Raw genomic sequence first — 72,089 nt, forward strand, 5'->3', positions numbered from 1 at the left:
CATCAGTTGGTATCCTGTGCAGAGTTCTGACACCCTCTTGCTATTTTTTTTAGTCCATATTCTCAAAGATAATTATGAACTCTTTCAGAACCTGTCACATATATTCTTTTCAGGTAGAAAGAATCAGAAAATCACTCTTGCCTGCAGGTGTACAGAGCATGCTGGAAAGATCACATTTGCAGTCTCTGCAAAATCTAGAATCTAAGTCAAAATTTTGGATATGAATTACAAAGTGAGGATTCATGTGCTGTTTATCTGAGGCTTTCTGTTTCTACGGTCTTAATCTTTGACTCTGATAAACTTAACCAGCTTACCTGGATGGTTTTTATTTCTTTAGAGAAATGTGTTTATAAGATATGCCTTGAAAAGAAGGAAATAAACCCACAGACACCTGAGCTAATATTTTCTTCTATGCTACTCAGAGATTTCTTTATGCATATGTGAGACATGGCTGTGCATCCTAAATACAACTCAGGTACTTACCAAGCACAGCCTCTTTTGCCTTGGGGCTTTTGCTCTAAGGCAGAGGATCTGCTTTATTGTGGTTTTTTTTTTTTAATTTTTTTTTTGCTTGTTTTTCTTGTGTTGTTGCTGTTGGTTTTTTTTCTCTCTCTTGCCTTTCTCTATCACTGTCACCAGGAGACCTGAGGCAGCACAGGTGGAGGCCTTAGATCTACTTAGATCACTTACATCTACTCCTATTGGTTTCTCCTTATTGGTGGAAAGGGTTAAACTATAAGAGGAGATAACTCTTTTCAGTGTCCACCTCTTGTTTTGTCTTAAACCAAGACACGGGGTTTTAATGCCATTTTGAAGTCAAGGAATGGAAATTCAGATTAAGCAATCTGATCATTATAAAGCTTTGTATCCAAAGTGGAAATTGAATACAAATAGGCTGTATTAAGAAGTCATATTTGGAGAACTTCAAACCGATCCCAAGACTGAGCAGAAGGTCCTTATCTGCTGTCCCATGCTGACAACAAACAATATTTTAGTGATACTTGTACCCAAATCTCCCTCAGATAATGGACATAGCAATGGCAAGAAGTGAATGGAATAGCTACTCTAATTATGGTGTTATATTAACTGGGCTACAGAGGAATTTCTGTGTAGGTCTGAGAAAGCAACAGAGTGAACTAAAATATTTCCAAGGGGGAGATACAGGTGATAGCAAGACAAAAAAGTTCTTTATTATTTCTTATTTTGTATACATTTAAGTTGAACTTCCTAATGAGGTAGTTAGGCATTTTTAAGTTTTGTTGTTGCTGTTTTATTCTATAATCCTATGCTTTGCAGTAAAACATTACTGTAACAGACAGTTTTGCTTAGAAAGTAATTGGAAAAGGGCATTCAGTTTGCTGCTGCTTTTAGTAATAAATGTGTTTAAGTTATGGATCAGTCCTGATTTTTCTGATTGGCATTGGTTTGGGAAAGACAAGGAGTTCTTCAGCTTTGAGTGTTATAAAGTAGGGACTATAGAATTAGAATATATGTGACAGCAAAATGACATGAGATAAAAACTCAAACTAAGTATTTCAGCTGCAATTCAATTGGGTTATAAGTTGTGTGTGAAGTTAATAGAATTTATAAGATTTGCAGAAACTAATTCAGCTCATGCTGAACTAAATGAGGATTTGTCTGCATGGTGTTTGTTTATGGAGAACGTGTGATTCTAGTGCAAAAAATCCCAAAAATTTTTACAGTGAAATGCCTCCTTTTAACCAGATTTTAAGATGTGACTCTTGAGTGAAAACCTAAATCATCAAGTACTTTATTCATTCTTTTGACTGAAACTCCTGAAGGAGAGAATGTAATTGGTGAAGCAGTAGCTTTTAGAAGAGTGACAATATATTCCATACTATTGATGGGAATTGCCCCAGCAGTATGTGCACTACCATCATTAAACTTTCAGACATAGTGAGACTTCTTGAATAATGCCCTTCATCTATATTACTGCTCTGACTGTGTAGTATTTTAGTGGTGTATTTTACACACATACACATAAATATATCTATATTTATATATTTTAGAGCTTACCTGACTTTCCCTTTAGATTTTTAGACATATATGAGTAGGAATCCACCCTGTGATTTATTTTTAAATGTTGCTGGGAAGCAAGGCAGTGGTTTCCAACAAAAGCTGCCCTGAGGCACTGAAGGTGTCAAAAGATTTGTCATTGGTTCCTTCAGTCACTGTAAGGTGAATGCTCTCACAGTACACTTTGGAGTAACTTTGGGGAATTAATTGCATACAAGGTTACTGTCTGGCTGTTTTAACTTAAAATTCATACTATGAGAAATATTTCTGGCTATTTTTTCCTTCTTTAATCAAGAAAAATATTTTTGGTGTGTGAACCATCTGACATGAAATGTTCAGCTAAAGTATCAAAAGAGCAAAGACTATAAATGGCAAAATATTAAATGCATCACATTCCCCTTTTTAAATGCTATAGAGTTATCTCTTGTCCTTAATAGATTCTCTTTTTTTCCCCCCATATTTTCTTTAGAACATTTTCATCTGGAATATCATGCTAAGCAGCCTTCAACTTTGTCTGAGGATGGACATAATTCCCCTATGAGAGAGGGAAAGAATACTTTACCAGGAGAAGGTTTTTAAGGTTTGAATGTGATTCTTAGCTATGGAGAAAGTTAGTTTGTTGTTGGTTTCAGTCAGAGCATCTAAAGAGAGGTATGGGCAGCACTGTGAAGCTTTCTGGACCTACTTTAAAAATTCAAAATCTCTTTCACATAGGAAAGAATCAGGCAAAAGCCCATGGTCTCTTACTATTTGGATGGTCAAAAATAATGAAAAAATTCACAACCATCTTTTCTGCATTAATAGTGTGCAAAACCAGTACTCAAAAAATCCTCAAGATCTTCTTTTGCAGAGGGATTTTGCTTGGATGAGTGGGTTTTTTTCACGTCTAGCACAAAATATGTATTTCATCTTTTAGAAGAGCAATATTTTACCATTTCTAGCAATATCAAAAAAATAGAAATTATGAATCTGAGATAAAATTCAAATATTTCAAAAGTGTTCAGCCCTGAATAAAATTTTGGGCAGAAGCCCTGGCAGCACAGCAAACATTTAGAGACTGTAAATTGACTGTGAGAAGAGAGTACTCTCTGTATGTTGAGGGGGCTGTAAACTCTGTTTACTATCTAGAATCCCTCACAGGCAAGAGTAAGTTTATGTAACTATCATCTTTTCTATTCCATGATGGTAGAAAACCAAGGATCTTTTGTGTGTGTTATTGAAGTTACTGAAATTGAAGGTTCAGTTTTCTGACAAGTGAAGTCTTGTCTGTGTGTATGTGTATGTTTATTTAAGAATATGTATTTTTGTGAATTAAGGGCGTATTTATTCAAGATGTAAAAAGAAGAAAACCCTTTTTCACTGGAAAAGCATAAAATTTAGTGATGTTGAATATTTTCCCTTCCAATTTTAGGGTTTGACTGCTCAACCCACAAACACATCCTGCAGTCTCACTTTTGCCTTCCTAAGTGATAACACACAGGTGTGTTTCTCAGAACATTTCATATTGTTGTTAAACTCTCTGGGTCTCTCACAGCTCTTTTTAAAGCCTTTTTGAGACAGAAACTCAGAAATGCACAAACCTCCATGTACATGATGGAAATTTGGTATGTAAAAGTATAGAGCATCAGAAACACTTAATGAAAGCACTGGGATAGCTGAGAGAATTGCTGCAATCTTTGAACGTGCAAAAATAGTAACTGAAAAGTACACTTCTTATAAAGCTATATGGCATATGGAGTGATCAAAATACACCTAACCTTTACAAATGCACAATCAAATCAGGTGGGACTCAATTTCAGTCTGTTGCACAAAAACCATTTGGCCTTGAGTGAGTATTCACACTCCTGCCAAATGTAATGTAATTCTTCCAGAGGTAACCCACAATCAAAATAGCTTTCTTTTTTTAAGTGCACTTGAAAAGGTTGCAGAAGGAAGTGGGATATCAGAGAACATATGTTATTGTGTAATAAACCATGCAGCAGATATCAGAAATTAATGAGGCAAAGAAAGCAAATGCAGCAAGCAGCAGCAACTAAATTTGGGAAAAGCTTGAGTGTTGGGGGAGACAGGAAGTTGAAGTGTTCTCTCCTTTTTCTCTGTGAAAAACCTGAAAATGGAGACTTGAGTAAAAGTTTTAATGTGATTCTATGCATGGAGGTAGCCATCAAACTTCAAAACAAAGCCCTACGTTGCTGGTGGTGTATGCCAAGATAAAATGAGCAATTGAAGAAATAAAAGACAAATGGATCTGTAAATGGTACAATTTCAGAAAACAAATTTTCCAGATTGAAAGAATCACCTAATGTTTCCCAGAGCATCATCAGAATGCCCATCACAGACGGGATGTTGGTTCGTTGTGAAATTTTAAGCAGTTTTAGACTGTCTATCTGTCTTCAGAGTTTTCCTACAGAAACATTTATCTTCCATCAAATGGAAGCAAACCTTAATTTTTATTCTTTGCCCATGGGATAGAATGAATTTGTTGATGTTTTGTCATCAGCAACAGAAAGATACCTGCAGACCTTTTTCATGGGAGGAGGAAGAGGCAGCTTCTCAGTTTGTTGAGTGACATTCTGGGTGCCAGGACAGAAAAGTCCAACAGTAATCAGTGTTGGAATTCTAATATACACTCTCCTTGTCCTTAACAGCTTGTTAGGGCTCAGCACTACATGTCGGTCGACAAAATTCTAAATTTCATTACTGTGTAATAAAACAGCTCATCTTCAAAATCGGTCAGTTTATTGATTTTAAGTGGCAGGGGATTTGAAGGCATTCACTTTGTGGGCTTTGTTACTGTTTGACTTTCAGAAACCAATCTGGTGTTCTGAGCAGTGGATTAAGCATGCAGATATTATGATGATCAGAGCAAATGAAATGTTCATATTAGGGATGTATCTCTGAAAAATTGTGTGGAATATCTTTTCTGAAACCTTTGTGTCTAACAATAGAATTTCAGCTGGGATAATACCACAGCTTCGTGTTTCTTTTCCATGTTTAACTTTTGGAAAAATTAAGAGGAAAATGTAGATGTTACAATTTTTTGTTAATTTTTCATCTATGTGGCATTCATAAAGAGAGAGCCAAGTTTTTATGCAGTTATTCCATTGCCATTAACCTTCTAATTATTTCTTTCTTTAAAATCCTAGTATATATTCCATTTATATGAATCAAAAAGAGAGGGAAACAATTTCCCACAGCAGAAGTGTCAATTTTGTGCTGCCACTAGATCAGGCTTTGGTACTGAGTATAGCTCTCAGGCTGAGAACTAAAAGGGATAAGAAAAGTTTTTCTTTGTCTGAGAGTGGAATCATTGTGTTTGTTCATAGCTGGTTGACTGTCACCTTCCTCACTGAGGAGGCTTAATTTACTTAAATTTATTGAAGATAAGTGACTGGGAAAACAGGGATCAAATTTATTGTGAGTCACAGCTCAGCTCTGCTGGTCTTTGGCCCCCCCATGCCACTCTCTCCCACTCAGGAAATACACAAAAAAATCTCACATAGTCCTGTATGTAATGAAGTTGAACTATATTTAAATAAGTGCTGGTTTATTCGGATTATCTAAAACTTTTGGTACGCTAAAATTTTTTATGGGTGCTGCCTTTGGAGATAATTTTCCATAAAATTAAATTACAGCAGTTGAAGAAATAAAATCTTTTTAGACTATCTAGCCTAAACAAAAGATACTTTGAAATTATTGTGTAACATTAAGGGATGTATTCATTAAAGGCTGCCTCTGATTTTGTTTTGCATTTAGATGTTCTTTATATTTGCATACTGTTTCAAGCCTTCAGAACTTTTTTGTGTTGTTAATGTGACTAGTTTGCATCGATGCTATCTACTCAGAAACCTTATCACAGTGCTGTGAATATTGATTTTTGAAGATATGAGTTTTGAAGTCAGGTGTAGATAATTTGAATTGGCTTGGATCCAACTGGATGCAGTTTTGAGGTTTGGTGTCTACCTGTGCTGCAAAAGTGCAAAGGAATAGCGTAAAATTATAAGATAAAATGCAGACCTCTCAATCAAAACACTTGAAATTAGGTTTATTTAATTTCTCTTAAAAGGGGAGAGTCAGAAAAAGTAAAGACAAGCTGCAAAATGTGAAAGGAACCCAAATATTTGATTACAGAAAGTTTTTGTTTAGTTATTCACAATAAAAAGTGGGCTACAGGTGTGTAATTGACATAAATGCTTTTACAAACATTTAAGAATGACAGGTGACTGTCTCAAACACTGTTTAGGACAAAACAGAAGGACTCTGCCAGGAGATGACTGGAGTTTGAGATGAAATAAATGTTGGGATTATTGTTGTCCCAGACCTAGGGGGAGGTTAACAAAGCTGGGCCAGAAGAATGTATCACGGAAAAGGGGACAATTTCTGGGCCACAACAAAAGCCAACTCAGCAGCTCTGCTGAAATCAGCTAGGAATAGGTAAAAAGTAATTCTGGCAGTGGGAGAGTATGAGCACTGCCCACAGCTCAAGAAAACCGTTCACCCAAAAGAAGAGACTGAGCTTGCCGACTAATTAGCACTAGAAGCAAGGGAATAATTTAACCAACAAAGACAATTTTGTGTAGCCAATGAGGATTGTTGTAAGACAACTGGTGTAGCCAATGAGGATTAATTTCTCAGCAACAAAAATGTATACATGGTGAAAAGTTTTGAACCACTTCAGGAACCCCAACCACCAAGAAGCCTGGGTAAACTGAGTTGGCTTTCCTTGTGGCCCAGAAATTGTTCATTATCAGTAATACATTCTGGTGACTACCTTCTGCTTAACCGCTCTCTCTCTGATTCTCCTCTCTTTTGTATTTCTTTCCATCTCTCATCCTCACATTTTATTGTTAAAATAAAATCCATACTATTGACTTCATTGTGTGTCCTCTCATGCACCTTAATTGGAGCAGCGCTATCTCTCAATAAGTGGATCTTAACATTCTGGTATCCATCTAATGTGGGCATTAGTAAGGATTTAAGATACATCCAATGTGGGTATTCAAGAAGAACTCATGTTAAATAGATATATATATTTTTCATGGGCTGTTGGGTGGATGACAAGCAGCAGCTGCAATACATTTTGATTTCACAGAGGTTTTTTTCCACTGACCTCTATACATTTCAGAAGTTAATCAGAATTAAATGCCCACTATGCTTAAATGAAAGTTTATTTATCGTCCATTGGAAGCGTTTTCATTATGGACTGAATCCTAGTTTGGTTTTTTTACTCCCTTCTGTGATAGAAAAGCTGAAACTTAAGGGGCAGTTCTAGGGCAAGGGCTGTCAAGTACTTGGAATCCATGCTGGAAATTCAAAGTCACTGTGGTAAAATAAAAATTTTGTGATGAAGAAGATCAATGAAGATAAATGCAAGTGATAACATAGGGAATAATTAGGTATGCAACAGTGCTGCTGAAAAAATAACAGCACACTGCAGTCCAAGTCTGCAATATGTTGCTGTTCCAGGAAAGCCAGAAGTCATTCTGAAATGTATTAATTAAAGTAATGTGTAAGAGTTATGATACTGTATTTGAGGCTGGTCAGGCCTCAGCTGCAAGAAAGTGAAGGGCTCAGAAATACCTGTAATAGTGCTGATTTTGGAGAGGGAAAAATAATGAAAAATATTTGTATTAAATAGTAAAATTTTAAGGTGGTGTGGCAATATCAGCCTTGCAATAAAAATTGTTAGAAGCTTTTTTGGTTCTTTGAGGTTTTGGTTTTGTTTGATTGGTTGGGGTTTTTGTTATTTTTTGAGGGACTTGCTAATAGAAATAGAAAAGAGTAATTTCATTTTTTTAGTATCCAAACTGACTTTAAAAAAACATTCCATCTGGAAAGTGAAGCCCTGAAGCAGCTCCTGCAGGAGACACCGCTGGAGTTTTGAAACAAAACCAAACAAAACCCAACCCCCAAATACCACAGGGTTGGAGATCTCACCTGAAATATGGGGCAAACAAATTAAGCTAGCGTGTCATACAGAGATTTGATATAGCATAAATAGACTGTGAATTATTTTAGAGTAGAATTAAGGTATTCTGCATTTAATCATAAAGTTTTTCTTTCTGTTGCTACAAATTTAATTTAATAGTATATTTAACAAAAAAATTCTAGGTTTCAACTAAAAATGAAATTTTTCTGGTTTTTAGTAAATTTGTACTAATTTTTAATAGCTTTAATAAATTATAGGTTTCAACAAATATTTATTTTTTATTGAAAAAAAAATGCCCCCATATTCCTGGCTAAAACAAGGAATGAATCATTTGCATACACAAAGCCAAATATAAATTATTAAATTCCTGTTTGCCAGTGAACCCTTTTTGTACATCTTTGAGCAAATCCTAAATTCCAGCTGTGCACCACTAAGTCATACAAATGGCCCTGAAGATTTGGGTCTTTCAATCAGTTAAACTCTAATTTGCCTTTTTCAGTGCTGAGAGGAGGTTTCTCAGCCCTGCTATGAGTTCAGAGTACATCTGGTACTGGATAGCTGATGGTACATCGGGAGAAATTCTGCAGCTTAATGTACCAGTGGATTAATATTGATATGTATTTTTATAAATTTATAGATGTAAATAAAATATATTATAACCTAAAATTACATCTAACTTTAGGTCTTAAAAAATTTAAACTTAGAGTTTTAGAGATAATACTTTTAAAATATATATATAGTTATTTCAGAAAAATTCTCTATGGGCAGATCTTATGAATTGATTACTTGATTATACCATAGGCCACCTGTGCTGCCTCAGTGTGGCCAAACTCAGGAGGGCAGCACAAAAAAATACACTAGTACATAAAAAAACAATATTTAGAAAAAAAAATTTTTATAGCTTTATATTTAAAACATAACCAAGTTGTCTCTTAGACTGAGTGTAGAGATAAACATTTGCTTGAGTATATTCTGCTATGTTCTATATATATATATATAAAATTTTACTATGTATATGTATATACTTGGAACATGAATGTTTAAAGTGTGTTGCCTGATGACCCTCCCTGTCACCTGTATTTGACAAAACATCAGAATTGCTAATCTACCTGTTTTTTAAAGTTTCCCTGAGCTTTTCTCTATAAGTATTTGGAAATTATTTTGTGTTTTTAATCGTCTTTCAATTTGTCTCCTGAGCATTTTCATAGTAAAAATGGCCATTAAATATTCTCACAAACATTAATGCAGGATTCCAAGGATGGCTAGAGCTGTTAGGTGTAATAAACATTATGAAGGGTCTGTAAATGACACATGAACCTCCTTTACAGGCTAAACTAACCCAGAGATCCTGCATTAGGGTGTTTGTGTATGATGCTGCTGTGGGAATTAACTGCTCACCACTCAGTGACTTTTGAAGGACTACAAACAGGGCAATAAGACATGATTTAAGAAACCTTTTGAAAATTAATAGCCAGCTGTATATAGTGTTTGATTAACTATTTAAAAAAATGTTTGATTGATGCACACTGTCAGCAAAGGCTCTACCTAATTGTCCCAGTCACATTGCACACGCAATTGGATTTTATTAGCGATTAAAGATATGAATGTTTGTGCATTCAGTGGTGTTTCAGAGGAAAGCCTTTCTTTGATTTGCTTTCCCCTATGAACCAGTTCCTCTGATACTTTGAGATGCATGCATGAATGATTTTGTGATTGATACAGAATCAAAGGATGGCTGAGGTTACAAGGGACCTCTAGAAGTCATCTGATCCCACTCCCCTGCTCAAGCAGGGTCACCCTGAGATAATTGCCCAGGACCATTTCATTTTGGCCTTTGAATATCTGCATGGATGGAGTCTCTACACCTTTTCTGGGCAACCTGTGCCAGTGCTCATTCATGCTCATAGAAAAGAAAAAGTAAAAAAAGTGCTTCCTGATGTTCAGAAGCAACCTATTCTATTTCACTTCATGCCCATTGCCTTGTCTTGTCAATGGGAACAACCAAAAGTGTCTGACTGTCTCCTTGGCACACTGCCTTCAGATATCTGTACACATTGATGAGATCCCTCCCTATATAATCCTTGTTTCATCTATTTGTCTTGTCTGACTGTGAAGGGAAGATTGTTCATGAGGATATCCACTCCTATCCTTGTTTCCTTTTCTTTTTTGTGAACTGGACTAAATGTGCAGAGAAGATTTAGTGATTGGATTAGTGTACTAATTCTGTTTCCTCTTTCAGAGGGTCTAAAACATGAACATTTTGGCGTTTTTAATTAATTGATAAATATGCAGAAAGTATTTTGGGAGGAAAGACCACACCTTTGACTCTCCCAAATCACAAGGAAGTTTTTCTGCTCACAGGACCAATTCATAAGAGCCTGTTTCCATGTTTTCTGCATTCATGGCTGATCTGTAAGTACTAAAAACTCCAAGAGGATAAAATGTGAAAATGTGTGCCTCAGACATGAAAAAAATTTGCATGAACCATGAAACCATCTTTTATGTGAGGTGAGTTCTCCATAGTAGTTTACAGCATCTGAAATCTCTTACTGTATAAAAAAACCTTCAGGTTTATCTCTGAAAAATATGTGTACACAGAGGAAGAGAGAAGGAAATAAACTGTGTGCTGTATGTATCTATCTGTCTGGATATATCTAAAATCTATATTGACTGAGTTAGAATTTCCCCTGTCTTGCTAATGTGTATTGTAATTCAGTCACCTCTGCTGTGCTGACAGAATGGAAACTAGTAATTCTCATTGCTTCTTGCAGTTCACTGCTTTTCCCATTCGTTCTCTGCAGTTGAATCAATTTTTTTAAGGCATTATTAAGTTTTCCCTTGGAAATGCTAATTTTCTGAAATCAGAAGATTTCTTCATTATGGCTGCACGAGAAATTTTTGATTGACTGCTGAATGCAGTGCACTGTGTGTCCATTCAGCCTTGCAGAGCACTGACAGATTTGCCTGAGGGAGGGTGACAATGCCATGCCATAATTCCTAAGGGGGTTTGCTCAAGCCATGAGTGAGGGAGCTGGCATCTTTTCACCTTGGTTTGATCACACAAACTGTGTTCTGGATTGACTAAATTTTCATTTCACTGCCTCTTTTACAGTGTCCAGTCCCTCTGGTGTTCTGACCTTTACTTGCAACACTTCCTGTAGTGGGGATACAGTACAACAACTTGCCAGATGTTACAGACAGGTAGATGAGCCCTGATAATTCCATGTTTCACAGCTCAGAAGTGTTCACACAACCTTATACTCATGAAAGAGCTCTGTGCATTCCTTAGGTTAATGCTGCTGAGTGCTTTTAGTGCTCCTGTGATTTCTGTCAAGATTAGCTGGAGAAAATGGTTTCTTTGGAGTAAAGAGCAGCAGATTTTCTGAGAGCAGAAGGATTCTGAGTCCGAGGCTTGAGCTCACAGCCAAGTGGCAGTGCCAGAGCCAGAGCTAGTGCCAGTCTTTACACAAATTTCAGACTTGTTTAAGTGAGAACTTTTTATAAGAAAGTGCAAAGGAAAGTTTTTGCTGTTGATGCAAAGGCATGCTGTCTACAGGGAGGCAGAATGGAAAAAATCAGGTGGGGAAATAAACTTATACAGAGTATATAAAATTTTTACCTGATCTCCACTGCAACTTAGTTAAAAATCAGGTACTTTTACAATGCAGCTGTTAGAAGTGTGAATTAAATGTAAACATGCAGGAAATTTTTTGTTGTAAATTCATATTTCTCTAATATTTTTTTTAGCAGCTTAATAAAACTTTTTAAGGTTATCAAGGGCATGATAAGGAGGATAAATCAGATGTCTGAACTGATGTAGTGTCACTGTGATATGCCAATAGCAATAATGTATAGTGTGGCTATGACTGCCTATCATCATTTCTTGTGAGTGGTGATAAGTGCCTGTCATGGTTTTAAACCCAGCTGGAGATGAAACACCACACAGATGCTCACTCAACTCCTCCTTTCTTCCCCCCCACCCCAGTGGAAGTGGGAGGAGAAGTGAAGTAGAACTTACATGTTGAGACAAGACCAGTTTTATAATTGAAAATGAAGTAAAATATGATAATAATGATAATAATAATAATAATGGAAAAAAACCCCCAAACAAATCAGTCACAATGCAGTCACTCACTGCCTGTTAATTGGTGCCAAATCTCACTTCCCCAGCCCAGACTGGCCTGTTGTGGTGGTTTGACAGGAAATGTGTTTTTTGGGATGCTGTGTTTTTGGCCAATGGATATTCAGACTTTAATATTGGCATTTAACCTGACCATTGGGACATGGACACGCCTCTGAGAACACGGGGTTAAAAGCAGAGCTCTCCCCTGGGAGGGTCCTCTTGGGTTTCCGGCGGGAAAGAGTTCGGGTCTCTCCCCCGGCCCAGCTGCTGGCTGGGCAGGGGGAGGGGAAAGCCATGTGGCCAGGAGAGGTAGGCCTGAGCCCCGGGGTGGAAGGGTGGAAGAGAGAGAGAGAGAGAGAGAGAGACACCGGGAGCCATCGGGCAGCACCCCCTGAGAGACACAGAGAGAGAGAGAGAGAAAGAGCTGCTGCCTGAGACTGTAACCTTGAAGCTTGATAAACATGGGCCTGTGCTGGCAGCACGGCTGGGACGGAGAAGAAGGGGGGGTTCAGCCGGCCACTTGTAGGAGCTTTTAACCCCTTTTTGGAAAATGAGAACTTCACAGAACATTGACCTTTCCTAGAAGATAGAGTGGAAGATGAGGAAGAAAATGGGCCAGTGTGAGAGAGGTCTGGGCAAGCGAGAGATAGTAGAAGAATAGAGAAGAATCCTAGTGGGAAGAGATGATGGAGTGGCTTTTGCTGGACTCTTTTTGTATAGCCATGGACAGAACCAAGAGGGTTCAGTGTTGATGCCCCTCGGCCCCAGGGGGTGAAAAATATGGGGGGGACAGGTGTCCCAAAAGAGAGATGCCGGCCTCGGAACCAAGAGGGTTCAGTGTTGATGCCCCTCGGCCCCAGGGGGTGAAAATATGGGGGGGACAGGTGTCCCAAAGGAGAGATTGTGGGGACAGGTGTCCCAAAGGAGAGACTGTGCCTTTTTTTGGATCGGGACAGAGCATCCTTAAAAGACAACCCTAGAAGCAGCTCTGGTCCATGTTCAGTGGTGAGAGCACTGGACATGGAAAGGAAGAGGTCACGACGGCAGATGTACTCCGGGCAGTGCCACGAGTGACACGGAAACACACGAGGCTTCGACTGTGTTTCCAGGGGAAGCCCATGGTACAAGAAGGACTCCTCTCCTCTTGATGAACTGAGGATTGATTGTTTGAAGGGTGGTGCTGGACCGAGAGTTGGTGATTTGAGAAACAAATGTATTGTGTTGGAAATTTGGTGGGGGGAGGAGGAAATGCATTTGTGAAGTTTTCATTTTCCCTATGTGTGTGTTTTATTTTATCTGTAGTTGTAGAGTAGTTAATAAAGTTCTGGTTCTTTTTTCCCTAAGTAGGAGCCTGCTTTGCTTATTCCTGGTCACATCTCACAGCAGAAACCAGGGAGAAGGTATTTTCATGGGGGCACTGGCATTGTGCCAGTGTCAAACCATGACACCTGTCTTCCAGGTAACAGCCCCAGTTGGTATAAATGCCATGGTGCTTTATGGTGTGGAATACCCTGTTGGCCAGCTCAGGTCACCTGTCCCAGCCATGCTCCCTCACACTTTTTTGGTTTTCTTCTTGGTTTTCTTTTTGCACACCTCCTCAGTAGCAGAGCATGGCACAAGGAAAGAAAAATTCCTTGGCTTAGCATAAACACAACTTAGCATAGACCCCAAAACGTTGGTGTGATACGAACACATTGTCATTCTGAATCCAAAACAGAGAACTGTCACAGCTACCAAGAAGAAATTTGCCCCAGCTGAAGGCAGGATAGGAACAAATGAGTTCAGAAATGAAGTGGCACTCTTTCCATTCTGATTTTACAGACAAAATCCTGTCATGTTGTTTTAAACCTTCTGTTTTCTTTCATTTCTCTCATGACTCCTATGCAAATATATTTAATATTTAGGATTTGTGTATGTGTCTTTCCCCCTTCCTCCTCCCCACTTCTGGAAAAAATGCATTTTGAAGGCAGTTGTTTCCTAGGCTATAAGTATTTACCATTCAGCCACTTAACTGCTGTTAGCTTGCTTGCCCTTTGGATCAGCATCTGTCTAGCACACATCTTTCAGTGTAGTTGCTTGCCATGTGGTGGAGAATGAGTTCTCATTCCAAAAATCCCTCTTGAGTTTGGGTTTCTTGGTGTGACTGGAGGAGATCCCAGGGAGAAACAGCAGGAGTGTGAGTCATGCTACTCGAGGCGTTTTTGAAATGGGAGCTTGGTGAAGGCTGTGCTGAGCTGCCTGCTTTCCCAGCACGGTGAAGCAGAAGCTGTTGAGTGTAGGGAGAAACAAGGAACTTGTCACAGCTAACATAAAGGTTTTTGAATGAAGTTTGTAAGGAGTAATTGATTCCACGGTGGTTTATCCAAACAACAGAGAGGGTAAGACCACAGGGCTCAGCCACCTCAGCTGAAATTGTGAAATGTTTTTCAACATTAAAAGGTATCATGAGTTTATTTTTCTTGAAAGGTACTGTTCTATAAGGATCTCAGGTGGTTTATATAAATAATATTAGCTCCTGAAAATAAATCTACCAGACTCTTCCTTCTCATCTATTGTGTTTGCAAGGCACACCCCTGATGAAGGAGGGAATGATGCATCTGACTCTATGTTCTCAGAAGGGTAATTTATTACTTTATTATACTATATTATATTAAAGAATACTATACTATACTAAAGAATACAGAGAAGATGCTTACTGAATGCTAAAAAGATAATAATGAAAACTCATGACTCTCTCCAGAGTCCTGACACAGCTTGGCCCTGATTGGCCAATGAGTGAAAATAACTCCCAGCAGAGTCCAATGAAACAATCTCCAAACACATTCCACATGAGCAAAACACAGGAGAAGCAAATGAGATAATTATTGTTTTCCTTTTCTCTGAGGCCTCTCAGCTTCCCAGGAGAAAAATCATGGGTGAAGGGATTTTTCCAGAGAATGTGAATGCCACACTCATCACCCTGGCCTCTCCCTAAAAGCCATTCTTCACTGTGTTGCTTTTCTGTTTACCTTTCATTTATGAATGCATTAATGCAAAGAGCCTGAATAAAAACTAATGCAACATAAAGTATTGTTATTTTATCAAGTTAGTCCCACAGAAAAAAAGGTATGTTTCTTCTGCTTAATCCTATAGCAGTTACAAAGCAAGGTGGAACTTTAAAAATTAAAATGAAGGAGTTTTACTCATCTAAATTAATTCCCATTCAATTATACTTTTAGTTGTCATAGATTGAAGTTTTAGATTTTATTCAATATCATTACTGCAAAATAAAAATAAACAAATATAAATAGTGAAATGTTTACAGTTTAAACTTGCAGGGTTCTTGGAACACTCATGGCTTTTATTATTAATTTATTTCCTTGGAATAACTGAGATGCTGATAGTAATAAATTAGTAGTACTTTAGATCATTTAAGACATGTTTTTCTTTGTTCTAATTAAAGTAATTTTATTAGTGTCAGTTTTATTAGTTAAAGAATTCTTTAGTAATTTAGTTTTAGCCATTCAAAGTCATCACTAGCTTAGGTTGTGCAGCTGGAAATTACAGCCACAATGTGAGACAACATGGACTAATGACTACAATAGAACTTGCAGATCTGGAAAAATGCATTAATAAAACTTCAGCTTATTCCTACTGGCAATGACATATTTCTTTAATCCTTTATTGATTCAGTTAAAGTATGGTTAAATTTCCATACAGTAGAATTTTTTTATCTTGGGAAATAAAGGTAATTAAATTGGAAAATTAACGTAGGAAACTGAGATTCACATAAATGGGTTGTTCTGAGTGAGTTTTCTGCATTTCAAAAGGTTTCAAGTGAGGTGGCAAACCAAGCAGGGGCTCTCCCTGACTTTTACTCCTGGATCTTGTGTGGGATACTGTATAGCTGTTTATTTTGTTGGTGCCCTGGTGTTGGCCTTTGGCTTATTCTTGTCTGCTGCTATTGATATTGTCAGTATTCTATAAAGATTTTGATGATATGTAAGTTTAGAGACTGAATCAGGTTCTGTGCATGGATGCATTCCAGAGTTAGTGGAACCTACAGAAGAGATACTTGTACCATGTTTGCTATTTCTTCTGCAAGGGCCCTGCAGAGAAATAGTAGACATAGAAAAGAAAAAAGGGGAATTTTAGGTACACAGTTTGTGGTGATTGGGAGTGGGACTGAGCCTCATCCCCAATGGGCTGCAGGTGTGAGCAGCATTGAAGGTAAGGAGTGCCCAGGGGCACTGAGCAAGCACCAGAGGGAGCAGAGGGCACACAGGTGCAGGGCATCAACAGGAGGGGATCAAAGGCTGGGCTGAGGGACAAGAAGGGCAGATCCTTGCAGCCTTCTGAAGTGCTGTGGTGTTACTCTGTGTGGGCAGACACCAGAAGCCTTCTGATGAGGAAAGGTGTTCCTGTGGATTGGAAAATGCTTCAAACCTTCTGCAATTGTGTGGTGGAACTCTGTGTGTTGTGGCTGTCTCAACTGTGCCATGTGCTGTGACAAGCAGCCATGTCCAGGTTCTGAGGCAGTGGAACATTCCAGGATTGGAGTGGGTGACCATGGCAGGATTTGAGAAGGTTGGTGCCCTTTGGGCACTGAGAGGGGCTCTGATGTCTCCCTGGAGCCTTCTCTTCTCCAGGCTGAACAAGCCCAGGTCTCTCAGCCCATCTCCATAGCAGAAGATGCAGCCCTTGGATCATTGCTGTGACCCTTCTCTGGAGTCACTCCAGTGGCTCCATGTTCTTATGCTGGGGACCCCAGATAGGAGTGCAGAATTCCCTTTGGGTTCAAGTGGGTGTTTATTCATCACAGTTCCACCCCCAGGCCAGCTCAGGTGGGAGCAGAGGTGCCTCCATCCTGTTCCCATCCCACCTTCAGCCCATTCCATGGTGCTTTTTTCTGCTGCTTCCCATGAGCTGTTGGCCCTTGCCTTGCCCTGACTGCCCTGGCCTGTGGACACCACCCAGAGATCTGTTGCCAGCTCTCTGGAATTTGAAGGAAAACCCAAACTAATCTCTGAATCAAAGTAAAGGTGTCTTGCAAACAAGCTAATCCTTTGTAAAGCTGTATTAATGCCCAATAAAATTCAAATCTATCTGTTCATTTACCTCTTAGGCTTTATTCCTTGTTTGAGAGAGCTCTAGTGATGAGTCATTTAGGACTTGTGGTACCTTGGTTCCCTTTTTAGAATGGTGCAAATATTGGAGTTTTGCAGCCAATTTTCTTTAAATACTGTGAGTTTTCATTCCCTTTTCATTTCAAATACTTACACAATTTAATATTAAATGCTGGGGAACAAAACCCAGTAGCACTTCCAGTTGGAAAAAATATGTTGTGTGTAACTCAGAGGAGGAATTCTGCTTGCAAAGTGATGTCTTTCCACTGAGGTGCATCAAGCAGGTGCTCAGTTGGATGCTGGTGCTGAAGCACTTTTCTTGTGGCTTGAGTGTCTTGATGGCAACAGCCTGAGATTTTAATAGCAGAAAGAAGGGATTTCCTACTAATTTTCCTCTGAGAACTTGTACAGTCTTTTCCAGCCTCACGCAGTCTGACCTGTATCTTCTCCAAAACCTGTTTAATGTTTTTATACTTTTTAAACTTTTTGTCCCGTTTGCAGAGGACAGGAGGGTGCTGCCTATTTTTTTTCAGATGCTGTGTATTTTTACTGAGGAGGGGCTGGGCTTAGTTTTGCCTTCTCAGCATGAGCTGTACTAGCCCAGTTACTCTCCAGGCTGGTACGTGCAACCTCAGTGGCAGCAATGGTAGATTGAAATGTGCCTGGGCTGTGTTGGGAGAAGAATAATCCTGATGCATCCATGATTTTCCCTCCTGGGCACCTGCAGCAGGTAGAGCTGTGCCCTCCCGCTTGAGGCCGCCTGAGCCAGGAATGCTTGCAAAATCTCCTTGGCCCTTTTGCAGCGTTCTGTTTTTCCCCTGGCAGCAGCAGGGCTGGTATCTCCAGGCCATGGGACATGGTGACACTGGGTGTTGCCGTGGGACGGGTTGGGTGTTTGAGGGCACACACGTGCTGCAGTGTCTCACTGAGCTGAGGCCCCTGTGTGGACATCAGCTGCAGATGACTGGAAAAAGGAATGTGGAATCTCCCAGTTGAAACAAACAGAAAACTTTATTTTTAGGGGTGACGGGGGTGAGCACCAGGGGTTGGTGCTTGTCTGATCCGGCTCTGGTTTTCGGGCCGACTGTAGGGCTTCTTGTCTCGCCACTGCTGCTGCCAGATCTGCCTGGTACGAATCGGCCCCGCCTGGGAGCGGGGCAAGATCCAGGGTGGGATGTAGAGAAGTGCTTGGCTCCAGGGTGGCGGAGTGTCCTGGAGCAGCTGCACTGCCACCTGGCTGCTGGTGCCAGCGCCCTGGGCTGCCACATGGTCCATCCTGCGGCGCTTTGCCAGCGGGCTCTCGGGTGCCTGCGGCTCTCTGGCTCCCTGTGGGCGGCCGCGCTTCAGGGCCCGCTTTTGGCAGGGGAAGCTGCGGCCGCGGCTGCTGCTGCTGACCAGCGCCATGGCCCGGGACAGCCCCATGGCCCGGGACAGCCTTGGCACCTCCTTAGTGGTGGTGCTGGGGCTGGGGCGGCTGATCGCAGCACGCAGCAGGGGCACACGGTTGAGCCGGATGGGTTTTCCCATCTGGCTGCCCGAGTCTTGGGTCCGCTGTGTCCATGAGCGGCGGCGGGTCTGCTCCGGCCTGGGCTGTACGGAGAGGCGGCCGCTTCTCTTTGCGTCTGCCTCTGCCCGGTGACACAGAGTGCATTGGGGAGAGAGACAGAGAGAGAGGGGAGGTGGTGTGAGCACCTCACAGGACTCGGGAAATGTCCCTGCAGCATTGTCCCCAAGGCCCTGCTGGGTTGCCTTAAGGGCCTGGAAGTGCCAGAGGCCACAGCCCAGCCTGGCCCGTCAGAGGAGGGCCTCCAGTCTGGGGTGATTCTGCAGAGCTCCTGCTTCCCCTTTCTGCTGCTCTTGGCTGCTGCCCCTCTGCCAGCCATGGGCAGCTGTGGGGAGGGAGACTTGGCTCTCACCTCGCTCCTTGCCAGGAGGACGCTTCTCAGCAGCTCTCTGCTGCACCATGGTGGCTACGGAGGAATGCCTGGTGGATGTGTGCCGCAGCACTGCAGGCCTTTCTCCTCCTGACAAAATGTACCGATCCTGCCTTGAGTCAAGAGAGACGCCTGTGAACTGCCTCAGAGGCACCAAAACTGGCTCAGTAGCCTTGGGCAAGCTCCTTCTCAGCGATCCACTCCTCAAGTGCAAGGTGTGTTGATGCACAACACCCTATGTACCTCAGGCCCGGGTGGTGATGTCACTCCAGTCCCTCTGGTGTCACAATCAGGAATCTCTGCGGGCTCCATTCCCTCACTTAGGGAAGGTGTCCTTGTGGGCGCTGGCAGGGACTCTGTCCATGTCAGGCAGGGCTGTAGTGGGAAGAGCAGAAATGGGAACAGGTCCATCAGCAGATGGATGGGTTGAGTAGGCCTAGGTCTTAGTACAGGTCATCAGTGATGATTGGTCCCCCCATAAAACCCAGTGGAACTTGTCAAGTCTGAGGCCTTTGCTTATTTGTAGGCCTCTCATGTGAAGGGAATTGGATGTTGGGCCTGTATCGCTGAATTTTCTCAAAAAATTGTCTCAAAACAAGTTGAAAAGTAGCTCTTTTCCTGTGGTATGTTTAGGAAGGGACACAGATGTTTCCTACAAATCAGTCATTCCTAACTGTCATTATCAAAGACTTGTGGTTGTTGATTAGCTGAAATGTACAAAAGAACATGAAACTGAAGTCAAAGCAGGTTTTTACTTCTACTCTAATTCAGAGCCCTTTGGTTAAAAAGAAGCTTTGAGTTCAGTGCTCTTTGCATCTGACATAATTCCAAAAATTGGAAACAATGTTTTGGTCAATCTGTTGTTATTTTTGTAACAATTTAATATGTGTCAAAAACTCCTGAGGATCACTGCATTTGCCTATGGGGTATTTTTAGTTTTCAGTGTTTTCTTATTCCCAGGTCAGTTTGTTGCTGTTGCTGGGGTTTTTTTGGTGGGTTTTTTGGTTGTTTGTTTTTTTTGTTTGTTTGGTTTTGGTTTTGTTTTTTTTTTTTTTTTCAATTATATCTTATCGCGTATATCTATTCACTTGTTCCTTATTGGTAGAAAGGGATTGGTTGGAATCAAGGGGAGGTTACCCATTTCAGAGTTGCCACCTCTTTAAAGTCTTTCAAACCAGGACAACTTGTTTGTAGCTCTGGGCAATGCTGAAGCTCAAAAGCTAATCTATGATTAATAACCACAAGTAATTGGGGTAACACTGGAGTTTAGGCCTTTCCCCATGTGTGTTCATGGTTACAAGACTGGATTCCAGAAAGATAGTAGGTGGCAAATATGATGATGCATCTTGGTTTGGACAGTAGATGGGAGTTAGAAGAAAACTTTGAATCCATAATGCTGTAGAACAGATCCTTTTGTGTGCAAATGTTCCAGGGCCAAATTTTTGCTTTGTTAAAAGTCACAAAACTTTGGAATTCTTTATGACTGAAGGGCTTCCTAAAGGCCAAAAGAAGTGTGGTGAAAGGGTATTGAAAAGAAACATCCTGAGAGCACAAGGAGCAAAGTGCTATGGGAAGATGGCAGGATTTTGGCAGAGCAGTGGTAGGCACAGAGTTTGTGGTGATTGGGGTGGGGCTGTGGCCAAGCCTCACCCCTCATTGGCACCAGCTGTGCAGAACAGGTGAGCAGCATTGAAGGGAAGGAGTGCCCAGGGGCACTGACCAAGCACCAGAGGGAGCAGAGGGCACACAGGTGCAGGGCATCAACAGGAGGGGATCAAAGGCTGGGCTGAAGGACAAGAAGGGCAGATCCTTGCAGCCTTCTGAAGTGGTGTGGTGTTATTCTGTATGGGCTGATGTCTGAAGCCTTCTGATGAGGTAAGGTGTTACTGTGGATGGGAGAATGCTTGAAGCTGTCTGAAATTGTGTGGTGATATTCTGTGTATTGTGGCTGTCTCAACTGTGACATGTGCTGTGACAATTGGGTTAACTGTGTTTTGAAGCTATGTAGACAGATATAAGGCTAAGTTAAATGTTCATGTGGGGAATGGCACTGATGAATGCCTGAAGATGTGTTGTTGAAAAATGTGCTTTTACAGCCAGAACATATCTAAGTATTTCTGCTGAGCATATATTTCTTTGTATACTATACCTAGAGCTGTGGATACAGCTCATCTCTTGTAACATAAGTGTAAGAATTGAAGAAGTCATATATGTTATATTTGTTTTCTGCAGTTTTAATTGCAGTTTCTGCATGATGTGCACAGTTTCTGTGCACACCATGCAGATAACAACATCATACATCTCTAGATAGGGACAAGCCCATTTACACTCCTACTTCTACAGATGTTTGGCTGTCTATTAAGTTCTGAAAATTACTTATAAAACCATAAGATAGACAAATGGAATAAGTTCATGATTTTGGTCAGAAACTTCTTTGCCAGTTTGCTAAGGCAGGATCACAACTCTGTCTCACTGCACAGACTTAAGAGGAGAAGAAAGCCAACAATCTGCTCCAGATCCCATAGCTGGTCGTGTAAAGCTGTGTTATGGCCCCTTTAATCAAAGCAGAAAATAAAGCTGTAAAAGATTACTGAAATATGTCTGGAGAATAGGATCAGGTCCAGAAAATGGAGTTTGTAAACCCTGTGTAGGCTGTGCCTAGGATTCTAATAACACCAATGCTCTCTTATTCTAGCACATGTCAAGAAATGAATTGATGTGCTTCTGTAAACCTCTCTGCTTTCAGTTTTGCTAAGTGATTTCTTGTTCATTTTCCTTAGAATTTTGAATTAATTTTAGTTTGGTTTCAGAGAAAAGGTTATGAAAAGATTAGTTCATCTGGAAAATTAGTGTTGTGGAAGGTTTTCCTGATTTTGCTCTACTTTTTATTTTCAGAAATATTTGAAATATTTCTTTGAGAAAATAGACTTGTAGTTTAAAATGCTTTTGGTGGTGGATAGTGCCTAAAAGAGTACAGCATTTCCATGATAGATAATCATACAATTTTATCTTTTAAATATTCTGGGTTAGAGTGAGCAACAAAAAAACAAGTTTTAATAGTTAACAGAAGGTAACAGACATCATTAGAGGTAAGTGAAACTGTTAAAATCAGGCTTTGAGATTTCCTTTTAAATGTGCTATTTCAATATTTATAGAATGTTTTCTATTAGATGCAGATATTTTTCCTTTTGAGTTGTATATGAATGCTGTTTGTTAAACAACAAAACATTATTTGGATAAAAACTAGAAAAAATATCTAAATCTGATGCCTATGAGCTGGGAAGCTGCTGCTGGGAATTTAGGCATTTTACCTGTGTTTGAGAGATTCAATATTGTCTGTCTCACAGAGGAAGACAAGGACAACATCTTCAGGGTCACTGATGCATGTTTAGTACACTCTGCTGGATTATTGGCTGTTGTGGGAGGAAATGCTTTTATCAATAAAAATTGAGTAGCAAGAAGTTCAAATATATAAAGAGAGAAAAAAAAAAGATTGTTCTATGTCATTTAGAGTGAAGTCCTGAGATGTTCCAGGTTTCACCGGGAAATCTTGCCATGCATGTCTTTAGGACGTTCAGTTCTAATTCAAAAACAGCCTTGAGGAATGTGCCGTTGCAATTAGAAGCAGAAATTATTAAATATAGTATATGTAGCCCATTAGTGTACTATATACAAAATTGAAAGTGTTTTGGTATGGCACCTGCTCTTTTTGTACCTTATTGTTTATTTAATTTATCTGTGATTTTAATATAGGTTTTTAAATCTGTGATAAATATTTTTCATCTTTTCTCATTTATCATTAGTCAACGTATTTATAACAACCTTGGATGTCTCTCATTTTTTCTTTGCCCTTTGCAGCTGAGGAGGGGAAAAAAAAGGGTTTTTTGTTGCCTTAAACACCTTAGAGCAAAAAGTGCAAAATCTAAATGCTTTTTAACTGAAAATTTTGGAAATAGACTTTGAAGCTTGTTTAGAAGTAAAACTTGTTTAAAAAGTACAAAGCAAGAAACCCCTGGTTTCCTGGTATACGTAAAAGTCCAGACTATGAAAGTTGTTTATATGTTTTCCTCACTTTGAAAGTAATGGGAATTAGATAGCTAAGTGCCTTTTGAAGCCTGACCCAAACATCCAGGTGAAAATTTGTCAGAATCTCAAGAAATGCTGCTTATTTTCTCCCTTTCAGCTCTGTGACTTTAGAGTAGCTGAGCTGAGGTCGACAATTAAAGTGCTTCAAGTTGCCTGTGGAGGAGTGTGTTTGTCTTGAGGAAACAGCACTGTAAATGTAAATTTTGTTCTCTTTATTTTCAAAGTACTCATCATCAAAGAGTCTCTCAATGACTCCAAAACTCTAAGGAGCTCATTGTCTCTCTGTAGACAAGTAGACAGAAATATTTGGATTTAAAACTCTTAGACAAGGGGGTATGTTTGTTTAAATGTAAGCACCTGGTCGGTCCTTAAATTGCAGCAAAGTTCATGATATGGACTTCTGTGTGAAAAGTTATTCCTTCTTCTGTGGAACAAAATAACTAAATAAGGACAAAACTTCTGCAAAATGTATTCCACAGTTCCTTATGGGAAAATATTCCAAAGTAATACATTATAATTTAAAGATTTTTTTTCTTCTCTGATTTTATGGGCTGAGACTACTTGAAGTTGGTGTTTTTCTTCAAGCGTATCGTGTCTTTGGCATATTTTTAATGATTTATGTCCATATGTTTATGTGTTAATCAGGCTCTTCTTAGAAGCGACTTCTTCAGTATTTCGATATATTTCTCACCCAATAAAAACCAATACCCTAACAATTTTTTTTATTAATATATATCCTTTATTATTTGTTCCTTGCTATATATATATATATAATATGCGTTCTTTGGACCTCAGAGAGTAATAGATTTTTGGTACTGAATAAAGAAGTTATTCCATAAAGAACTGAGCAAGTAATTCAGTTGAATACTATGTCTAAAAATCCTTTATATATTTTCTTGTCTTGACTGTATGAAGCATTATTATTTTTTGTTGTTATCATGGCTATTGCAATGTTTTCATCTCTTTGTTACACTTTTCATCAGCTTCAGCAGCAATTATGTATGCCCAAAGAACACAGATTATCTGAGCTATATGTCAGCACAATCTCCATTATTTTGTTTTTCCTTGTGCTATACAGGGTTTAAAACACACTAGACTGTTATAGAGGAAGGTTGAGTGGGCTGTTGTCTCATTTGGATAGCAACTTGATTTTATAAAATCTTTACTCCTCTTTCTTTCACATTCTGAGTTGTTTTGTCCAGGTGACCACTTATTGCTGTTGTTTCTGGTTATATACCATCTAAATTGAATGGAAGTTTTGTATAATTTTCTTTCTTCTAGATGCAAATTTCTGAGGCTCTTGGCTCATCCCTTGTTTCACAGACCATAATCACCTAATCTATTTAATTGAAGTTTCCTCTGAAACTACTTCTCCATATCTGACACAATGTCAAGTGACTCTTGTTGCAGAAGTAGAGCATGTCCATTTTGTGTTGTCTTTTCTTGCATGCAATGGCAGTGGTTCAAAACCACTTCTCAAATGGCCCTCGTCCATGTGGACAGCTAATTGTTTGTATTCCATTCCCACTGAGTCAGGAGAATACTTGGCTTAGCTCATGAGAAAATAAGGACCACGAGAAATCTAACCAAACTGATGAAATAAGATGGTTCAGAAAATTGCAATATCCAAAAAAGAGTTCCCTGGCCCACCCTCACCTCTAGTGTCATGTTTTGCTTAGCAAAATCACAGACTGCAATCTTTAGTTGTTCATTAAACTAATGCATCGATAGAACAGAACAGAATATTTCTGGTGGAAAGGACAAAAATGGTCATCCAGTTCAACTGACTGTCCATTTCAGGGCTGCATAGAAGTTGAAACATGTTGTTAAGGGCATGTTGTCCAAATGCTTCTTGAGCATTGGTAGGCTTGAGGATTGATCACCTCTCTAGGGATCCTCTTCCAGTGTCTGATCACCCTCACTAAAGGTGATGCCTCAGGTTTTAGCTTTTATATTTTTCAGATTCTGTACTGCTTTAGTGTGTGGGCCTGAGCTCCATATAGGGGATGGTGAGCTCTCTTCACAGAGCAGGTGGACAAAACAATTCCTTCTCTAGCTGGGGACCAAGGACAAATGATCCAAATCTCAGGTCCAAGACCATAAACAACATGGACTGAAGAGAAAACAAGAAGGATGGGACTTCATGATCTAAAGCTATAATTGGACAATTAACTCCAATATGCGAAAGGACCAGAACTTATAAAAGTGTGAGACTCTGTGACCTGTCCATTTTGGGTTCATCTTGGGTGCAGCCCTGGCTGGGCTCTTGTGCTGCCCAAGGTGGATCCACTGAGGCCTTTTAATAAATCCCTACTTTATTATTTAACTCTCTCTAGCCTCTGTTCTAGGTCAGCCTTCACAAGGCACCAAAGGAATGCTTCCTAATATCCAGTCTAACCTTCCCCTGGTACAGCTTAGAACTCTTGTTTCCTTTCAGTGGGTACCAGAGAGAAGAACTCAGTGTGGAGACCCTGGGGGACATCCCCTAGGTGGGTGGGAAACAAGAATCTTCCTCACAAAGCTGTTAAGACCCCATTGGCTCCTTCCCCTGCTCCTATGTCCCTCAGCCACTTCCTCCCTATTCCTTGAATGGCCCTCATCTTTGTGCTGACCCCTGGCCCCTCAGGAGGGAGAAACCTGGAGACTCCCCATGAAGGTGTCTGGCACCCTGAACATCTCACCGCATGGCTGAATTAAACATCTGTGGATATTATGCAAAGATCCTCTTTGCTTCCTTAGCCTGGGCTTTATTAGCAGCAATTCAGCCTGCAACAACTCAGTATTTCCCTCTCAGTGTTCTCTTCTTCTCAGGAAGCAGCAGGAAGGAATGAGGTCTCCTGTTGGACTTTTTTTTCTCCAGCCTAGAGAAACCTACTCAGTTGCTCTTCATAGGGCATTCCTTCCAGCCCTTTAACCTACTTTGTTGTCCTCTTCTGGACTGCAGGCTTGTTTGTTTGGGGTTTTTGGAGAGTACAGTGTAGTTTCCTTTTGGATATGACAAAACTAAGAAGCTTTAGAATTACAGCAAGTTTGGTTTGGTTTTGTTTTAAGCAGTAAATCTTCTGTCAAGTCCTTTGTAATACCTGTTATTTACTGCTGAGGTCACACTTGCTTGTGCTTGATGGTATTGAGAGGCTTGATGCTATTGAGGGTTTTACCCAAGTTTTGATTGAGTTTAGCTGCTTCGGATTTTTATATTGCATATATATTTATAAGCATATAGGGTCTTCAGCATCCCTGAGTCTCTCAATTCTTTTCTCTCTGGAAGCCCAACATGAAAAATTTGTGTCAAAATGTTACATGCATTACACCATTGTTTATCTGAAATAATCTAGTTAAATCAACTGGAAGCTAAAGAATAGATACTTCATATATAACAGTGGCTTTAGAGGGTGGGAAAAACTTGTAGCCCACAGCACAAGCAGTTCTCAAAAAATATAGGTTTTCAAAATGTACTGTAACTGTTAGGAACTAAAGTAAGAAATTTATCATAACATGACAATGTATTGAAATCCACATCAAAGAAAAAACAACGCCAAAGAACCCACAAACCTCACCTCCAACCCTAAAAGTTGATCCAACCCTCTATAATTTGTTCAGAGTTAAATTCATTGAATTTCTCTAGTAGGCTTCTCTTGAGTTTTTTTTTTTTTTACAGAAGTGAGAGAGCTAAGTACTTAAGCCTGTTAAAATATGGATGGGAGCAATTTCATTCCATTAACATTTAAGCAGTGCATTGGAAGTACAGCTGTACCTTACAGGATGGTGTAAGTCCTGGTATGAGAGAGTGGATGAATTATAAAATAAATTTGGTGGCAAATGGTCCCTGAAAGGTATTCATTTGCTCACATCCTTTTTTACAGGATTCCTACACCACTTAGCAAAGCTGGTGAAGTTATTTTTTAGCCATCAGAGAACAGGAAGGACAGAAATCTGCTAAGCAATCTCTGCTATGCTGCATGCCAGGCTACAAAATAGCTGTTTAATAGGTAAGCAGATCTTTCCCATTTAATTATAAAATAAACAGGGGTGTGGAGGTGGAAAAAGCTGATGAAATTCTTTAGGAAGGGAGGAAAGAAGGAATTCTGCTGTATTTGAGTTCTAACACAGCATCTATTAGAAAACCATTTGTTTCAAGTAAGCTGTGAGATTTTTGGTTAGGAACTGTGTTGTAAATGCTTAAGAAAAAAAAAACCCAACATTTTCTGTAGAAAGAGATTTGTCTTTGAACAGGCTGTCCAGAGCTATAAGTCATTAAGTTTAGCTGTTTATAATCAAGGAAATGCAAGGAGAACCAGAGACTACATAAATTCCCTGAAAGTCTTATCTGAGAGGGACTTAAGGCAATATACTGATGAATACTGTGGAAAATTCCTGAGTTTAAATTTGCATATTTTTTTCTTGGGCACTGCACTTCTGTATTCATAAAGCAGAATGAAGTAAGAACTGCATTCCATGCATAAGGAATTCTTTTCTCTAGTGTAAGTCAGCATTGAAAGAGACACAACATCCAGCCACCAACATTATTTTCCTTTCTCTCTGTAGGTCAACTTATTCATTATTTGTGGAAATTGTGGTCAGTATGTGTTCTTGAAAAATGCTCTTTATCTCTGAACATTAGTAAGAAAATAGGAAAGCATCTCTCAAGAGTTGGCAGGAACCAGGAATGCATGAAATAAAGCATAACTTCAATTTTATTTTTCTCTAGTAACAAACTGATGTTGCTTTCTCTATCAGGAGCAGAGAACGTGCAGGATCTGGCCCTTGTTCAGGAAAGCCACTTATTAAAACTTGATGTACTGAATTATTTCCCTGCCCCTCTCCTTCATGTAATGCTTCTAAAATATTTGAATGTTGTATTTTTGTATTGTCGAAATTACAAACTAGATGCTGAAGCAATCAAAGGTTGAAGTGTGCTGTTGAACATGCATGTATTAGACCTGCAGGGGTAGGTAGAACCTTCATATACAAATACAGTGACTGAATTTAGTTCACAGTGTGTAAATGGACTGTTGAGAAGATTTTTATGTTGCACCCTGATGTCCTGTAATGCATTCATACTGTGATGCTCATTTGTTGTGCCATAGTCCTGTGGTATCCCTGAGAATTTTTTCAGTGGCCTTCATCTACAGATGAAGAAAAGCAGGGTATGTTAAATAAATACAGTGGGAGTTTTTCAAATGACTAAGAAATAAATTAAGTAATCAGCATTTCACCTGCTGTACAAAAATGGATGTCATTAGAAACACTACAGGGTAGGTTTGCAGCATATAAAGACTCTGAGTAGCTGCAATCTTTGATAATGATGAGAGTTGCATGTTTAATTCCCTGTGTGCCTCGCTGAGAATTAGTTAGTAGCTGTATGGGACTTAAGATCAGCTAAAGCTGTCTGTAACTCCAAGTTTTAATTTTCTAAAGTTGTGCATACTTTTTTCTTTTGGCTTACAGATCTGTAGACGCTCTGCTCTGATATTATACATGCAAATTTGAGTCTAACTGTAACTTTCTGTCTCAGTCTGAGCTGATGAGAAAAGCCCCATGATAACCATATGTTACACTAACTCTGTAGAGGGAGCAATGGGATATTCTGTACTTTCTGTAGCTGTCACTGGATATGTAACTTTTTCCTGAACTGTGTATTTAGGCCCCCATGGAGAACTGGATTTAGAGTCCTGTGCTTCCTGAGATACAGTGATTTTGATATGGAAACAAAAGAAAAAAGTTTAAGACAGAAAATAATGTTCTGTACAACTGTGAGGAGACAAACAAGCCTCAATACCTGGAAATGCATCGTGAAGAAAGTTTTTCCAGCTTTCATGAAAAATCAACATGTGTATTTGTCTTCTCTATCATTTTCCTTTTTCTTCTTGAATGAAGAATAATAGATTCTCTGGGGTTTTTTTTAATTTTATTTTTCAGCATTTATGTTAAAGACTAGGGTAGGTATCTTCAAATAGCTTCAATAGTGTTTACTTGCTACTCCTGTTACTGAGAAAGCATTCCCTATGGTTCTCTTTTGGAACCTGTGACAAGTTTTCCCCATTCATTGAAAATTCTGGATGTTTTCCTACTGCACTTTGTTCTCCTGTTCCAGTAGTTAGTTTGAAATGTGCTATGACTATTTTCAGACAAACAGACTTTCTGTTTCAGAATCTTGCTATGTGGTTAGCATTTTTATCTCATTTTTCTAAGCAACAGTTGGTGCTTTGTGAAAATGAGCAAAAAGTTGCCAATCAGGCTTTATCAAGCTGGGATTAAAATTACACAGATTGTACACAAGGGTAGTAGCTATTTGCCTTTTATTTTCTTGTAGATCCTACTCAACATTGTAGCTGATCTAAGACTTCTCAAAGGTTTTAAATACCTACTTGAATATACTGCCTAAGGTTTTCTTAGATATTAAAAAAAATTGTAAGAGCAAAATTGTTTCCTTTTTTTTTCTTTGCTATGTGTTTTAAGATCATACTAAAAACCAGTTATATATTGAAATTAAATTTTAGAAAATATTTCCATAACTCATAAAAATGTTAAGGACAGGAGCAATTATGGAAGAATTCTTATTTGGCATTAGGGTTGGACTTGATGACCTTGGAGGACTTTTCTGACCTTAGTGATTCTATGATATTTTTAATGTATTTAAGCTATGGTATAGTTAAAAAAATACAGTGGGAGTTTTTCAAATGACTAAGAAATAAATTAGGTAATCAGCATTTCGCCTGCTGTACAAAAATGGATGTCATTAGAAACACTACAGGGTAGGTTTGCAGCATATAAAGACTCTGAGTAGTAGTATAAAATAGGGGTGGGGGGGGATGTGGAGAGATCAAGCTGAAAATATAGATTACATCAATTCTGTAGGATTAATAAGATGTGGAATATTTAATGGAGTAAATGTGTAGTCACAAAGAACTCAAGATGACCTTGCCTGCTGAGGAGACACCATTTTAGTTGTAGAACCAGTGTTTGCTTTGCAATTTTTGTGTTTGGCCAGAGAAGCAGAATTTTCATGGTCACATGTTATTTCTGTGTCTAATAATTTTTAGATGCATTTTGGTCATAGGAACTTGTTTTGAGCATATTTGACAGCCTGTTAAAGTGTCAAAGCAAAATCACATTGAAACGAGCAGATGGATTGCATGCCCAGATGAGAGAGATGCTGCATTACTTGGTTATCCAGTAAAAATGTGATAAATATCCTAGACTGGGGAGAGGTTTATGTGGAGCTTACATCTTCAGTACACATCAAGGTCAGTCAAACCCAGGTCACAAATCTATAAGATACCAGCCTTCATTAAAGCTCCTAGTGTCACTGTCATCTTTTCTGGAAAAATCCCTTTGCTAGGATTTCTTCTCCTGGGAAGCTGAGAAGCCTCAGAGAGAAATGAAAACAATAATTATCTGATTGCCTCTCTTGTGTTTGCTGCTTTGGAATGTGGTCTGGAGAATTTTTATCAACTGGTCATTTTTTGGTGGGTTTCATGTGAATTGTTTTAACTTAATGAACAATCGCCATCGGCCTTCGTTGAGGCTCTGACGAGTCACAAGTTTTTCATTATCATTCTTGTTAAGACTTCTGTCTGTATCCTTTCTCTTTTCTTTAGTATAGTTTTAGTATAGCATTCTTTAATATAATATAATATCCTAAAATAATATGGGAACATGGAGTCAGGTTCTCATCTCCCACCTCATCCTGGGGATCCCTCAAAAACTCAACACTCCTAGGTTTGCTTTTGTGTTGCTGTTTGGAAGTAGGGCTTAGTGAGACTTCTCTGTAAAGGTCTTTTCTTCACTGGTTTGCAGACAGATGATGTTTCTGTCAATTGGACATCTGTAGTTTTGCTGCCTGGCTTAACTTTCATCTTAAAGTATTAGCTTGAAATAACAGCAGCATAGATTTTAGACAGTACAGGGGCAAATATTTCAAGGGAATGTGAGAGGGTAATTTGGATAGGGCTGAGAGAATGAAGGCACAAGGAAGAGAGAAGAGGGCAGTGAGGGCATAGTTAGTGGGACATTTTTTATGCTTAAAACAGACGTGTAATAACATCTTGTCTTCAGGTTGTTTGCAGGTGTTTTGTTTGTTGCAGTGTGTTATCTCTTCTTTCAGTTAGTATGGGCTCTTTCTCAGTTGTATTGTGATTAAAAGATATTGCATTTACTACTTGGTATAAAAAAAATTAGTTCTACTACATGGCCCATTTCTCTGGGTTTTGGGCTAGGGGAAACTAAAAGGATGTTAGGTTTTTTTGGTGAGTGTTTTTGAGTGGTCTTTCTTGTAGTTGTCTCATTTTGGTCTCCAGGAACAAATATGTTGTTTGCAACCATCAGGAGAAGCCAACCTATTGGGGAAAGGTTTGGGGCCAGGGTAGGAGGAGGAGATGACCAAAAGGAGTTCATTTGTTGTGAATTATTGTCCTGGTGGTCCCTAAGCTGCTTCAATATTAACTGAGGAGTTCAGTAAAATGCACTTGAGGAATAACGGGATCCAGTGTTAAAGGCACTAATTTGGCCTCCTAATGCTAACAGATGAAGTGTGTGCTGATCAAAACTGGAAGAGAAAGACTACTGATTTAATAAAAAAATGTGGATTAGGCTCCATTTTTAAGAGGAATCCTGTCATTGTGCCACGCTCTGTTAGAAAGAAAAATTGTGCCCAGATAGGGCTATTTTGATAAAAAGACAGAATGGTATAATAGGGAGGATAGTATTGTTAGAATTTGTGTATGTCATCAGGAGTTGATGAGCAATCTCAGAGTGAAATCATCACGTAAACTATATAATTCTCAGAAGCTGAATATGTGAGTATTTTGACATCAGCCATCCACTGAGTAAATAAATGTTTGCTAAAGGTTTCTTACACAAGCTTTTTTTTTCTTCTCTTTTTCCTTTTTTTCTTCCCCCATTAGGAATTAACCAGGGCTGGTTGCAACAGCTTATCAATATTACAGACAAATCTACTAACCACCAAGGTGGTCCTCTTGCTGATGATTCAGGTTGTTAAAGCAGTTTTTCTTTATGTAAATTTATAATCACTAGTTTGTTAATATTCCCACACTGGGTGAACGTTATGTACAAGGAGCTGGTTTATCTGGTATGAAAAGAAAATCATCATTTTAGACAAATATTGGTCAAAGATCTTATGTGCATTTATTTATAATAATACTAATATTCAGACTACCTGAACCCCACCAAGGAAAGGCTTTAATTCATTTTTGTTGTTAAATAATATTAATAGAAATTTCCTTACTGACTGTGATGATGGCTTCTTCACTGTTTTTTTTTAATTTTATTTCTTCTATTACATAGAGGAAAAATTATTAAGGCAATTTGAACCATGAGAAGGTATATATGCAAAAACTGGGGGGGTTTAACACCTACTGTGCCGTGGCTACTTGTATTAAAACCCAAGGGGGATGAAAGTGAATGGGAAGAAGGAGAATGACATTTGGAAAGCATCATTTGCATTTTCAAGATTGCTTATTAAGCATATTGTTTTAATGAGCACATTGGTGTAATTTTGTAGGTGTTTGGCAATTATCAATGGTGGTGTCATTCTCGGAGCAGTCATAAGTATTTACATCCCTGTACTGAGCTTAATCAACTAATTTATGTGTGTGTGTGTATATATATATATATTCTCCCTATTTTGCTGCCCCCAAAGCATATTTTTCAGTTGTCAAACTCGTTCTTCTTCAGGGCTGTAAATCAGTTCAGAAGAGTTAACTCTAATGATTTAATTAAGTATTTTTATTATAGAATATGGCATTAATTTAATTCCTAATTTAGGATGGTTAAATAACCTTATCGACCCAATTAGGTGAATCACATTGAATATCTGTCTTTGAAATAAATAACATGGGCCTTTGTATAAATGGCATCTAATTTCTAATTATCTTTTTGTTAGGATTTCTTCTTAAATATTAAATATTTTATGTTTTGTAATGTTCATGTAAGATCTACTTAAATATTCTCAAGGGGACTGCCTTGTAGGAAACTTGCTGATAGACATTGACTGTGAAGGGTGAATGTACTTGATGCATTGAGTATTACAAATATGAATAACTCGAGTTCAGCACTGCGCTCTAGAAAACACTGAATTAATATTTATGGAACAAAATATTTGAACATGTGCATAATTCTGCACACATATGTGTGTGTATAGACTTCTGTTATGCACATAAATTTGCACATCATAGCACCTTTATCAGTCTAAGACATATATGACCAATTTCTTTAGTATGAAAATTAAAATTATATTAAGATAATGTAAAGACAGACCTTTTACTTACTTTTTTTTTGTTAAATTACCAAATTAATTCAGAGAAAGATTAAACCAGAATTCTTCATCCCCTCTGATGGCAATATGTAGTAATGACAAGTTACAGTGCTTTGGGTACTTTTCATCTTCATTCAGTTTAATTTTGCTATTTTAAAATTTATCATTATATTATTATTATTAAATTCCATTTTAATGAAATCCAAGGTTGAAAAGCCAGCTTCTTTAATGTCTGTTCCTTTCCCATTGTTTGTAAATAGAAATCATGGCTGTTATGTATTTTCAAGCTTATTATTTCACTGTTTCATTAAAAAAAAAAAAAGAAATGGAATTACTGGGATGGTAAAACACCCATTTCCATAGTAATTGTCTTTTAACACACCGAACACCATGTCTAGTGTTTTCCCTTTCTGTAGTGCCAGTTGGGATTTATTCAGATGGTTTGCTTTCAGGGCTTTATTTTGCAGAAGGGAAAATGGATTTTAGAGGTCTGTGAAGTGCTGGTAGCTGGAGGTGTCTGAGCAGATGTGCTCGCTTAACGTGTGTGTAGAGGACATAAAAATGAACAGCAGGAGTGGTAAACATGCATGAGGACTGTGTATCATCACAGCTATGCCAGCTCTTTCTGTCCCTCACTGTCATAATTTACTTGTGGGGAATTTTGGAAGGAATCTGAGGTGGGACCTTTGACTTTTTACATGATGGAGTTTATTTTTTTAACTTTTATATGGCAGGAAGTGTTAGTTTGGCTCACATCTTTACTGCATGGTTCAGAAGGTTAGAAGACCCTTAGTTACGAGACTCTTTAAGGAGTTATTGACTAATAAAACACTGCTAATAAGGATTTTTTATGCTTTTGACCTAATCTTTAAATATTTCATCTTATGGACCCATGCTGCAGTGTAAGCCTTCTTTCCTTGCATTTCGGATTCCAACACCTCCTTAGTCTTTTAGGCTCTCCCAGCAGTTCTTTACTGAGGCAGACTCCATAGACTTTTGCTGTTTGCCATCCCAGACTGCCCTTTGAAGCAAGAACCTTGTTCTTACAAAGGTGTTCTCACCATCAGGGCCCGTTCCCTGCTCTGTCTCTGCACAGTGCTTTGGGGTGGTGTTTGAGGGAAGAGATGAGAATCTTGACTCCATGTTTCAGAAGGCTGATTTATTATTTTATGATATATATTATATTAAAAGAAAATTATATACTGAAACTGTACTAAAGAAAGAGAAAGGAGACATCAGAAGGTTAGACAAGAATGATAATAAAATCTTGTGACTGCTCACAGCCTTGACACAGCTGGACCTGTGATTGGTCATCAAGTAAAACCAATCCACATGAGACCAATCAAAGATGCAGCTGTTGGGAAACCATCTCCAGACCACATTCCACAGCCATCAGATAGCTATTGTTTACATTTCATTTCTGAGGCCTCTCAGATTCTCAGGAGAAAAGATCCTGGCAAAAGGATTTTTCATAAAGTATGTCAGTGACAGTACTTGTGTGAAAATCTTGGGATGGTGAGTGGACAAGGCTGTGGTCTCCCACAATTCACCTTTTCAACATTAAGTTTTCAGTGATCTGTGACAGGAGGAGAGCAAAAGGATAGAAGAACAAGAGAGAGAAATTCCACTTACTCAGATTAGCCTCTATGCACATTGATTAAGCACAACAATAAGAGCTTTTGAGAGAGGCTATATAGCAAAACAATAAATTGTCCATTTTATTACAGAATGGAGAAAAAAAGGACATGTGTAACTTAATGAATTAAATTAGATAGCCAAAATTGAAAATTATATGCAATAATAAGAAAAAACACTGCTTTGTTTATTTTCAAAAGAAGCAGAAGTAAATTTATGGAAATTGCTTCTATTTTCCAGCTCCACTAGCTTTCACAGAAAATTCCATTAACAAAAGATGAAACTAAACATATATTTTGTAATAAATGTGTGACTTTTCAAAAAATGAAGAAATTATTGCAAGAACCTGAAGTTCGACACTGCTTTTTCCTTTTTATTTTCCCATTGAGGCAATTGGGAATTATTTAATTTGAATATCTGCAACAGCAGCAGCTGAAATATTATTTTCACTGACCCACTCCAATATAGAAGTCTCTTGAGATGTGTACTTGGTGCTGTTTTTTGGGGGTTTTTTTGGTTACAGTATTTTGGGGAGAATCTTTTTCATTCCTTTGTTGAACCTCTGTTTCAAAGCACCTTGTCCCACCTATAGTTTCCACTTTAGTTTCACTTAGCCAGCTATTTATTTACAGCTCCAAAAGATGGGTTTGCATGAATATACACAGAAGAGAGTAACAAATCAAGCTGCACAATTAATCTACCTGGATTCCTGTGCTATGCTAAGTCCTCTGGTCCATACATTGCATTTCTGCCTGCCACACCTCACTTCATAGCTGGAAAATACCAATGCCTAAATCTCATTAGAGCTTGACTCTCTTCTCACATTCACATTTTTAATGATACTTCTTGTTGCCATAAACCTAATGCATTAGTGTCCAGGTGGGACACTATAGATGGATTAATTTGCTGCAGGAAATGTTATCTGGTACTTTTGGAAATGCTTCAAATTGTTTTGTTTGGAATATTAAATCTCCAGAAGAACCTTAGCAATATTTAGTCAAAGTTTCTTGACTCATTAGCAGGAAAGCGTGAGTGATACACCCTGGATTGTAATATCAGTGAAATCTGATTAACTTTAGAAAGACCTAATTGCATGAACTTACATTTAGTAATTGCAATATTAATACAAAAGAAAAAGCAATGCTGGCATCATATTTGTGTAAACTGCTTTGCCATTCTGGCATCATGTCTGTGTAATTAATATGTCAGTATCCTTTAGTCCCTTACAAGAATAGAGATGTCTTTAACTAATGACCATCAAAAAGTAATTGAAATGGACTCCAATTTCTTTATATCAGTGTGCTTCTTTATACTTCACTTATTTTATTTCTCCTTTCCCTGTGATTACTTGTAGGTGCTTAAGCAATTTGAGTATAAAGAAATCAGCAGAAATAGGCCAATGCATATTTAATTTTGACCTATAGCCTCCTTCGTGGAATTTAAATCTCTTATGCTTTCAAATTAATGGTAATTTATCTGAATGAAGAATCATGTTAAATATGCCAGCAATGCAGTTCTGACTAATCAAAGGAAAGCAGTAATTTTGCAAAACTAAGGTTCCTGATTGTGCACCTTTATTTTTATAGGAGTGAAGATGTTTGTGCTCAGACACTTATGCAGTCCTCTGCTTACATAATGTGTGTCTGACTGAATATGCATTGAAAGCAGTTGGGTGACCAATGCCCATCCATCCCCCCTGAACTCATCTTTTCTTCTTTTCTTTTGGGCAATAATTTGCTCTGAAACAGATCCAAGCATAAGTTTGATGGATGTGAATCTTTGATGATAAATCAAGCTTCAGAGACACATTCATTAAAACTGAATGGCAAGTCTACCATAATAAAAATCAAGTGTCTCAAGTGTCTAGAATGGAAACATCTACAGATGTTCATTCCTAGAATATCTAGCCACCTTTGGAGCACCCCAGATAATTTTACCTATCCTTTTTCATAAGGTTGCAGCTCAAGATGAACTATAAAGGCCACAATATTTCATTCTTTTATAGTCTCTTAGTTTATAATGCCTTTGCCTGAACTCAGGTTTGAAGTCTCTGAGGCAAAGGCTCTTTTTTTTTTTTTTCCAAGAAATGTCCGTGACTAGAGCTCCTGATGGTTAAATACTCCCAACAAAGCATTGAAATGCTGTTCTTCTAGAATTTAAATTAGTTTTGTGGTTGAACTAATTTATTTTAATATTTCTCTTGCAGACTAATAGCATATTCTTCTCAACCAATCAGCCAGTCAATACTAACCACTCAGAGGTAATTTATTCTTTGATATGGGAAACTCATTGCAAGTTACTTTTTTATTCAGCAGATGAGCAGTCTTCTGATGGCTGCAAAATTCATTCTGGAACATGAGACACATAGAAAGTTTTACAAAGGTAGAGAAGAAAGTGCTATGATGGTTTCATAACAATTGAGGCTTTTATCTCAATCTGAAACTTGAGAAGTATTCTAAGGAAGCAGCATTTTCACTACAAGACTGTAAATGCAAAATAATGATAATGTTTTGTTATTCTGTGTACTTTGCTAAACAGACTTTCACTTGGAATTAATTTTCTAGTGCAACATAATTGATTATGATGATGTCTTGGTTTTTTCCTCTGATTCTTGTAAGCACTTATTGTGGTTTAAAATCATTATTTAATTCAGTAAAAGTTCCACAGAGTAAAGTGTGTAGCAGCAATGCAAATTATTTAATTCACTCTGATCTGGAATGCTATTCTGCCCTGATTAAAATACTGTAACTTCACTAAAAATCTAAATTGTCATTCAGTTGTCTTGATTAAATAATAATAATAATAATTTTATATTGATTCTCCCCTCCAGCTAGTGATGATTGAATTTTCTGTATATCATTGATCAATAACACTGAAATCAATGCTATTGCTTACATATATATGGAAAAGATAAAACCTACTTAATTTTAGTTTCCATATATGTGAACATGAGATTTTGAGCTTGAAAAATCTATTTTTTTGTAAAAACATGACAGGTAGAGGATATGTCTTTTAATAACTTTAAGGAAGAAAGGTGAAATCAAGGGCTTTAATGAGTTTCTCATCAGCCCTTCATAAACTCCTTCTGTAGAAATAAATGCGGATTCAGAGAGACTGGGTCATGCATGTGATTATGTGCAGGGTGACATGATGGGGAGTGGAATGAAAATGAAATTACAAAAAAGAAAAATTAATTATTAGAAGGAAAGAAAAAGATCTTGGATGGCAGCTTTAGGGTGGTATCTGTTTCCCAGGGGGCTAATCCAATGAATTCTTCCATTCTGACCAGTAGAGTCCTAGGCAGTAAGTTGTACAAAATCCGTCTGGTGTTTGCTTGGAGCTATTTTTCGTCATCTTTTTTTCCCTTTTTATCCTTCCTTGACCTTTACAGCATAACATAAAGGTCATCTGATGTCTTGAACTAATGGGTATACTGGGCTATATATTTGTGTGAACATAAGAAACTTTATATTTCCTAGCTGTTTATCAAGCAAATGTTGTATATTTATATTCACAACATTATGCACTGCTGTTGCCCAGAGTTAGAAAATTGATTCATATGGAAATAGCTGTGAGAAATTTGAGATATAAATGCTCTGACAGCATCCATATTCTCTGCAGCATTGTCAGGAATTTGTCTGGCATATTTGTAAATCATCCAAAGGCATGCTGGTTCAGAGACTCCCACCTGGCTTCACCCAGCTTGGGTGTGTAGAGGTCTGTACTTCTGATGTGAGTTACTACTCAGAGCTCTCTCTACAAAACACCTTCTGCTGTTACCCCTGTGCCATGCAGTCACACCTTTCTGTCACTGTCATATTTTCTGAAATATCCCTTCACCAAGATGTCTTCTCCTGGGAAGCTGACAAGTGTCAGAGAAAAATGAAAACAAGAATTATCTGATTGCTTCTCCTGTGTTTTGCTGCTTTGGAATGTGGTTTGGACATTGTTTACCAACTGGTCATTGTTTGATTGGTTTCATGTGAATTGTTTTGACTTAATGACCAATCACCATCAGCTGTGTTGAGGCTTTGGCGAGTCACGAGTTTTTCATTAGTATCTTCTTAAGCCTTCTGTCTGTATCCTTTCTCTATTCTTTAGTATAGTTTTAGTATAGCATTCTTTAATGTAATATTATAAAATAATAAATTAGCCTCCTAAGAGCATGGAGTCAGATTGATCTTTCCTCCCCACGATGGGGGACCCCAGAAGATAGCACACATTTCAGATTTCTACCAGTGGAAGCACCTTGGGGCAGGGGGCATAATTTTTTTTGCAGTCCAAAGCAAAGACAGAAGGTTCAGTTGGGCGAGGCAAACTCTCAGGCTGTGAGCTCTAAGGAGCAGCCCTGGGATGTGCAGACTCTGGCACAAAGGACTTTAGCCTGGCTGGCATCTCAGGATGATCAACAGCAGAAATGTTGTTCTGAAACCTCTGTGAAGTTTTCAAAAGTTGGTTACTGCCACTTTGTGTCCATGAGGCAAAGACTTGTGCACATATTGATTTCCAGCAGGAAAGGTGGAGTGCATTTCCAGCACTCTTGCTGGCCTTCTCTTTTCCCAAGACATTGCCAAGGACTATTCAAATTATCACTTTGTTACACGCATGGTGGATTCTTCCCCCGCAAACCAGGCAGTGTGACACAGCATTCCCTTGACAAACTTGTGAGTCTGTGGTTTGGCTGAACTATGTTGATATGCATCTAATTTTCAATTCACAGCAGTTTACTGTCCTTGGGCTGATGTGCTCAGGACAAGTCAGGCTCCAGAAAAATCCTAAGTGAGGGCAATTTAAGCAGTCACCTAAAAAATCTGAACAGCAATAAAATAGAAATTACTCTGACTTTTATGGAACTTGAAAGGGTTTCTTTATATATGTTTTTAAGACTTTGTTTTGAGATAATTGTTGAATCATACAGACCATAGCATGATGCTAATAAGTGTCTCTAAAATTAAAATGTGAATAATCAGTACAATGTTACAACAGCTTTTTTTTATTAACCTCTGCTCATATTTGACTTGCAATATCACTTACTCCATAGGTTTTGTGTTTCATAAAAATGCTGTGCAGCTGAGTATGGCCCATGAAAGCATGTATGATATGTATGCAGTACTTCAGCAGCAGTAAAGAAAAGCAAAATACATATTTTCTTTGTAATCCTAACGGAGCACTTTTTTCAACTAAGCATCAGGGAGCATGTATTCACAATGTGTATTACAGAAGTTACATTTCTCAATAATTATTTTGTAGCTGAGTTTCTTTCAACATCAGACATAAAAGTGAAGGGCTTTTTGTTTTTGTATTAATTAGTATCTTTGCGATAAACCATATTTTGCTCTGATGGCTGATAAAATAATCAGCATTAGCTTATGTGTATGAATATTCCCTTAGGGTTCACTTCAAAGACTAAAAATGAGGAATATTTTCATGAGCGTGAAGAATTGCTCCAGAAATGCATGACATGTTGTTTGATAAACACTTCTGAGGTAAACCTTGTAATATGCAATATACAAACAAGGTATATGTCCTTTTAAAATTTTTAATTAGAGTAAAAATGTTTTCTTCAATATGTAAGAAGGGAAGGTTATAATAGTCTAGGCGTTTTAGTGGTTCTGCAGATTGGCATATTCTATGTGATGTGATTTTCAATTTTTTTTCTTCTTAACTTACAGATTTAAGGATTGTAGAGCATGTTTATATTCCTGCTTACATACAGAGGAGCTTCACTGTTCCTTGAGATCAGAAAGGAGCCAAATCTGGCATCCTTAGCCAAATTTCCCTACAACATACAATATCAGGACTGTTTGTCTGGTAGCATTGAATATAAATATTCATACTTTCAAATTGTGCCCTCTGTATTTATGATTTTGGCAATCAGCCTGAACTTTGCATACAGATGAACAGGTCTTTAAGACCTGAACAAATGTGACTTAGGGTGTTTAGAGATAGATGAACATTTCTGATGCTCTTCATCACCTAGTACAAAGTAGGTGATAGATGTTACTGGCACAGTAACATGTACATGTTGTAGTTACACTGAAAAAAAAATCACATAAGGGGTGTGTTATTCAGGGAAAGGATTACCTGTAAGCAGATCTTTACCTCTATAGCATTTGCAGAGTTCTTTGTCTGGTCATTAGGGAATTTGTAGGGAAAAAAAATAAATCTGATATTATCTACTGCATCTGAAGCTTTACACTCTACCCCTTAAAAGCCTATTTTATTATCTAGCTAATGGAGAGCTCATGAAGTGGGAAGTAGTGTGGGACTAAGATCTACCTGCTTGCAAGGTATTTTTATCTGTAAAATAGTGGCAACAATTCACTGGGAATTTGAAATTTGAAATTGAGATGGAAATTTTTGCAAGAAGAAAAGAAAGGATCGCATGATGAGGCTATTCCTGAACACACCAATGGAACATAGCACTACATCTTGGTTATGACTTTTAATTCTGTATCTGCAATTTGCGTTTCCTAGTTCCTCCTTGCTTCACTGCAAAGGTGGTTTTGGTCAAATTATGGCCTCTTGGCCACTTGTTTAATTTAATTTTGCTGAATTTCCATCTCTTTGGGGTATGTTGACAGTTCTTGGTTTGAGCATGGCTGAAAGGAAGCAACAGATTCCTGAGTATATGGCCAAAGTTATGTCTTCCTCTTTGAGATGTAATTTTTTTTCCTTTACAATCTCCCTCCAATAATTTATCTCATTTGTATCAGGCTCCAATTTCAAGTGCTCATCAGAATGAAAATCCAGATGGGAATTTGTGTTTCTGTACTACCCAGAGACATGGTACATTAGTTGAAGTATACCTTATTATAGTGCCTGCAGTACCTGTTGCCACACTCCAGTCTTTCTCACTAGGGTTCTTTTATTTCTGTAAATCTTGAAGGACTCTAATTGATACTTTTTTTTTTTGCAATCAAACTTGATGTCTCCTCTTTTGAAGATGTGACCAAGTGTATGCTGATTGACATTTTGCATGGAATTTTGCAGATTGTGCCCTTGTTTCATTAGGCTTTTGTTATTGTTTTCTGCTCTTGCCACATACTTATGGCAATGTCTCTGATGATGACTGATTGCTGTTGCTCTTGTTAGTATTACATTTACTGATTTCTGACAAAGTTTTTGTTCTAAAGAGCACCTAGACTTAAAGAGATGAGTGTTTTTTCAAATAATGCTAAAACAGCTACTTTGGTGTTTTGTTGGTATTTATAACAAATTGCCAGTATGTGACATGCACTGGGGACAGAAAAGCTACAGATGACAGAATTTGGGACTGATAGCTTGTCATGTTCTTTGAACCTAGGGTCAGTGAATATGTGAGGCGATTTTCTGGGTATTTTCTTTTACAGTCTAATTGCTGAGTTAATTCATCCTGATAATCTTTTTAACACTACTGAACCATGCTGTACTGTAGAGTTCTTTATCTGCCTGAGACCTTTTTGTTAATCTTGAGAGCGAGTTCCTCAGTGCGTACAATCATATGGCATTTGCACTTTATATAATATCTCAGAAGACATTTGAATGCATAACTGTTCTAGTCTCTCTCTCCTCCTAATTTTTTTCTACCATGACATATCCTATGATAAACTCTGCTCATATTGTGACTTTTTTATCAGCTTAACAAGCTTTTAATTTCTGAAGTTTTTAAAAAAGTATTTTACTACTTAGAGAAAGATAAATATATATCTGACATTTTAAGCTTTATGCCAGCATTTTTTCATTTAATTTCTCTCCTTCTGTGAAGAGTGTAGGGGGAATCTGTGAGTCTTCTTAAGGCTTTTTTCTCACAACTCTTTTTCAGGAGGTTACATGGCTGAACCTTATCAGTGCTGGCCTTGAGGCAGCTGAATTCTTAGTAAGAGATCTGACAGAGAGTGCAGCTTGCCTCTTCTTCAGTTTATTGATAAATCTATTACATAGAATAGGTGCTAAGATGGATCCATGAGGAACCTGATTTCTGGACCTAGAACAAACCATTAATCACTACTCGTTGACTTCACTGGGAATCTTTTGGGAATGACTTCACATTTAGCAGGGAAAAAATTTCAAAGTCTGAACAAAAGAAATTTCCCCCACATTTAAAAAGATTTTTATGAAGAAATGAAGTCAAATCAAATGTAAAAAATTGATTGCAAGTTCAGCACAAATTTTCTTGATGAATCTATTTCTTAGTCTTAAATGTTGATGAAATGACTCAATTGTTGGGGCAATTTAAGCAAACAGGAAGAGAATAATGTGAATTATGCTGATATGCCTGGATTTTGTCCATTTTTACAGTACACTGTGATCTGCCACCACGTGTCCTGGTTCTGACCAAGATGGGGTTAATATCTTGCAGTAACTGAGAGAAGGCAAGGCTCAGGACACATTCTATACCACCTCACACAAATTTCTGGGGGTGGGGAAAGGGACTCTTCTCCAGGGGGAAGGAGCTCCTTCTGGTCAACAAAATATGGCGAAGGAAGCTGTCCAGTATTCCCAATTATTGGGGCAGAGGAGAAGGGTGGTTTTTTCCATAATAATAATAATTTATTTTCTTAGACCCCCTGTCACTAGTATTGTTGATGTTACAAATAATTTTCTTAGCTCATTGCTGCTTCTCATTGCTGCAAGTTGTTCTTCTCTCAGCTCACAAACTTTGTTTTTTGTGCCTCCAGTTGGAGGAGGAAGGGGAAGTAGCGTGTGGTTTTAGTGGGAGTATGAAATTGAAGCATAACATTTCTAAATGACAAAAGGAATTAAGGTCACTGGATGCTTAAATAAAGAAATGTAAACATTAAAAAATGTTAAGAGTGGTAAAATTCTTGGTGGTGTAGCAGAATAGAAGAACATCTGTCTGCAAGTACTGGTAGGGAAATTATGCCAGGTTTTTTTTCTGTCAGGATTATGTAACACTACTCTTCCCATGGAAGAGTTCTGCCTAAAAAGAATTCTGAAGCACTTCATTATATAATTTATTCTTCAGTTCAGGTGATGCTGTTAATTTTCCTTGCTGGCAGTCATTTTTGTAGCAATTTATATTGCTATAGCAGACTTCTATAGATCACTTTTATCTATTTTTGATGCCAAGGCTTTGAAAGTGAGTGCCAATAATTTTACATGCAAAGTCTGCTATGTGCTTCCTCCTTCTCAGAGCTCTAGGGGTTTTTTGTTGGTGAAAATACTGAAGATTTTTTGTATGTTTTCCTTTATGTCATTGCTTTTCCTCAGTAATTTATATTTCTCTCATGCTCCATGTTCTTTCTGCTTCCATTAATTTTGCTCTCCTTGTCTGTTCTCTTTTATTGTAAATGTCTACTTTTTTGCTCTTGTTTCACACATGAAGAATTAATCACCAACCTTTACAAAAAACACCATTTTCCTTTATTCCAGTCAACTCTCTATCTGTATGCCCAGCATCCACATTTCTTCCTTTTGTATTACACCTGAACTCAATCTGTGCTCTGAAGTGCTTTTCCTCAGACTTTATCCTTGACTCTCTTTATTCACTGGTTCCATTTCCTCAGGTTAAGTTTGGCCTAAGTAATCTTTACCTCCTTCCCAGTCAAGTTGGGTCCTCCATGACCTGTAAGTCATTTTCAGCACAATCAACTCTTCTTTCTTTATTCCCAAGTTGGTTTTCTCCTGATTGTCTGATATATCCAAACTTGAGAGATCGTTTGGAGAACAAGGATATTCGCTTTAACCTCCCTTCCAGCTTTCTGTGGCGCTCCTGTTCCTGCATCTGTGTTTATCCTCCTAGCTTCTAAACCCTTTTTTCCTCTTGAGGTAATTTTATTCATAATTCACATATTAAGAGAAGATCTATTTTCCTCCTCCTCAAATCTAAAACCCGCATATAAACTGGAAAACACAGGTACAATGGTTTTCTCATGATATATCAAACACATCACATAATAATATTTAAAATCAATTTTTCTTTACCATTTGTTATTATTAATAAGATATTTAGAATTGCTACTTTGTACTCTCTGCTATACTAATCTGCTTTACTATTTCAGATAAGAAAAGCCATTATAAAAAATGCAGCAACATATCTGAGTAAATCCACAATTTTCACCTTCAGTTTTCAAACAAGACATACTTTGAAATGTTCTGCATAATTTTAACATCTGGACACTTCACAGAAATGTCATAACACAACATGTGGAATTAAGCAAATGATGCCCAAACATCCTTAGTTTCTTTTTGTTTGTAGCTTTACATGTATTTCCTCAAAGTTGCATTACTAAATATATTTATAAAATTTTTGTTACAAAATAATCTCTTCAGCAAAAGGACTGTTGCTGTGGTTATGTAGCACATACACTTTAGCAAAAGGGGAAGGTTTCTCTTGCTTTGCTTAGCTTTAAGATTTACCAAAAGTAAGATAGAAGATTTGCAAATATATGTGTGATGTGGTGTGGTTCTGATGTCTTATATCTTCTTCTTTTTCGTGACATTTAATCATGGAGGTTTTCTGACTCATCAACTCCTCCATTATCCATTTCTGATGTTTTACTGGGTAGTACTTAATAAAAACAAGGCAGCAAAAGTAAAGACATTACTTCTTAGTTATTCAGTACATTTGGCTATTTTCTAGTCACTGACAAGTGGAATATTTTGTTACCTTTGAGAGAGACAAATCTCTATTGCTTACAGTTGGATGCTTAATCAGAACCTTTCCTAACCCCAAAACATTTATTCTGAACATATATGTGCAAAAGTGCCTTAAAATACTTTTATTAACTGATCTTTGTGAGTTTTGCAAATGTAATGCCAGAGATCTGCTTCCACATATCAAGTCTGGTATCAGAGTTCAGAGAGTAACTCTGAGTTACTCTCAGAGTTTTTTTGGGGGATGGAATGGTGTACAGCTGGAAAGGTATTTGGATTGGACATGTTATTAACCTCTGAATAGTTCCACTTTTTGTTTGAGAGTACCTTTTTCACCAAATATTTCAGTCTCCAAGCCTCAGTTTGGGAAAGAATATTACTTCTTTTCAGAGGGCAGCCTCCAGTCTTATTCAGAACCTTAGATCTTCTGTAAAAAACTGTGGTTGCCTGGTAGGTGCACTCACATACATCTACCTGCATAGGAAGGATTGCTGATTCAGCCTTATTTCATATGTCATAGATCAGCAGCAGCCAAAAATGCTGGCTGTAGAAGGAGCAGGATTAAACTATTTGAGTGTTGAGTGCTTGTCTCTTGCTTTTCAAGGTCATTGTTGCATATGATTGCCTTCAAATAATTCATAGTTTGCTTGCTCATTTGCTCTATATGGAATTTTTTTTTTTTCACCAAAGAAATTTCTTTTGAGAGAACTTTTATCAGCAAAATAGGAAACTATCTGGTGAATATTAATAAGCATGTCTAGTGTCTGATGCTTGAAAGTAAAGTTTAAGTGTTTGATCCTTAGCTGCACTGCAGTCAGCTTGAGCCACTTAAGTAGATATCATGAGTAAAACTGAGAAAAAAGGAAAAAAAAAAAAAAAAAACAAGAAAGAGGCTGTTGGAGTTCATTACTTGAAACAAGTGGCTTCACAGGCTGGAAATGAAGTAGCTTTGTTCTCTGTTTCTGAATGATTGAAGAGCCAATGTGTTTATTCTTTAGAGCACAATAGATCTTCCACAAGACAAGATGCAGCCCTGATATGAGAGCTTTGACTTCTGGCTTGTCACGCCACTCAGCCAAGCTGTCTCTATGACTGAGTTATCCTGATGGGAGGAGGGAGAGGCTCTTTTTCCCCTATTAAGATCCTGTGTTTCTCACCACATAGGAGGAAGGAGAGAAATGCAGCTTTTCTCCGAGTTTATGAATAGAACTGGAGTGAGAAGGGCTTTGAGGCAAGTCTTTATCATGTGCACAACTGGGGTCAATGGCTTCCATTCTCACAATGCCTACTCAGGGCACTGCACTGAGTCCTCAGCATGGTGCAGGGATGGGTGCATTTCACCTTGAAAGCTTTAAGGTTAGTGTCTGGCATCAGTGATTACATTTGCAATTCAAGTTAGTCTATTTTCTGCTTTTTAGCTTTTATTCAACTGAATTTAGTGCTTGTGAAAGGTGTTCAATTGTTATTTCTGGAGGCTGATCCTCCCCTTGTCCAACATTACCCCTTCTGGTGTCCCTAATGCTGAAGAAATATCTCTTAGAAGTGAGAATAATGTTTAATTTTCATGTAGCTGTAACAGTTTTAATGAGTTGCTCTGTATGGAAGAACTTAAGAGAAATCTGAGCCTATCCAAATTATGGAGTAGTAGCAAATAAATGACGGTGACTGTCACCCTGTAGAATGAATACTGGTTTTAAATGTTCTGCATTAAATTTGGGGTATTGCAAATTGGTGGGGGAAATATATGAGGCTGAATTTGGCTTTGTGAGTTTCTGGGAAGCAAAAAACTACATCTCAAAATACTGGGAAAATGAATACATCAGCAGGGATGTTTTGTTGGGTTTTCATAGACACATATTTCTAGCATGTAATGCATTGACACCCAGATTGGAAAAAAATATGTAATTTTAAATAAATTATCAGACTAATTTAAAGATCATTGCTATAGAAAAGTTAAATAATATGTTCCAAAACATGAAGTGTTTTTGTGATATGGGACTCACAGAAGGTGATGGTGTTGCCTAAGAAAGGGAATGTACTCACAGAGCTGAAGCTGAAATTCATAGTTCCCATTAGGAGCTGTGTTAAAACAGGGAAAAAGGAATTGAATGTCAGTTATGCATAACTCCTGTGCAAAAAGTTTCCTAAGAGCTTCCAGGTGCTTTGTAAGTTTTAAATCATTCCAGCTGCTGGAGATTTAGAGGAATGGGGATATGGGGATAATGTTCTCTGCAGGTTTCAGGGAGGCAGCATGGTCTAATGGCAGATTCATTGGTCTGGACAATGTGAACACCAACATGCATCTCTAAATTAGAAAATACAGCTGAAAGCTGTCCTGGGTGTTTCCTCCTAGCTCAAGAAATTAGGAATGAGGAGAGAATTATGTTCACTTTCTGATCCTTAAGAAAATTAAGTATTTATTTATTAAAGTATTTATTTATTAAAGTATATACACAGTTACCGAATGAAGTATTTCCTGGAGGTGTTTATAGAGCAGTCCTTCAGACCTCTTATAATTCATACATGTATTTATTTATGTATATACTTTCAGGTTAACCAGCTATAGACTTAAAGTGCATAGTGTTTCTGAGTGGTTCTAGAGGAAATTTGAATATTTCCTTAAAGAGGGAGGATTAAATCTTAATGTCTCACATATTTGGTGGGTTAACTGAACTATATATAAAAAAAGGGAATGTCATATCTCTCAGCCATGCTTGTAAGGAATCAGGATTCTGCTACATTTCAGGATGCATATAGGGTATGGTTTTTTGACTGTGCTGGGAGGAAAGCATGAAATAAACACCAGGTTACTCAGCTGTGTTGAGGCATAAGCCACTATTGGTCTTCTCCACCAGAATTTTGGGAATCATAAGGAATGTGAGTTTTGAAAGCTGGTAGGCCTCTGAAGTTTTTATCTTTCCAGGCTAATGTAGCCGTACGGAGATTACAATTTTAAATTTGTGATCCATCTGTAAGTCTCACTTTTAGACTTAATGTATGGATTTGGATTTTAAAGCCTGTCTTAGCCAAATGAATGTGAACTTCACTAAAGCCTGGAAGCTAAAAGTGTGAAATTTGAAATAGGCTCAGAATTGGAAGTCTGAGCTTGTTATTTGATATTATTGAGTGTAGTGCTAGACTACCATTTTCAGAATCTCTTTTCAGCCCAGAACTTTAAAAGAATTTTACAAAAGTCAAGTAAGATTTCAGAAAAGATGCAAGGATGAGCACTTTAGGAAAATTAGAGTTTTGTAATAGTAAGAAAATCTAAGTTGCTGAAATGAGGGTAGAGAAACATTTTGAGTTCTCATGATAAGTATGTTTTGGGGATGAGCTATCCAGCAGCAAGTAATTCTTCATGATGTAGGAAAAAGTAATGCCAGATCCTGTTTGCAGTTGAAATTAAGTAAATTAAAATTAGAATTAAATGGGTATTTTTAACTTAAAATACTGCAGCTATTGAAAATGTGTTTGAGGATTAATTTTATTGTATGAAGTGTGTAAATTAAAGACTGGATGTGTTTCTGAAGGTGAATGGTAAATCAAAGAGCTGGACTAATTACATATACACACACATATAGGCTCTCTGGTTTTTCAAGCAGGAAATAATTCTAAATTTTCTAAATTCAGCTAACTGCAAGATGTTGCAGGCAAAACTACTTCACATTTAGGGAGCTATTAGAGGTCATGCTGGAAAATACTAATTCCCTCTCTTCTAAAATCAGCATGCTAGGGCAGTATGTAAGCAGCTCTCCTGTGGTGCATGATGGACAATAATTGTTCTCTCAAGGGAGGTCAATTCCCCCCATTTTTAACTCTCTTGTGTGGCCTTTTACTCAAGGAAGAGACATAAGCCCTCAAACTGGTGAGGTGAGCAGGGAGGCATTGTAACTCAGCTGCACAGAGCAGGAAGGGGAAGAAAAAAGTCACTTAGTGATCCCTGGCTTTTGCATGCCTATAGTACCAAGCCAGAGAGGAGAAAAATTGCTTTTCAACATCTGTCTCTGTGCACTGAAATTATTTCAGCTAAACTACCCAGGCAGCAGAGAATGGAGACAGGTTCAGCTATCTGTAGCACAAATATGGCATAGAAACCTCCACTTAAAACCTGTTGATTGGAATAGTTTTGGCAGAATTGTACTTAGTCATGTCTTTATTTTTAGATAAATATTTTTGCTAAATATTCATGCCATATGATCAGCTTAATGTTTTAAAATTTTTGTTTTGCAGCAAAATAAAGTGAGATTTCTTACATGAGATAAAAGGAATCCAGAAATGCTCGCTAACAGTAACTGCTGATTTCAACCCACAGACAGAAAATATCTGAGCTGTGTTATGAGAGCAGCAGATGCATTAAATTGAAACCAGGATTGCTCTGTGAACAAATACCAGAGAGAATAAATTTGCACTGATTACAATTAGTGTCAGACTGATATCCTAGAAGATTTAATCTTACTTACAATGCCAATTTAGGAGATGCTTAAGCACACGCTTAAGTATAATTAAGCATATGCTTGGTCCTTCACTGATTTGGGGGTTTGCACTGAAATGTGTGCACAGGGCCAGCAGCTTTCCTAGTAAATTCTGCAACCCACATAACTGCCAGGCTTACATCCTAATTTATTTTAGTGTTAGAAGAGAAACTGTAATTCATTATGCAATTACTTCGTCGAGAGTTGTAGTTCCTGCTGGCTGTGACTGTGTATAAAAAAACAACAAAGGCACATTAGGAATTACCTTGGAAAACAGTAAAAAACAGTCTCTGGGTACTTAAGGATATTGACACTAATTGTGTATTTTGAGGAAAAAATTCCTAATTCAAGTCAGGGAAAAGTACTGGGTAGGCTTTCCCGGTGCAGTTGTCATGATTTATGGGATTTCTGTGTGAAGGATCATAGCAGTGGGCAGATGGACTGTTCCTGTAGTGCTGGAATCTTGACTTGATGGGTAGTGGTTTTTAACTCCAGAATATAGTACTCTTTTAGTGCTTCATCAATCTCTATATCCTCATTTCATATTTTAATGCACATGATAGCAACCCTAAATAAATGTATATTTATTTTTAAGGCATTGTTTGTTAAAACTGGGATAGTATGGATAAATACATTACAAAGAATAACCATCCTCTGTTTAGAAAACAATGTAACAAAACCTGAGACCTTAATGGTCACTGTGACAGCTTTTTTCACTTGATTTCTTCAAGAAAAATGTTAATTTAATGTATGCTGGATTTTCAAGGTGATTTCCTTTTATTTTCAGTATATCACTGCAATGTCTCTGAATTAATTAAAGAAGGGGAGCCATCTCAATATAATGTTTTCTATTGAACCCTGTTTTTTTTTTTTGTCATTGTATGTCTTGGGGTTCCTTTAACATTCTCTGATGTCATACTATTCCCAATAACAGTTTTTCATCCTTTATAAATGGCACCTCTTGATGACCCTGGCCTGTTGTCAATATGGGGTTAAGGAATGCATTTACTTTCATTCCTATCTTTGCTGTCAGCACATTATTTTTGCAATCTCTGAACCCCACTGATCTGTCTTTTTCTTAATGTACCTGGGGAAAAGTCTTACCTCAGCCTCTTGCACAGTTTATGCCCATTTTCCTTATTTGGCTCATCTTTCCTCATTTCAGCTTCTACCTGTTTTATATTATATCTAACATATAATGCCTTTTTATTCTTGATTACATTATGCAGGTCTGATTTCATCCAAGCTGGGATCCTCTTTCCTTTCTCACCTATTCAGCCAAATGAAATGCAGAAAGACTGAGCATATTGTGCAGAAATACCCTATGAACAAACAGTTCTTCTTTGCTTTCATAAACGCTTTACTTTCTTCAAACCTGTTATTTAAAAGTTTTTATATGGATTTGTTTGGGTTGTTTGAGGGTTTTTTCAATGTTTTGTCTTTTTGTTTTATGTTTTAGAATCTTAAACTCTACAAAACTTGGCCTCATTTAATGTTTAATTTCTTTTGGATGCATATTGCTATTTGTATCTCCTACATTGCCACAGAATAAGCCAGAATTTTATTTTTCCCCACACCATTTTCTTAATAAGAAAAATACCTTCTCTCTATTCCTAAGTCTAGGAAGAGTAGGATTTCTAATTCCACTTGTTGTGCTTTGATTTATATCATGGCAATGAAAAAAGAATAAGAATATAAGAGTTTATAAGAATATATTTCCTTTCATAAGCCATTGTCCCTGACAGAACAATGTGCAAATGATCAGCTTGCTTGGTTTGATATCAGTGTTTCAGGAGAATTCCTTTAGTTGATATGATCAATGTCTTCCGTCTGTTTAAATTTTGTATCACTGTAACACTACTGATGTCCAAAGTATAGTTGTATGCATATATTGATTTAAGAATGGTGAAAATACCCAGGCAAAACACAGAATTTAACAGATAATTTGAAAAATACATTTGGGACTCAGATTACATTGAGAAACATGGGAGTTTTTTTGCTGGGTGAGGGATCTGAAAGAATCTCACTACTAAGAACAGAGCTTAGCTCATCTGTGAATATGTTTTTACATCTTAAATGATCTGATTGCACCTGAGATGAGCAGTATGACCATTCATTGCTGGTCAGAACCTAGGTAAGGCTGGTTGAGTGCAGCTACACACATAACTTTTTGCCATCAACTGCATCTTTGACTCTGACAGTAGAAATATGGCACTCCAAAATGGCACTCAGAATCACAAAATGGACCGGGTTGGAAGGGACCTTAAAGAGCACCTAGTTCCAGCTTCTAGTTCCTCTCTCTAGAACAGGTTGCTCAATGCCCCATCCAGCCTGGCCTTGAGACTTCCAGAGATGGGGCACTGACAATTTCTCTGGGCAGCCTCTTCCAACCACTCACCACCTTCATGTTAAAGAGTTTCTAAACCTACCACATTTTATGCCCCTCTCTGATAGTGGCTGGATTTTTCTTGGGATCTGAAAGGAGCTGAATTTATCTATGGAGAATAGATAAAATCAGCTGATGCTGCTTTCAGTACAACATGGTCAGACTGCACAGAAGACAAAATTTTAAAAAAAGTGCACACCCCCAAAAGGTGTCTCTGTGTCTAGACAGAAGATTCCTGGTGATGCTAACAGGCTTCAGCATTGCAACCTAATCAAGAAAGCTGCAAGCTTTAAAATCTCATCAGCATCAGCTGAGTCAGCAGAGCTGAAGTTCATCCTCATGAGTTAACCTTCCTTGATTGCAGTGGCTGATATTTGCCAGCTTGGAGTGTGGGAGAAAACAGAAGGGTCAAATATTAATTATGAATCTTAAGTCATTATTATTTCCTCATGAGTATATTATTAAATATACTATATAATTTATTATATAGTATATTTATTATAATAGTTAATAATTTATAATTTATAACTTATTATATATACATAAATATATAGTATATTATTGTAATAATTACATATAATAATTATATAATAATATTTTATTCTATAATTATATAGATTATATATATCATTTTATATAATGCATTTTATAATTTATAAATTGGCACATATATTCTATAATTATTATATAATGATGTAAGTATACTAATATATTATAATTATATAAATATATAGTATGATATCATTTACAAATTGGCATCTTTCTGGCTTTATTTCAAAGTGAAAGCAAATTAGGCCCCCAATAAAAATGTGTAGGAATGTATGACTGAGAAAAGTGTTGCTGATAGCATTGTGCAGAAGCTTTTCCAGAGATATTGGGATGAGGGCAAAACAAGACACCCCTTTTCTTCCCCTACACCCATAATTCTGTTTTACTTAGCCTTTAACTTGAAATGAGTGAGAGATTTTTAAAGCATTACCCTTGAGTTGTGCCAAGTGAGTGCAAATTTGAAATGGTGGGTCCCCTGTGATGCAGCCTTTCCTCACTCATATTGCAACATGAGAGAAAAGTGACAAAATTACATTTGGCTGAGAACTCAAAGCCTCTTGTAGAGTGGAAAATTGACCTTGAGGTACATGCATCAGTTGCTCTATTTTCAATAGAATATTCATTTGATAAATTACAAAGTTAGTAAATAAATGGTATCTTGTTTTCTGCTTACATACTTAATCTACTTTGTGAATGACTTTTCTTTCCAGTTGAAATGGTGGGTGACCATTTCATACAGCTTTTTCCCTGTATGTCTCTATGTTTGTCCAGCTAAACAGATGACTTTTACTTTTGTGACACCTACTAATTAATACCTGAAAATTTAAGATGTATCATTTAAGTTTTGGCTTGAAAGAGTTAAAAAAAATCTGACAAAGTCTAGGCAAAATTGATAAGATATCAGTTTGCCCTCACAGAGTTGTCTGAATATGAATATGATGGTTAATGTTAGCCTTTTGATCTGTCTTTGGTTTTGTTTTAAGCATTTGGGTAAGAACTGATGACTGTTTGATCTAACCTATCTATGTCTCTTATCTCTGCTAGTAAATATACTCTTGTAATATGGATTTTCTGACCATGATGCAGGTTGCAAAAATATGGATTTTCTGATCGTGATAATGTTGCAAAAACAGGCAATGACTGAAAATATTCTCTATTATGCACATAAATGGACTTCTCAAATGTGGGTGTTACTTGTATTAAATATATTAAACTTATATTTAACTTATATTTATAACTATATTTAACTTATATTAACTAGATTAAACTATATTAGAACTTTGAACACGTCTGTTCAGCTGTAAGATTTCCTTCCACAGGCATAGGTCAGGAAGGATCTTCACTTAAGGACAATGATATTTAGGAGTATGTTTAGAACTCTGTTACCTCTGATGACATAATCCTGACTCCAGATAATAACAAACCCACTTTGTTGGTTCCTGCTGCATGATATGGTTGCTAGGGGTTGTTGCAAACCTTTAAAAAATTCTTTAGGCATGCATCAAAAATATAACAAACTCAATCTGTGCTGTAAAATTCTGGCTGAAAACTCTAACCAAGCAGCTTACAAATATTTTAAAGAATTTTTACTTTCTGAGATGGAAAAGTGGCTGTGCTCCTCTATAAATTGCTGTTAGATACAAGTAGATTTTCACTGTTTTCAAAGGAATGTGGGTAAGATTATCTGCTGTGATCAAGACATATGTTAAAAACTGGAAACGACTAGCAAGTAAAGTAAAATTATGCTTTGACACAAAAAACTAAAATGTAAATAATTACTCTTCTGATGAAACAGCCTACAATGTAAAAACTGCTTTCTTCAGTTTCATTTAACATCAGTTAAATAAATCTGCAAGGTTCACACTTTCTTCAGATCATTTTATGCTGATCTATCAGTTTTGTAAGGAGCTGTACTCCAGTGGGTAAAGAAAATGTTCTACTCAGTCAGTGCTAATAATTGTTCATCCTGACATGGCATTAATGAAAAGGTTTCTGTTCCAATTTTTCAAATAGATATTTGAAAAAAACAGTTTGGCACAGAAACTCTTGCAACAAAACAGCTGGTGTGAATTTTGGGTAGCAGTTGAAGTTTCACACCATGGGTTACTTTTGCTTACTACATTGACCAATTTAATTGTCTGCAAATTACATTTCATTTAATTCATTATTGAAGTGATCACTGTCAAATGAGTTAGATCTTTGAGTAACACTTTAAAGTGACAGCAGTAGGTGGTAGCTTTGATCAAGCTATTTCCAACCAATTAGTTTTTGGGGAAAATCAAAAAAGATCAAAAGTTAGGAGCAATGTCAGACAATTTCATTGAAGTTTTCCTGTTGCTTTGTTGCTCTTATCTTTCTTTTTTTCCTCTGGGTTTTACTGCTTGTGAAGTTGACTTTTAGGGACAGAGTATGTGCTGAGATGGTGTATTCTTGTTTCTGAGAGTGACTCTCTTTTAGTGCTGATATGCATAGGTTGGTTAAGTTTGCAGCCCACAGATTTCAGGCTGAGAATGAACCTTGAACAAATAGGAATTACACAGCCTTTTTAAAGCAGCTCTAATTTATTGGGCTGATCTACCCCAATTCCCAATCCAATCCACCTCTTCTGGTTTCCCCAGTCCCTTGCTTACGGAGTTTGTGCCAGTTGAAACTTCACAGAACTGCAGAAGTGACTGCCCAGGGCACCTTTTCTTCCTTCAAGCCACTTGTAGCCCCTTAGAATTTCCACAGAGGAGGCAAAAGAGAATTCCTTAGCAGCTGTCAGCAAGTCAGTCATAGAGTTATTTCATTATTTTGACAATGTGCAGGATATTACTCAAAATTAATGTTCTTCCTAGGTGATTATAGAAGCAAAGGCTTTACTCAATTAGTAAAGCAAGAGAAAATCAGCAGGCAAGATTTTTCTCTAGTTTATTCTCCCCTCCAAAATATGGGAGATGTTGATTTGATACCCACCTACTAAAACAAAAATCAGCTTAACAATATATATAAAATATAGGCCTTAGATAAATTTACTCAGACTGGGACGTTTCAAACTGAATGTTCAGTCTGTCTTTGAAAGAAGGAGAATTTTGTTGGAAGAAACAGTTGAAGACAGTAAAAGAGTACTTAAATGGGTGGAAATCTTTCAGATAGTGGTCAGAGAGTGCAGAATGACTGGTGGAGCTGTGCTCTGCAGGTTTGACAGCTGTATGTTGAGTTGAACACATTGAATTGTTGGGTAAAAAGGAAAGGTAAATGGCCTTTTGGAATTATTAATGCGATGTGTTTAAGGGCAGTTGGTACTTGGTGGTGATTAGGTTATGACCACAATCACTGCATTTTTCAAGTAAGGAAATGTAAATTTTATGATTGATTTAATTTCAGCATTTTTCAGATATGACATGATAATGACTTATAAAAGTTGGAGTGCAATTTCAATTAAAGATGTGTAGGTGGTAGGAAATTTGCATATTAAAATAAAAATTCTTTATATTATTTTGAACTCCGTTAGACAGTATGCTCAGTTTTCTCACCATCATGAGCTATTTGTCTTTTATCAGTCTTTCCTTCTATATGCTGTTGTAGCTTTATTTGCAAGGTGTTTTATTGTACATTATATAAGGGAAATTGGTGGTATAAGCCTATTTCTAAAAGTGTAACAAAAACCTTGTAGAAAGCCTTATTTGTTGTGAATAAGCACACTTGGAATGAATTCATCTGACTTGTTTTCCATTCTACTTGCTAAAAACCTCTGTGGTATTGCTGAGATAAAACAGCATAAGTGCTTTGTTTTGAAGGAATACAATAGCTGGATAGCAAATTATAAGCAAACAAAAATAAAAGTTCTAGTGGTGAAGAAAGAAGTCTCAAAATTTCTTAAGACATCAGCCAGTTCTTCTGTGAGAGGGATGGCATTATCAAAGACTTGTTTTGGGCTTGATTTTCATCATAGCTGAAGGGGCCTGCTCCATAGCAGGAGCTATGGAAACACAGCAGGAAGGCCTCACTAAATATTTGCCTTTGTTGAGCAGAAAGCTGAATTTATTGTGTTTTTATTCCAATTCAAAAACTTTCTTTGAGTTGTTCTACACATATGACTCAACTTTATATATAGCTTTATGTAAGTTGTAGAGCCATTGTAGGATGCTTGCTATGCAGTGGGACTCAACACATTGCATACTCTTGGTTTAAAAATGAAAGACTGAACTCAACTCCTTTAAGCTCACTGAGTCCAGCTTTGCAGGAAAGGGGTGAATTAAATGCTTTAGAAAGAAACATCTGTGCTAATGTTGTAGTGGAAGAAACTATGAAAAGTAACGGTCAGGGACAATAAGGAAATGTCTCAAGATTAACAAAGCAAAAATATTGGTAAGCAGCAGGCAAGCAAAGCATGCACCAGCAGTCCTCAGTCCAGGGCAAGTGTCATGATAAAAAGAAATCTTTATCAGCAGAGCATTCAAGACCCTGCATTGTCTGGGACAGGCTCAAAAGATAAACTGGGCAGTACAGAGATGAAGCAGGCAGTTCTGTAATGTTGTGATGCAAAGTCACATAGCCCTTAGCATCCCTAAGCTAGGGATGGTCTGATGTCACATAGCTGCCTCTTGAACAGGCATTCTGGATTTGCTGAGCAATTCTTAATTTCTGCTCAGGAAATGGAACTCCACTAGCTTTTCAACTCAACTTCCTTGTTCTGTGCCTTTTCTCTGCTTTCAGGAATAAAAAATTTAGAGTACTCTCTTAGTAAAAAGACTCTCGTGTACACGAAAGTTTGAAAATTATTGAGTCATTTTTGCTTCACCTCTCACATATTGTCATAGTAAGATGAACCCACTGGAATTTTTGCAATTTTTTTTTACTATGATATATTGTCATAGTAAGACAAAGCCATTGGAATTTTAGCAACTCTTGTTTTGAGAAGACGTTGTCAGACTCTTAGAGAAACTCAGAGTCTTTAAATTGCTAGATTGTGCATCCAATCACAGATGCCTTTCTCATCCTGAAATAATTTTCATGCTGGTTTCAAAATATTACATTAACTCTGTATATTTTTTACATGAAATAAAATTTAACTGAAATGAGAGCTGTGGTGAAGGCATTAGTTCATATTACATCATCAGCCCCACCAAACTTATCCAGTAAAATTTGGTTGGCACGCATATGGTCACCAAAACCTTGAGTATACAGGGACCAAATCTGGTAGTGAATTTTACATAGCATGTGGAGGTGTCCCTGTAGACTGTGGGTGACATGGGGGAAAAGAAACCTTCATGACAACTGAAAACCAACCCAAAAACAAAGCACAGCTTTCAAATGTGTTGCTATAGTTAGGTGGTAGTAGTACAGGAAATTTAGACACAAATGTAAAGAAAACAACAGATTAAGAAAGTTAAAATTCTTTCAAGAGCTAGTAAGATTTTTCTTTACATTTTAACTCAGGCTTCTTTCAGCTGACTAGGACGTAGAGTGCAAAAAGCTGAACACTCATTTGTGTTGTATGACTTCTGTAATGCTCATGGCAAAAGGAGGATAAGAAGTGGTTAAACAGCATTTGAGATTGACTAAACACAAAGTGAAAGCTGAGGAATTGATGACTGCAAACCCCATTTATTGTGAGTATAATATAATAAAATTATTATATAAATCTATTGGGTTGTTAGATTAAAAAAAAAACAAAAGAAAATAGATTCTGGTCTATATTTAGGCTGCTAAAATCCTTGCTTTCCTTTGCTTCTCATTTCTTGTTTTTACTCTTCTAGATTAAAGAGTTAATTTCTTATTTACAATCCTGTGGATTAAGGAGTTAAAGATGAATGGTTTAAGAAGAGTTAGTAAGCATGCTGAGTGCAATTTACACTTTTCAAACAGAACTCAAGGATTAGATAGATCCTATGCCATATTTTTAAGAAGAAGAATGAAGTAGTAACTGCTTGCTGAAAAATTTACAGTCCCTAAAGAGTCCCTAAAAAGTCTTTAACCTTCCATGAGATTTTTCCTATATCTGAAGCAATGTGACTAAACTTGTTTGGCTCAATTCCTTCTCCCTCTCTAAAGAGAATAAGCTGAAGATGAAGAAAACTCGGAGAAATATTGTAACTTTTTAGCCTCACAGGTATATCTTTAGTATCAAAGATATATCTTCCAGTATAAATTCTTGATTGCTAGCTAGATAAGGGACAGTAGCACTCAGATCCAGAGTCTCAGTTCACATCATCCTCATCAAATAAAAGAAAGCAGATGACTAGAGGTGTCCAAAGGTATTTCTGTGCCAAAAAAAAAAAAAAGGCCAAGGGCAGAGATAAAAATACTTGGCAGATCAGTGATGGAATTGGGTTTATACTGAAAATATATATGATGTATAGGATAGAAATAAAAACAGCCTTTAGTCGTGGAAATCGCTCTGCAAAATATTCATAAGGAATAATCTGCCTTCTGTCTGTTAGCACTGCATAAACAAAGAAAGCATGCTACTCTATCAAAATTATACTCTCCAAATTATATTGTGTAGTACTCTCCAAATTATGTTGTGCTCTGCTAGCATTTCTTTCAGGTTGTGTAAGCTTTTGGTAAATACAGAACACTGTAGGATTTATGGGACAAGTTCTACTTGTCAGGATTATTTTTTTTTTATTTTTTTTGTATCCTGATGACTTTTCTGAAAAGTCTTTCTTAGCAAACAGCAATACCTCATCTGAACACTAAGTTCTGCCACTCAGAAGTGATGGCAAACTAGATCTTTACAAGGAGTGGATCATCTAGCTCAGTTCATATGCGCATAAAGAAAACTTGTTCCTCATGGCATTTTGTTTTTCATTTTTCTTTGAAGTCCATTTTATATGCTGGTGATGCTCAAACAATTCTTACCTTGAATATAAAACTATTGTGGCATTAGAATATTTTTCTTGAAATAAAGCTGAGAAGATTATGGCCTTGTATAAAATGTTATCATATCATATTTTAAACATTTTATCTTTCTGTATATGAGCATTTATTTCAACCATCATTCTAAGATAAAGTTTTTAAAAAATAGGTGAGATTTAGTTTAAAACCTCTTTAAAGTGGTCATGGAGTTCTGGTTTGGTGGCTCAGGCTCCATACATTATGTTGGAGGTGGTTCCTTGTTGGATAGTTATGTGCTATTTCTGGTTCTGTAACAGACTTTATGGACACCATTCTTAGTTTTTATTTGGCTTCAGCAGCAGAATCATAATTCACAAGACTAAAATTTAAACATTCTGTTTCTTTATTATGGAAACCATAATTTTTAGCTGAATGCAATCTGAATACTAAATGTCATCATGAATCATTGCAAGCTACGGTCCAATTTCTTCAGATTGCTATCATAAAGAAAACATGTATAGTGTTTAAATGGACAGGCAAATATTCCTACTGGGGCAGATTAAGATAATAAAACTACAGCCTAGCTTTCTGCTGATATTGATAAACAGGTTATATTTTCCCAATCTCTATTATTCCAATATTTACTCACTAAACAAAATATTTATGTTCCTGGTTCTCTTATTTTTAAAGCAATAGCAGTTGCGGCACAGCTGTTCTCTGGTGAGGCCACTGTGTGTGTGTTCTGTTGACAAGGGAAATCTGTTGCTATAGGACATGAAATAAAATGATGCGGACATGGGACTTTCCAAGTAAAAAAGAGGGCATTTAATTTCTGACTCTAACATTTATAGATTTCCAAAAGCGACGGTGGATTGGAGGATGACAGTGCCACCTCTCCAATGACACTGGACAAACCAACAGTCTATCAAATTTCTCTTCTTCCATTAAATAATGCAAACCAATAAATTATTTACATAAAGTACATGAGAAAATTTGTTACAAGAATGTAAACATCAAAAAACTTAAAAAACCCCAGAACAACAGAAATCTATGCATTAGTTTGCATGTCCCTTCATTGTCAAAAGTGATATATTTGGAACTTTGGATCCTTGCTTGTTTCATCTTTGATATTTTAGCAGGATGAAACCACAGACCCATTACTCCTGTTCCACCAGAACCTGGGAATGGGAGCACTTAAGGGACTCAAGGCATTCCTTCCCTGGATGCACATCCACAGGATGCCTCCACATGTTCTGGCACCATCTTTAGGCTGGCTCACATCACAGTTTCCATTGTATTCAAACAATCATTTTCCTGTCTTAGTCTTATGTGCTCCATGCTTCATCATTCATCCTGGATGCGCTGTTGTTTATTTCCTGTGCTTGGCTGAGAGGTGCAGGTGTCACTGTCATATTTTATGAAAAATCCCTTTGCCAGGATTCTTTTCCTGAGAAGCTGAGTGGCCTCAGAAAAGAAATGTAAACAATAACTATCTGATTGCTTGGAATGTGGTTTGGAGGTTGCTCACCAACAGGTGCATCTTCGATTGGTTCCATGTGATTTGGTTTTATTTAATGACCAATCCCAGTCCAGCTGTGTCAGACTCTCTGGGTCTGTCATGGGCTTTTGTTATCCATTCTTGTTAAGCCTTCTGATGTCTCCTTTCTCTTTCTTTAGCATAGTTTTAGAATATCACAATACAATATAACATAAGCCTTCTGAGAACTTGGAGTCAAATTCTCATCTCTCACCTCATCCTGGGGACTCTCACAACACCACAACAGTGCAGGCCTACATTATCCACCAGAGGAATTCTTAGTCTGATTAAAAATGACTGCAGGCACCAGGAGACCTGTGAGTGAGCACAAAGGAAGCTGTAAACATTTCTCTGTGTAATTGCATGACACTTGGAAAGACTGTCTCTGTAGGCACAAGTGGTGCTGATATTATGAAAATGCAGCAGCTTCTGCCTTCCAGGCTCAGTCAGGAGATCAGAGTGAACCTTAATAGCAATAGTGCATCTCACTTGCTGCCTTCTTTGTGCCTGTAATTATTCAAACATGCACGTGAATGCTTAGGCACTCTAACAAACCCAGTGTTCTACACTTAAAAAAAAACCCCAATAAATTTATTTGGTTCAAAGGAGGATAATACAGTTCTTGTCATATTCTGACCCGGCTTTAGTACAGAAGATTCATCTTATTAAGATCATACTTAATGTCATTTAAATCAATTAGCATGAAAGTTTTCTGTCAAAAGTAAAAAATGGGCCAACGGATTGTCAGTTTGGCTCATTTTATATGGAAGAGGGATAGAATGCCTTTCTCTTACCTGGAATTTCTCTGTACTTGAGGATGGGTAGGAAATATAAAGCTGGGCTATTGACTTGTTGCTCAAGAATTTCTGAGAAATGTTTATTCTGAAATGTTAGAAGTTTCCTGAGATTTTTGTACTGGTGGGTTTGAATTTGGAAATGGAGCAAGTTTGGTGGTTATTATCCCTAATACCATTCTGATTTGAATCTCATATTTGTTTAGAATGTCATATTTGCCCACATTTGTTTAAGAAGACAAAAATAATCTAGAATATTTTTTCTCTCCCAAGATTTTTTTGTCAGCAGTAAGCACCAAAACTTTTCAGGGAAGGGACTTTGGAGAAGTGTACATTCAAAAAAAATCCATTGAGATTTTATTTTATTTGTAACCACCTTCCTAAGTAAATTACTATTTTTTTTTATTAGCTTCACAGACTTCAAATATTATGCAGTTGCAGATAAAGGAAATGTTTCTGTTGTATATAAAGACTGGGGGGAGCTATTTACAGAAAATGACTGTTGTATTTGGTAAAGGATTTCTATTTGACAGGTGGGAAGAATTGGTTTGTAACTGAGCTACTGCCCTAGGGAAAAGAGAATGCAAACAAAAGACATTTATGCACTCCTCAGTGCATGCATCAGCCTTGTTGTGGAATGAAATTCTGAAGTTTAAACAAGATGACTCTGGAGGAAAGAGCATAAAGAGATGTGTTTTGAGCAACAACACCTTGTAGCCAGGAGCTGTCAGGGTTTGTATCCTCTGTAAATTGACATAGTAGGCAGATCCTGTAATGTGCATTTATCAGCACGGTGTATATTGCAGAGAGATTTGTAAGGTAAAGTTGTGTTTGAAGGCATTAGAGGGACAGGTTTTTCTGCAAGGGTTATGTAAGTCATCACATAAAAAGGAGAAGAATGACATGGCTGTGGGGAAAAATGAAATGAAGCCTAGGATGTGGTTTGAGTCCTGCTGTTTAGAAAGAAACCTACACTCATGTAATAGTGCTTTGTTCATCTTTTAATTTAAGGGTGGAGATCAGGTTTTTGATCTGTAAAAATGTAATTCTCTGGTACTGAATGCATCATCAGAGCAAAATGTGTTTGTTTGTCCTAAGGAGCTGTTGTACTCAGTAGTTTTAGCACACAGCGGTTCTCAAACTGTGGCTGTGGCTTCCCTGGGGAGGCTCAACTCTCCACCAAGTGAGATCCAAGCAGATGTCAGCAGCATGACTCCTTTAGTGTTTTTCTTGAGATGCAGGGTGAGTGTAACCTTGTAATGAGTATTTAATCAGGAATAGGGAATAAGAATCCTGAAGAGTTCAAGCTTTTATAACATCACATATCTGAAAATACTTGGCCTTAATATTTTCCTCAATTTTTATGTTCCAAAGAAGCTGCCTAAGTCATCTACCTAAGGTCACTGGGGATTTTTCCCCCATATTTCTGCTTAACATTTACTGTTCTCTAAAGCTTTTGTAGCGTTATAGTAATGTATGTAGTGTTTTGAATGGTTACATGGCCTCACTTCTGTCAGAAGTGCATTCTGTCCTCTGACCTGAAGTGCCTTTGGACACTACATTTCCCTCTGAGGAAAACCTTGAATATTCCTTCTGTAGAAACTTTCGGAAACTTTGCCACAGCCTCCCCTCTGAGACAATTTGTGAGAGCAGCTGTGTAAGTTTTTTTTTTTTTTGAAAATTGCTACCCTGGGTGGCCAGCGTAAAGAAAATAATTTGTTTTCCTTTCTTGAAAATTTTGTAAGTCATCCCTCTCCCCCTAGGGTGGAGTTGGCATAAGAAAATGGGAATAATGACACATTGGTTACTCAGAAATCTGAAAATGAAATATTACTGTCTTTACAAGATTTGGTGAAAGAATTGTAGTGTCAGCAAAATGAGGAAAACAAAAAAAGGGCTGCAGGTTGAGAGGCTGCTTGCTGCTGAGTGCCAGTGTTTTAGAGAGCTTCAAACAGAGTTTTTGACTGTGCATGAAAGAGAATTGTACAGGAGAAACTGGGGGATGTAGAGCTAATAATATTCTCAGGAATAGTTCTTTTGACTCAGACCTTTTTGTGGAGGAGTTGGGAGACAGTGAGCCAATCTGTTGTTCTGATAAAGAGTGAGATATGGCACTTAGATTTGCATCTGATGATGAAGAAGCATCATTACAACCCTCAGTTAAAACTGAAAGCTCAAATGATTGTCAGAGTCAGCAAACTGCTACTGCAACAGTGCTGTGTGCTGCTACCAAAATGTCAAAGTCTGGACGTGAATTGGGTGATAGTAAAACCCAGTCTGAATTGATTTTGTGGTAGAATGTTGAAAGGCAGTGTGTGCTTCCCAGGAAGCAAAGAGTTAAAATCACCAGAGCATGGGTTATTTGGCAAACATGGGTTATTTGGCAAAATATTTATGGCTCATGGCAATATTTTTGGCTCACAAGTGAGAAATAGAAACCTGCTAATCTTAACCCTAAAGGAAACCCAGCGTCTCTGCTATCACAGTGCTGAATATTTGCTGCAAAACAAAAATTCTGAAGTTATAGAATAGAGTTATGATGAGTTATAGAATAGAATTTCTGAATTTGGACCTACTAATAGCTGCAGAATTAAGTATTGCAAACCTAACATTAGAGTTCCTGATACCAGCACACATTGCTTCAACAGTAGAGGAATGGTCTTAAACTTCCCTTCTAATTCTCTTATCTGGCCTGTTTGTTACAAGAAATTAAATAGTAATACTTTTCTCTTAAATGCTGATGAGCTAAGTTTTGTGGAACTGGTAACCAAAATTTAGAGAGCTTTCTGCTCATGGATGGCTACCCTAGTTGTAAAAAAAAATGTCTTTTATGATTCCATGCCAGAAACCTGACAAGGCTGAATTAGCCCTTACCTGCATGGTAGGGAAAGGGCAATACACTTCTAATTAACTACTGCAGGAGTTAGGTGTTGTGCTTGCCTCAAACCAGAGGAAAGCCCCCTGGAAAAAATTAGGGGAAGTAACAGCAGTGGGGAATGCATTTAGTAACATGAAAAAAGTTCAGACACCACCTGAGAAACACCAAGCCCAAGCTGTTAAACAATTTGAATCACTAAAGCATAATCTGTCAGGGAAGCTGGTGGTGTTGGCTTTTTCCAGGAGTGCCAGCACCCCTATCACTGAAGATCAAAGGAATGAGTTCCAAGTGGGGAAGCCACCGACAGATTTACAAGGAAAAACTCATAGAAAACAGCCAGAAAGATCAGATAATCATTTTTCCCTTAAGCAGTTTTAAGCTTGTGGTTACTTTTGTGTTATAAGAAAGAACAAAATCGGCACTCTGAATTTTCCCTATTCTTTCATAGGAACCCAGTAACAGAAATAGAGGGAACTTTTAACTTCCCCCTTAATTGATTGTATTATCACTTATAAATATTTGTGACTTGTTTCTGTGTTCATTGAGAGGAACTTTTTGGGAGACCAAATATTAATAGGATTATATGATACAAATAATTTTATGTATCATTAATTTGTTTTTTTCTATTAATTTTTTTATTAATATTGTGTGAGAAAAGATTTTACTTTTGTTCTATGTATACTTTTGTTTCAATGAACTGAGAATTAGAAAATCCAAGCAAATATAACCTGGGAGTTGGTAAAATAATCCATCATGCAAATGTGCATTTATTGTCTTCTGTTGAGCATGTGATATTCTTCCAGTGCCTCCTTCAAATCTAAGAATAATACTGGACTTTTAACAGTATCCATTAGAGTATCCATTGCATGAGGTATAGCTTATATGTGTCCCTAAAATTTGGAGCATGGAGAAGATTTATGTACAACATTGAGGTGATTTTTTTAACTCAAATATTGCATTGCAATTTGAAGTGGCATTGGCTGACAGTGATGAAGAGATCTGCAACTAATTTCCACTGCCTCAACCAAGCCACCATGTGTGCACACTGACTGTGAGCTGGAAATCATGGCTTCAGTTTATGAAAGCATTGTAGACCTCTTACTGTTTAAAGAACTTTATTTTGTAGGCCCAACTTATAATTTTATGTTTTTATACAGCAAAAAAAAACTTTTATGGTCAGGCCACAGTAGGAAAGAAAGGCATTGTTGTATCTGTATGGGATATGGAGGCATTGAAGTTTAGCTAAAGAATTGTTATTCTGCTTTTTGAACAGTAATTACTTGAACTAGCCTATTTGATTATGCTAACGAATTTGTGCTTTGATATTATGGATGTTGAAATTCTTTAGCCCTCTATGGATGTGACCTAAAATAACTCTGGTCCCTTTTAATGACTTTGAATTCATCAAGGTATTGTGTTCTCTAGGAATTAGAGCTATTAACCTCAAAGAGAAAACTGTGCAGAGTAATTTTTCCTGCAACCAGGCATGGGTTTTAGTGCTAAGGAGAGGAGAATGGGGATAGCTACTGTTGTTTTTAGACAGAACTGCAAAATGCCTGACATGATTCATCTTTCATCAGTTAAAAAAAGATAGGATAAAAAAGGGAAAAGAAAACAGGGAAATAAAAACTAAATAATAATATCTGTATGGGAAAGGTAGTTTATTTATTTTTTATTCTCTGAACTGAGATAACTAAATAGACTCTGCATTTTGTTGTTTTAACATAAATAGATTTCAGATTTCTTATGCAATTTCAGAAGCAGGGACCAAAGTTTTATCAATTTTTTTTTGAAGATTAATCCTGCAGTTTAATTCCAGTATGTCTAGCCTTCGTACTAAGATTTTAATCTCTTTTTACTCTGGGCAAATGAATGTACACTAACTGTCATTCCTGCTTTTTTGGTGCAAGTTCTATATTTTAGTTGACTCAGTGGTAAACTTCTGTCTATAAAAGTACTGTTAACGTGGACTGTTCATTCCCGGTGGCAATGTGAATTAAAAAAAAAAAAAAAAAATAGGACAGTTAAAAAAGGCTGCAAAAATCCAAGGTGTCATTGTATCAAAACTTACTGCTGGCTTCCAAATCCCATTGGTTTTACCATTACTCTGGATTACTAAGGATGTGTTTAATTAAAAAAAAAAATCTTTCTCAATCTAAAGGGCCCACTCTAGTTTCCTTTTACTCACACAGGGAATGCAGCTGAAGTTGAATAAGGGTATGAAAATCTGCACCTTCTTGCTGAAAGGTAAGATCTATTCTACAGTACTCATCATGGGCTTTGTAGCACTACCTTAAATAAGTATTTTTCTGTGATATTTTGCCTTATTTTGAAATGTAACCTCTTTACAACAAGCCAAACCCAAACCAACAAAACAATAAAAAACAGGACAGAGAATCTCCAGGAGATCAACATTTGAACTCTAAAATGTGCTTTTGAGATCTAAATATGCCTTTGCCCATAAAAGTGAATATGTTTAATACTTGGAAATTGCTGGAAATTGCAGTGAGACAGCCTTCCTTTCAGTAGCACCTACTTAAAGATGGTGCCTTGAGGGTATCATTATTAAATTAAAATTACTACTCACACTTCTGTGGTCTGGAAAGCAAGCTGGAATTTTTCTAAGGGGCAGATTTCATTGTGAACACTCTTCTGGTTTTGCTTCATTCTCCTTGTGAGTTATTTAACACCTTTAAACAGTGCTTTCATGGGTTTCCTTCATAGCAACATGGTGAAATACAAAGCAGTTTTCTTTGCTTTCTTGCAGACCTTTAAATAAATCTGGCCTTTTCAACTCATGGTTTTTCAAGTTGTGTTTAATCTTTATGTAATGGAGCCCAGGACAAGCTCCAAGTGAAATGTTGGAAATCCTAAACTGAAATATTTAAAGTATCACTGAAACCCTTCCACACTACCCAGGCCCAAGAGGGATACTGCTTGAGAGATCAGATACTAATCAAAGAGAGTAGATTTTGGAAAAAGGTTCAGTTTTTTAGGGTTTTAGCACTCCCAGGTTGTGAGTAGCTTGCTTCCACAGCATTTGGAATAATCTCTTTTAAAAAGCAAAGGCAACAGGGATGGTCAGAGCTGTGATCCAGCTGATACCCCATGGAAGACTCAACAGCTCAGCAATTCCTAATTTCAAAAGGACATGTTTAAGAAGCAATTTGAAAAGGTGTCTAGACTACAAATGCCACAGAGGGGATGACTAGGAATTTATAGCTTGTGGGGTTTTAGCATTTTAGAAATTGACTTTTATTGTGCATAATATTTGTTTGATGATCAGTCAACAGTTAAGCAGAAATTCTTTTGCGTTCTCTAATTCAATTCTGGTTCTGTGGGCAGCAAATATTTAAGACTCCCTGGTGAGTTAAAAACTGGAGGCAAAATAGTACTCTTACTGTGTTTGTATGTAAATCTATCTGTGTTGAGGAAATTTATCAAAACAGTGGCTGGTGGAGACACAAACTGAAGTCTCAGGAAAGGCATTCTGAATCTAGACCACAGCTTGTTTTGGAATGACTTTAAATTTTTCCGTCTGTTTAGTCCCATAACAAAAAAATATGTTCATCCTTCATGCCCCTCACCAGTTCCTGGCTTACAGAGATTTTTAATTTATTTTTCCATTGGTAATTCAACTAGTTGCATAGGGATAAATTTCAAAATGAGAAGAACTCAATTAGGCCGGGGGAAAAAAGTATATTTGTGATTTGCCAAATAATGAATGTTCTTTTTTGGCATTAAATTTCAGCTGCTAGAATCTCCATGGCCTTGTATGGATTACATGGGTAAGAACTGAAGGCATCATTTGGCACTTAATTGGACTGTGTGTTTGGGAACAGATTTCCTGTAAAGCACTAAGCATGCTTTAAGTCTGCTTTCACTGAGACATCTTTGGGATTGTTATGAAGAATAACAAGGATGTCTCAAAGTAAGTTTCTTAATTTTGGTGTGCAACTGAGGCAGCATTAAATGGCAAAGCAATTTAAAAGTGCTTGCTACTGTGAAGAGGAAAGTTTTCATTTCAGTTTTAAGTATTTTGATATGTACGTGTTTGTTCTCAGAAGTGCAGTAGAGCTTTAATTGCTTTGAATAAAAATACCTGAAACCAAAGTTTGCTCTCAGTGCAGCTGAGTTTGAACACAGTGGAAGGACCAGGTTTATAAATCTTAAGTAACTTCCTTTCTCTGGAGGTTTTGTTAGGTTTTTTTTTGCTGTTGTTTTGTTTTGCATTTTGCTTTGTTTTTTGGTTTTTGTGGGTTTTTTTTGTTTGGTATTTTTGGGGTTTTTTGTTGGCTTGATTTGCTATGGAAAATAGATCTGAATAAACCAAGAATGATGTGCAGGCTGTGAGGTGTAAGTAAATGTGTCATAGTGGTGTAGGTAGACCTGATCTAGTCCCAGATATAAGATAATGATATAAGAAATGAATTCCATTGTGGTCGTTACAGAAGCGAGAATATCGCAGCACTGAAATTTGGGGTAAATTATCTGATCATTTTCTGTTCCTCTGACACCAAAATATAACTCCAACTCCCTGATGAATGCTGCAGTCTGGAGCCATATATGATTCTGCTCCTTTGCCAACTTGTTTTTGGGTTTTACTGCCTATTTTTAACTCTTGAGATGGAAACTTCTGCAAAAGATAAAATAAAATTGTAGATTTAGACAAAAAAAAAAATAACCATGTTTACTATGAGAAAATGTCTGTCTCAGAAAATCAATATTGAACTTTTAGAATGTTTTATTTAAAGAAAGTTAATTTTCTTAGATAAAGTCAGAGGATTTTATTTTGAGCTTTATTTGCATTATTGCTCTTCTGTTGAGAAATAAGGAAATTTCCAAGCCATATGAATTACCCAGCTATAAAAATTGCTGAGATTTGTTCATGTCTCAGAACATTAAAAAATTGAAAGTAACATCCAGGGTGGAGGTGAACAACAGCAAGCTTTTCTTGATTTTATGTTTTTGTGGCTTTTATTTTACTCTATAATGTTCCGTGCAAAACTTGAAATATATGGACATTTATTTTTTTTTTAATGAAGAAAAACTCTTTGAAAATATAGAAGCATTGATACAATACAGCTTTGAAGATTTTTTATATTTTTCTTCTGCAAGCTGAAATTTGCATTGCAGGAGAAAATTCTCTCAAAAGAATCAAAAATTATGAATACAGATGAGTGGATATTATGGGAGGTGGGTGTAATGTAAAAAAATTTGAAGGGATGTCAGAGGTAACAATTTTAGTATTTTATAGAAGGCAACAAATTGCTGTTCTCTTCCCTTTCCCCTTAAAAAAAAAAAAGAAAACCAGCTACTTTTATTTTCCTTTCTTAATTATTTAAACTAGGCTGGGGCTTTGTTAGAGTTGGTCCTTCTAAATTTAGATGTTTGAGAGGATAAATCTTGCAATATTTCTGAGTCTTTTTGTAGATACTGTCATGAAAAGATTATCTTTTATAAATGTTTGCAAAATATTTTTGTGAACGTAAAATGGACTTCTGCATTTTAACTGTCTCAGGAATAACATCCTGAATCAGTCCATGTAGTGCTTGGGCTGGGCCGCACAATGGGTTACAAAGTGAAAGTCCATCAATTTATGATGTGATTGTCCAGATTGCTCCTGGCACTGGCAATTGAAGGGGTCTCTTTGCCCACGCCTCAACAAAAGAGTAGCTTAAGGCAATCATGAGCATTTTCTTGCTTTTAGCTAAATGAAGCTGTTTCATTACTTTCAGCTGATGCGTGTGGGCCGGTGCAATCAGGAGAAAATAATGTGAAGGGGCTGGGCTGAAAAAAAAAGGTACAATTTTTGTCTTTTTACAGGAGAAAAAGCAGGAAAGAGTCTAGTGGTTTCTTTTAGAAAGGTCTTGTTGCTTATGTTTCATTACAGTATTAAAAAGTGTCAACAATTCACTTAGTTGGAAATTGCCTCACCTGTGTGAGAAGAAAGAGAGAGGGTGGAATCAAGAACTTTGGGAATTCTGGCATTTTGTTTGTTGTCACATAATATTTGGTTTTCTCTAGTCCTGTAAAAGTTTCCTACCTGCTTGGGCAGCACTTTTACCTCCCTGCCCCATGCTTGCTTTGAGACTATCATAGTGCCAATATTAAGTGATCTGAAAGAGGGCAGAAGTTACCCTACCACATCTGATGCAATGTGTGATTATTTTTCAGGTGAGGAATAGATCCTTCTCTTCCTTTGCCAATGCATTAAGGTTTGGTACTGCCAGAAAGAAGAGCAGCCAAAAAATGCTCACTTGTAGGAGATTTTTCTAAAAGTATTTAGAAATATTTACGTCTAAAAATATTTCTGAAAGGTTTCACCATTTTTTTTTTCTGCTATTTTAGTCTGAACATCTCTGAGTAATTTAGGGATAGCAATGCACTAAAGCATTTAAGGAAAAACAAGGTTTGAGCCATTGGCATTCCAGCTTCATTGGAGGGCTGATCTATTTTCAGTGACAACAGCTGAGGGGAAGATGATAAAAACATCTGCAGCACCACCAGATTTTAATCTTCCCATTCAGAGTTCTGAAATCATCTTACAGATGTCTGCACCTCATTACATGGCTACTGGGGGATTGTTTCATCTGGTACACTTTTGCAGCCCGGGTGTACCTTTAATAAGCAATCTGGCATTAGCCTGTTTGTGCCACTGGAAAGCAGAGAATTGAGATATATCAATGATACTGTTAATTACACTGCTGTGCTAGGCATCATTAAAGCTCATAATGCTGAAAGGCATTTCAGGAGGATTCACTTTTCCTTAAGTGAATCAGCGCTGAGGGACTCAAGGAAACTGTTGCAGGTTTCTTTTTCCTGGCAGCCCATGGTTCAAGATGAAAGGTGTTTGCTTCAGACCCTTTTTTTTTTACTTCAAGCATTCTTTTCAAAGTAAAAGGAAGTAGCTGTTTTATTGGAGAC

At 37.3% G+C, this 72,089-nt stretch overlaps 1 long non-coding RNA gene across 1 annotated transcript; it reads left to right on the top strand.

Annotated features, from left to right (window-relative positions):
• Positions 1-12,151: 12,151 nt before the first annotated feature.
• Positions 12,152-13,432, top strand: LOC143693803 (uncharacterized). The gene is made up of 2 exons (XR_013181758.1): positions 12,152-12,882; positions 12,974-13,432. It is a non-coding gene; the product is annotated as an uncharacterized LOC143693803 (long non-coding RNA).
• Positions 13,433-72,089: the final 58,657 nt, after the last annotated feature.

Source organism: Agelaius phoeniceus, chromosome 4 (assembly GCF_051311805.1).
Source record: "Agelaius phoeniceus isolate bAgePho1 chromosome 4, bAgePho1.hap1, whole genome shotgun sequence".
NCBI lineage: Eukaryota > Metazoa > Chordata > Aves > Passeriformes > Icteridae > Agelaius > Agelaius phoeniceus.